Source organism: Cyprinus carpio, unplaced genomic scaffold (genome assembly GCF_018340385.1).
Source record: "Cyprinus carpio isolate SPL01 unplaced genomic scaffold, ASM1834038v1 S000006763, whole genome shotgun sequence".
Taxonomy (NCBI): Eukaryota; Metazoa; Chordata; class Actinopteri; order Cypriniformes; family Cyprinidae; genus Cyprinus; species Cyprinus carpio.
The window spans coordinates 55,315-127,403 of record NW_024879360.1 but is presented as its reverse complement, the minus strand read 5'-3'; the positions used below and the strand labels follow the sequence as shown (position 1 = coordinate 127,403).

Below are 72,089 nucleotides of genomic sequence, written 5' to 3'. Positions count from 1 at the left end.
CACTATCATCACTGTCTCGGCAAAATTCCGTCACTTACCAATTTGTCATACAACTTTTCTTTAATGACTTGTTTGGTAGCTTCTTTGATAATGACGATGTTAAAAAATTCTGCTATCTGAATAAGATCTCTCTTTCTACAGCAATTAATGACTTCAATAGATGGCGCAAGAGTAAACGAGAGCAGATCAAATTCCATTTTATAATCCCCAATACACTTTCCTCTTTCACCCAAAGAAGAAAACAGCCAGCAATCAAGAAAAAAAGTAGTACTCACCAAAGTAGAGTTGCTTGCAAACGAGTAACAAATCCACAATATTTAGTAAGGACGAGCCAATTATCACGGGGGAAAATTAGAAGTACTTTGAAAAAAAGGACCAACAATGTCACACAAAAAAAAAAACGCAAAGGACGAGCCCCCAATTGTTACGTTCCCCTTTCTTTGGTCTAGGGGGTTTAAAGGGGGAGTAACAAATGATGTAACAAAAATAAATAAATGTGAGAAAACTCCTTTCCAGCTATCCCAGCTCTAAATCCTTCTCACCTTTCATATCCAAAAGGCTACACAACACCCTTTGATTTACACCTTGTAACAAAAGGAAACTGAAAAAGTATGCTTTCTAAGTTTTTCTTTATTAAAAGGTTTAACCAATATATTTATAAGGCAAACAAAGATCAACAAATAAACAAACAAGTTTAAATAATAACCAGATCGTCAGGAGAGGGCCAGGCCAAAATAACAAACAAAACAAGGGCTTCCTAAAGTTTAACCCAGATAAATTACCTAACAAAAGAAAAGAAAAGACAGTTGTCTTACCTCTCTCCCTGACTAGCAAGAAATAAACAGTAGAAAAGTTTGGGGATTGGTTAATCCAAATAAATTGGCGCCCGTCTCCCTACACGGTTTAAAAATTTAAACTCACACAGTCTAAATGGTCGTTGTCCTCAGACAACAGGTTTCACAACAGAATATAATTTCTCTTTTCAACAGCAGTTCACACAACAATGTCTGGGATAGCTGGAGAGGGAATCCTCTCAATCACAGTTTCTTTGCTGCTTTATACAGGCTGCCAACAGAAAAGCCACGCTCCTCCTAATTAGCCTCAGCTGCGGACGATTTGGAGTGCTGCATGAAAGAAAGGGAGATAAAAAAATAAAAATAAAAAATAAAAGAGAACATTCACCAGCACAGTACAAACACAAGACTATGTCACAGGACGTAACAAAGGTCTTGCTTCAAACCAATCAACTATCGATCAAATATTTCCTTGGTCTTCCTTCTCTCCTGTAAAACAAGAAAATCACTACTTACTCTATTTGCAATTAATATTGCTCCTTAAACATATAATTAAATTCATTTTAAAATAAGATTCAGACCAGAGCATTTGATGAGTAAATGTTGATTTAAAAAAAAAATCTTGAAAATTTACCTGGGAAGGGCTGATAATGGCTCTTTTAGTTTTTAGGAAGGTTTGGCTCTTAAAGGGTCATATGATGTTTTTTAAAGATCATTATTTTGTGTATTTGGTGTAACAGAATATGTTGACATGCTTTAATGTTAAAATAACATTTTATTTTAACTTTCCATAATCACGAGCTTCATCTTTCAAAATAAGATTTAATTAGATTTATATTGTATACCTAAGTTCACTGTTATCCCACCGGTTACTATTGTGACCATCAACATGCTTACTCATTCTATAACCACACTCAATAAAACTAAATATATGTGAATGCATATATTAATACTAGACATCCTAAAGATCATGTGTACCAAAAATCTTTGTCATATATTTATGTTAAGACACTTTACTAGCCTTTAGTTTTGGAGCTTTAATGCAGCCATAATCTTCTCAAAGTGCAAACAGGAAATAAGCTTCTCTGGTCATGTAATAATTTGCACTAATCATGTGAAACTGCACATATTTAATTGAAACCCTTATTTTTTTTTTTCCATATTTGCAGGAAGTGCACTAAAACATCAGCCACTAAGATTTTTAGAGCTTTATAGATTTTTTACGGTCACTATTGTGACCGGTGGGATTTGAACGGGTTAAAGATTCCTAAATGCATCTACTTTAGAAAGGCCGAATAAAATGTATGGGATCAGAATTCCGCCTAAAGTATTGCAGTCACGGATAAAAAAATAAAAAAATAACAAGCATAAAAGTGCTTTTGCTTTCACCTAGAAAGCGTCTCCCTGACATGGCTGCTTCAACACTAACTGCAGTTACTTAAACCGCGCCTTTTTTCTTTGCATGAACATTTGGGCGCCATTACACAAATATTTCCACATCGTGACATAGACATGTGGGGGCGTGTTTGAGTTAGCCATTTTAGGGGTGCGTGGAGAGTCTTAACTTTGATAAAGAATATCCCTTTGGTTTTGAGACTTCAGTCTTTGCAAATGCCAGGGATCTTATCTATGCACAATCAGCTTGTAAAACTCCAAAGAGAAAGGAAAACTTGAAATCTCATCATATGACCCCTTTAAAAGAGTTGTTGAGCTAGATATTGTAGACCTGAAAAAGAAGAACAGCACAATCTGTGAGTAATCCTGTGAGACAGAAAGGAAGGAAATATTATTAAATTACAGGCAACTTGCTGGTTTATACATTACTGTGGGGTTTTTTTTAGACCGTAAAAGGAGCCTCTGTAAAGATGTTGTATAAATTAAATGTTAAACGCATCCATTATTAAAAGCAAATAATTAATAGCAAGTTTTATTTATATTAATTCTTTTAAACATGATTACATGCTAGCAGGACTGTTATCAGTAGTGTAATTGATCTGGTTCTGACAAATTAATCAAAGATTTGATATATCATGTGACACATCAAACATTACGAGGTGCAGAGAGATATCATGTATAGTTGGAACATGAACTGATGGGGCCTATTTGAAGTAATTTATTAAGAAGCCAATGGACAATATAACTTTTCTGAAAGTGTGGGGCATCTGACTGCTTTCCAAAAAGAGCACAACTTATTTAGCAATACTGTGATAGTGTCAAACGAGACTGTACAGTGGCTGAGGCAATTACTAACGACAGCAGTAAAGTAAACATTGCAGGATTGTCTACAAGTACACTTGTACAATATCACACAAGTGTTAAATTGAATTAATGAATTATTAAGACATTGAAGTGAGACTGTGTTTATGATTCTTACTAATGGGGCATTTTTAAGTCTTTTACCCTGTCCAAATACCCACACTTGCAGCCTTGGCCACTTGAGAGCGTGTGTACGTGACAGTGCGTGCGCAAGACTGTCCCAGGTCTTAATAATAGCGCAGTGCCTTTAACGCACACTAAACCCACACTATCTCGAATACTACTCCTGAGCGCTGTTCGAGGCTTAGTGTATCCCATCATGTATCATGTTTTGGAATATCGTGAGACTTTTTGTCGAGATCTTGCGAGAGGTCACGGAAACCTTTACAATGTAAGTTAAATATTAATAATAATAATTAGATATTATGAATAGTTTGGTAGTAAAACAAAGTGTTGCACGTTTTATTGGTGCAAAAAAAGTATATTTATTTTGTACATCATTTGCAACTTCTTTTTATCACTTCAAAAAAAAAGGGGTGTCGCTGTTGGACAGTGTTATTCCTGCTTCCTACTTGCCTTGCTGCTGGTTTGTGATCATAGCTCCGTGTAGCTTTGTTTTTCTGTAGAATCACTATCTTACTATTACTCCTTGTTGTTTAAAGTGATAAAATATAACTTCATTCCCACAATATTTCTGATATTATCTATCAATCTAATCTGGTTGATTTGATCGTCCGCTTTTATTCTAAATCCGCAAGTGCAGCGCACCTGCATCGCGTTAGCTTGTCATTAGCGTTTCCATTTGTGCCTATCACTGTTTTCTTTTTTCTTTTCTCCTCTCCTCTCTCTCGCTCCGGTTTTTCACAAGTTCATCAAACAACTGTGGTAAGATTCTTTCATCAATCACGGTGAGTAATGGCTTCTTCTGCTATTGTTATTTGCACCGCATGCCACATGTATAGTTTATCTCTCTCTGTTGGCGATGAGGGATTCACATGTGATAAATGCAGGGAAATAGTTAGGCTGACAGAGAAAATTTTAGAATTAGAGACACACATCCAAACTTTAATTGAGGAAAGTAAAAATGTTAGGGCTCTAGATATGGCTTAGGATGCGACTAGCTCAGGGGTCCTGTACATTGTTCGGTTCCGTTAACAGTGCCTTTGCAGCAGGGCAACTGGGTGACTGTGAGGTGGCATAGTCGTGGGTCTAAACACCGCTCTTCTGTTCCAATCAAAAGATTAAACAGGTTCTCCCCACTCAGTGAAGCACCCACTGAGAAACCTGATGAAAGTGCTCTAGTTATTGGCGATTCTATTGTACGGAACATAAAAATAGAGACACCAGCCACCATAGTCCAATGTTTACCGGGAGCCAGAGCGCCTGACATCTTGGCAAAATTAAAAGTGCTGGCTAATGCTAAACATAAATACAGTAAGATTGTTATTCACGCCGGCGCTAATGATGTTCGCCAGTCGGAGATCACTAAAAATAACCTTAAAGAGGTGTGTGAACTTGCAAGCACAATGTCAGACACTGTAATATGCTCTGGTCCTCTCCCTGCTTAATGTGGTAATGAGATGCATAGCAGATTGTCATCACTCGATGGCTGGATGTCTAAGTGGTGCCTGCAGAATAACATAGGTTTAATAGACAATTGGACGAGCTTTTGGGGCAGACCTGACCTGTTGAAAAGAGATGGTCTTCATCCCTCCTGGGGTGGTGCCGCACTTCTCTCTAGAAATATGGCACATAGTCTTAGAGTTTGTAATTGACTAACTGGGGCCCAGGTAAGGAAGCAGACAGACTGGCTAAACCAACCATCTGCTAGCCGCCTCACATCACAGAAAACAGTCAATTCTCTGCACATAGAGACTCTTTCACCTAGATATCACAATATAGAGACTGTGTCTGTTCCCTGAACTAGAAAATACAAAAAACGTCCAAACCAATTTAAGAGTAACAATTTAATTGAGGTTCAACAAATAAAAAACAGATGCAATATGGATAAACAAATGATAAAGCTTGGCTTATTGAATATCAGGTCCCTTTCTACGAAAGCACTTTTTGATTAACCCCCCAAGATTATTGTTACAAACATGAGCCGCGTCCAAAAGGTAAAGGGGGAGGTGTTGCTTCAATTTATAACAATGTTTTCAGTATTTCTAAGAGGGCCGGGTTCAAGTATAACTCGTTTGAAGTAATGGTGTTTCATATAACATTATCCAGAGAAACAAATGTTAATGATAAATCCCCTGTGATGTTTGTACTGGCTACTGTATACAGGCCACCAGGGCACCATACAGACTTTATTAAAGAGTTTGCTTATTTTGCATCCAAGTTAGTGCTGGCTGCAGATAAAGTTTTAATTGTTGGTGATTTTAATATCCATGTTGATAATGAAAAAGATGCATTGGGATCAGCATTTATAGACATTCTGAACTCTATTGGGGTTAGACAACACGTCTCAGGATCTACTCATTGTAGAAATCATACTCTAGATTTAATACTGTCACATGGAATTGATGTTGATGGTGTTGAAATTATGCAGCCAAGTGATGATATCTCAGATCATTATTTAGGTTTGTGCAAACTTCACATAGCTAAAACTGTAAATTCTACATCTTGTTACAAGTATGGTAGAACCATCACTTCTACCACAAAAGACTGCTTTGTAAGTAATCTTCCTGATGTATCCCAATTTCTTAGCATATCCAAAACCTCAGAACAACTTGATGATGTAACAGAAACTATCTACTCTCTCTTTTCTAGCATTTTAAATACAGTTGCTCTTTTACGCTTAAGGAAGGTTAAGGAAAACAGTCTGACACCGTGGTATAATGAGCACACTCGCACCCTAAAGAGAGCAGCTCGTAAAATGGAGCGCAGCTGGAGGAAAACAAAACTAGAGGTATTCTGTATTGCTTGGTGGGAAAGTAACCTATCCTACAGAAAAGCATTAAAAACTGCTAGATCTGATTACTTTTTGTCTCTTTTAGAAGAAAACAAACATAACCCCAGGTATTTATTCAATACAGTGGCTAAATTAACGAAAAATAAAGCATCAACAAGTGTTTATGAACTTTATGAACTACTTTACTTCTAAGATCGATACTAGTAGTGATAAAATTGTAACCATGCAACCGTCAACTACATTATCGCATCAGACAGTGCACTATAGATCCCCTGAGGAACAGTTCCACTCATTCTCTACTATAGGAGAGGAAGAATTGTATAAACTTGTTAAATCATCTAAACCAACAACATGTATGTTTGACCCTATTCCATCTAAGCTCCTAAAAGAGGTGCTTCCAGAAGTCATAGATCCTCTTCTGACTATTATTAATTCCTCATTGTTATTAGGATATGTCCCCAAAACCTTCAAACTGGCTGTTATTAAGCCTCTCATCAAAAAACACAACTTGACCCCAAAGAACTAGTTAATTATAGACCAATCTCGAATCTCCATTTTCTGTCCAAGATACTATAAAAGGCAGTATCCTCACAATTATATTCCTTTTTAGAGAAAAATGATATCTGTGAGGATTTCCAGTCAGGATTTAGACCGTATCATAGTACTGAGACTGCTCTCCTTAGAGTTACAAATTACCTGCTCTTTTCATCTGATCGTGGTTGTAGTAGTCGTGAAATTTGCCAAGTATGGTGCTCTGCATTTAACATATCCAAGTGCACACACACAGCAGTAAGAAGTGAACACACCGTGAAGACACACCCGGAGCAGTGGGCAGCTATATATCCAGCGCCCGGGGAGCAACTGGGGGTTCAGTGCCTTGCTCAAGGGCACTTCAGCCATGAGTATTGAGGGTGGAAGAGAGCGCTGTTCATTCACTACCCACCCACCTACAACTCCTGCCAGCACCGAGACTCGAACCTGTGACCTTTGGGTTACAAGTCCAACTCTCTAACTATTAGGCCACAGCTGCCTCCTCTCATTTAGTGCTATTGGATCTTAGTGCTGTCTTCGACACTATTGACCACAACATTCTTTTGCATAGACGTAGCAGTAAATGAAGAGGTATCATATCGATCACAAGTGCAGTATGGAGTACCTCAAGGCTCAGTGCTAGGGCCGTTACTCTTCACGCTTTACATGTTACCCTTGGGAAATATGATCAGGAAACACGGTGTTAGCTTTCACTGTTATGCTGATGATACTCAGCTTTATATTTCTTTGCGGACCGGCAAAACATACCAATTTGAAAAACTTACGGAATGCATAGTCAATATAAAAAACTGGATGACGAGTCATTTCTTACTGCTAAATTCTGAAAAAACAGAGGTGTTAATTATAGGACCTAAAAACTCTGCGTGTAATAACCTAGAACGCTGTCTAAGACTTGATGGCTGCTCTGTCAATTCTTCATCATCAGTTAGGAACCTAGGTGTGCTATTTGATAGCAATATTTCCTTAGAAAGCCACGTTTCTAGCATTTGTAAAACTGCATTTTTCCATCTCAAAAATAGTTCTAAATTACGGCCTATGCTCTCAATGTCAAATGCAGAGATGTTAATCCATGCGTTTATGACCTCAAGTTTAGACTATTGTAATGCTCTATTGGGTGATTGTTCTGCACGCTTAGTAAACAAACTCCAGTTAGTCCAAAATGCAGCAGCTAGAGTTCTTACTAGGACCAGGAAGTATGACCATATAAGCCTGGTTCTGTCAAAACTGCACTGGCTCCCTATCAAACATCGTATAGATTTTAAAATCTTATTACGTATAAAGTCCTGAATGGTTTAGTACCTCAGTATTTGAACGTGCTCTTGTTACATCATAGTCCTCCACGTCCGCTGCGTTCTCAAAACTCAGGCAATTTGATAATGCCTAGAATATCAAATCAACTGCGGGCGGCAGATCCTTTTCCTATTTAGCGCCTAAACTCTGGAATAACCTACCTAAAATTGTTCGGGAGGCAGACACACTCTTGCAGTTTAAATCTAGATTAAATCTCTTTAACCTGGCTTACACATAACACACTAATACGCTTCTAATATCCAAATCAGTTAAAGGATTTTTAGACTGCATTAATTAGGTAAACCGGAACCGGGAATACTTCCCATAATACCCAATATACTTGCTACATCATTAGAAGAATGGCATCTACGCTAATATTACTGTTTCTCTCTTATTCCGAGGTCACCGTAGCCACCAGATCCAGTCTGTGTCCAGATCAGATGGTCATTGCAGTCACCCAGATCCAGTACGTATCCAGCCCAGATGTTGGATCAGCACCTAGAAAGGACCTCTACAGCCCTAAAAGACAGCGGAGACCAGGACAACTAGATGAGCCACAGAGACAGATCCCCTGTAAAGACCTTGTCTCAGACGACCACTGGGACAAGACCCCAGGAAACAGATGATTCTTCTGCACAATCTGACTTTGCTGCAGCCTGGAATTGAACTGCTGGTTTCGTCTGGCCAGAGGAGAACTGGCCCCCCAACTGAGCCTGGTTTCTCCCAAGGTTTTTTCGCCATTCTTTCACCGATCCAGATCAGAGGGTCACCGCAGTCACCCAGATCCAGTACGTATCCAGCCCAGATGGTGGATCAGCACCTAGAAAGGACCTCTACAGCCCTGAAAGACAGTGGAGACCAGGACAACTAGATGAGCCACAGAGACAGATCCCCTGTAAAGACCTTGTCTCAGACGACCACCGGGACAAGACCACAGGAAACAGATGATTCTTCTGCACAATCTGACTTTGCTGCAGCCTGGAATTGAACTGCTGGTTTCATTTGGCCAGAGGAGAACTGCCCCTCCCAAGGTTTTTTCTCTATTCTTTCACAGATGGAGTTTTGGTTCCTTGCGGCTGCCGCCTCTGGCTTGCTTAGTTGGGGACACTTCATTTACAGCGATATCGTTGACTTGATTGCAGACAATTGCACAAATACTATTTAAACTGAACTGAGATGAATGACATCACTGAATTCAATGATGAACTGCCTTTAACTGTCATTTTGCATTATTGACACACTGTTTTCCTAATTAATGTTGATCAGTTGCTTTGACACAATCTTTTTTGTTTAAAGCGCTATATAAATAAAGGTGACTTGACTTGAAAGATCAAGAACGTCTCATGCATTTCTGATCTAGAGAGATACTCTCACAGGTGGAATTTGAGATTGTTTGGAGTGCCTGAGACTTTCAAAGAAGATATCAGATCCAAACTCATTCAAATCTGCAGCGAGACTTATCCCGAAGCCAAGTGCAAGTACCCTGATGTTGTTGACACTATGCATCGGTTAGGGAGGAGAGGTGACAACACAAAACCTTGCGCCGTTATCATGCAGTTCTCCTCACGGGTTATCAGCAAAGCCTTATGGAAAGCTGCTAAGAAGTCCCAGTTTCTCAAAGACAACAACCTGTGCTTCGCAGAGGATCTGATTTCGCTGGACTGGGAGAGACGGAAGAGCTTGTGGCCAAGAGTGAGAGAGGCGAGGGCTGCTGGAAAAATGGCCTAAAGTGCATTTATTGAAGGTGTGGAGATTACTTTGTTACTTGAGTGATTTGTTACTTCATTACTTGAGTTCCATCATGAGGATTGTGTACTCTTTCGTAATATGACTGTTAACTGTCACTATGGCACTTGAGCTATTGTCGTATTACAGATGGACCTTTAAATTGGTCAGTTAAGCTCTGTTCATCTCAGCTTTTTTATCTATCAGTCAGTTTTTACTTTTTGCCTTTGTTTTGAATCGTGTTAACAGCTGTTCATTGCTGTTTGTTTATCAATGTCAATATCATTCATTTCTCTTAATGCCAGGGGTCTATATTAATATTGAGGGGACAGTCAGTAATAATCATCAGGCAATTGCACATTTCTGTGATAAATTTTACAGTAATCTGTATAAAAAAAAATAAAAAACATTTTTGGAAGAGGCAGCCCATACTTTTCTGGAGTCTGTTAAAGATTGAAAGACTATCTCAAGAGATGACAGAAATCTCTGTGATAGTGAAATCACTTTATCTGAAGTTAGTAACTGTCAGGACATAGACGAGAGCCAGAGGTACAGTAAGTGAATCCAAGCACAGTACTTTCTTTACAAGCTTGTAAATGCAAGGTAAGTAGGCAATGTTTTCAGGTGCAGGTTCGGTGCAAATCACTCAGTGCGGGGTGTGAGCAGGTGAGTAACTCTTTTGCAGATATGTCAATGCCACTCAGTCATAGATCGTTAATACTTGTCTCTTCCACAGATCACTCTCAGAAACAGAGGCTATCAAGCAGGCTCGGAGACGACACAGGAGATTCGGGGAAAATCGCTGGATTTCAGGCCAAAAGGTAGTGCGCGGGAATTCTGGAGGCAATAGAATAATGACACAGAGGAAAGTGTTCTAAGGTAAGTATATTTTACGTCATAGAATCTGCAGTGCATCAGTTGATCATGAGACAGCATTCGATGGTCCGTTCCTGTTGGAGGCTTGACGCTGAACTGGGGCTGTGTTGAGTGTTTTATACTGTTCCTGTGATGAGGTTGCTGATGGTGAACAGGTGCGGGTGATTAGTATTCAGGTGAACGTGATCGTTTTGAGATGGATGGGACCAGGCTTGACTGGTCCCTGACAGTAACTCAATTCTAGAACTTAAAAACAATAAATTTCCCAGAACAGGTGGGCTTACCGCAGAGTTTTATAAACAGTTCTCCTTTTTTACTTAAGGTTTTCGAAGAAAGCATACAGAATGAGGCTCTTCCCCCGACTCTCACTTAAGGCTTAATTACTTAAATTCCCAAGCCTAAAAAAGATTTACTCTTAATTGACAATTGGCGTCCCATTTCTCTGCTTAACAGTGATTATAAAATTTTAGCTATTATGTTTGCTAAAAGACTAAAATCTGTACTGGGTTCTGATATAGATGAGACACAATCTGTTTTTTTTTTTTTTTTTTTTTTTTTAACAAAAGACACATTGTTAACAATATAAGGTTGATTCTTGATTAATTAGATTATTCAGACTTGATTCAGGAGGACAGCTTCATTCTTTTCTTAGAGTTCTATAAGGCTTTTGATTCTTTAGAGCACCAATTTATTATTAATTCATTAGATAAATTTGGTTTTGGGGGTATGTTTTGCAGAGTAATTAAAACCCTTTACAATAATGGAAGTACTTCGATTAAATTAAAGAATGGCACTTCACCAAGGTTTAGTTTATCCAGAGGAGTGAGACAAGGTTGTCCCCTTTCTCCCTATTTATTTCTTCTTTGTATGCAGCTACTGTCAACATTTGTATGTGAAAGTGCTATTCAGGGCATTCGTTTAGTTGATCGAGAAATATTTATTAGTCAGAGAGCAGAGAGACTTGACCTTGAGAGGCAGAATACTGCTTGCTAAGGTGGAGGGGATCTCCAGGCTTACATACTCTGCACTCTCTCTATATGTGGACAACAAAATTTGTAAATCAGTTGATAAAATCCTGTTTAATTTTGTTTGGAAAAACAAAATCCGTTATGTTAAGAAGTCTTTATTAATGAATTTCCTTGATTTCTCTTCTTTGAACAACACTTTCAAAATTAATTGTATAAGACCGTTTCTGTGTAATCCAAACTCAATCTGGAATTTTATCCCCAATTACTACTTTTCCAAATTAGGTGGTCTCCGTTTCCTATTGATCTGTAATTATAATCTTGCTAGAATCCCTTACAATTTATCTAAATTTCTCAAACAGGCATTACTTGCATGGTCATTAATCTTTAAGCACAATTTCCCCCCTCACCGGTACGTCATTTGGAACAATCAAGACATTGTATATAAGAGAAAATCTTTGTTTTTTAGTAACTGGTTTGAGAAAAACATTCTGATTGCTTCCCAGTTAACTCAGAAGGTCTTCTTTTAAGTTACGAAGAAATTTTATTTAAATGTAATTTTCCAGTAACTCCCAAAAAATTCTCCATTGTCATGGACGCTATTCCTAAAGGAGCTTTTATGCTTTTAAGGGACTCTGTTAGATCAGCCAGCACTTTATCTATTTCTTTAGACCCATTTAAAATCCCAGTAGGAAAACTATCATTTTTGTCACCTCCTTCATCACGTAACTATAAGATTAGATCACTTTTTCAAAAGGAGCTTGTAACAGCTCCATATGTGATGTCTTATTGAAAGAATGTAGTTGATCATATTGATTGGAAAAAAGTATGGACTCTGTCTACGAAATACATAATAACTAACAAGGTTAGAGAAATCTCATTAAAATTGTTACACAGATTTTACCCAGCTAAAGTGTTTTTGAAAAGGTTTAAATCAGACATAGATACAAGCTGTTCTTTTTGTGGTGACCCTAATGAAACTGATATGCGTATCTTTTGGGATTGCCCTCTAACACAGCTATTTTGGATTGAATTCTCTAATGTTATCAATCGCAGTGTGCTCCAGGGTTTCTCTGCTTTTTAAGGATGTACTGTTTGGCTATTTTAATATTCAAAAAGATCAAATTAATGAATATTTTATTATTAACCTATTATTACTTGCAAAATTTCATATTCACTGCAGTAAATTCACTCGTCAAAATCCTTTATATATTGTTTTTGAAAAAGAGGTTACAGTATATTCAAACTATTTCATCTTCCAAGAATCTTAAAGCTTTTAAAACAATTAATTTATTTAATATTTTTCATATATTTTGTTAAAGCTTTTGTTTTGTATTATTTATATACTGTTGCATATGTCTACAAATGGTGCTTTGCATGTAATGTCACCTCTTTGCACGTAATGTTGATATTATCTGTATTTGTATCTTTGGAACCTTGGCATTAAAAAGAAAAACAGCTAGATTTAAATCAGCACTGCCAGCAAAGTATCGAACACAACTGTTTTGAACGAGCACACTTTTTTTTAACAACCAAAAAGTCTGTTGCGGAAGTACAGACGCTCCATTCGTTGACAGCAGAGGAGCAGATCTATGGAATTATATTTGCTTTAAAAAAAATGAACGCAACTTTATAAAACTGAACGTAACTTTTTCAGAAAGTCGCACAAATTTGACAGGCTCTTCAAATACGCTTCATTCTTTGTTAATGTTTTTCAAAGATTCGTTTTCGCTAATCGTGGATTCTGAATGCATTGCCACAGATTTCACTTACGCTTCGCACTTTTTGGCTTGGTGTTTTGACACAAACCTCTCGTGGGGGCGGGCATTTGTATGCAATACGTCGTGCTTTGTATTACTAAATATGTAACGAGGCTGAATCCAGCTTCTTATTCGCAGCTTCTTATTGACGCTATCCGTTCCACCTTAAATGACGCGAACTTCCGCGTTTGCTGGCTTCTTATTGACGCTCAACTTAGGGACCGTGCGGTTTTTCTCTTTTTCGCGATTTTTAACGGAATTGTGTTACTTTTGTGTCTATTTTCAGAATAAAAGAATATATATATATTTTTTATGCAAATAACACTGATATATATCAGCGAACATGGACTGTAAAAATATAAAGGCACATAATTAGGCTACAGTATTCTCCAATAATTGTACATGTCATCAGCTCAACTTAGGGACCATTTTTCTCTTATTTACACTTTTTAGGGACCCTGACTATATTGTAGGCCTATCTATTTTCAGAAAAGAATAATACACTATTTTGAAAGGTAAATAACAAATAATAATAATAACATAAAATGACTGTAAAAAATATGATGAGGCATATACATCAACCTTTAATTATTGCAAATAACATAATTTGAATGTATTTAAAAATAAATATATTGAATACTTTTAAAAAAAAAATTAGGCTACAAATGAAAATGTAAAAAAGTAACCAGAGATTATGCTCCAGCTTGGATCCTGCCCCTTATGAAGACTTCAGACACATTTGAAGAGATTAAAACCTATCCTGCAAGGACTCCAGAACATCAAACATGGATGATTATAAATAAATGATCATTTTATCATTGCTTTAAACTGCACATGAATTGTATTATTATATAATAGAATTACCCATTGGGGGATATCTCAGATGCCTTTGAGGGTGCATTAAAAGTTGCACTGGGGCCTTATACCCATTGTGCTTGACTGTCACCATAAACAAATTTAGACATTTTTTACTGTAGCATTGTGAAGTAGTAGAGCTACTACTCTAACGAAATACAAATTTTCAGCAGTTTTTACTGTAGAATTATTTTTTTATGAGTTTTTGAACTTGACACAATACACAATGTACAATCCGCCTATTGCATTTTCTGCACAATTCGCGGCGCTGTTTTTCGGTAACCTCCGAGGGTGCGTTAGATTGGACATTACCACGTAAGACTAGAGCTAGTTCCCTAACAAAATCCAAATTTTCAGCAGTTTTTACTGTAGAATTATTTTTTTATGAATTTTTGAACTTGGCACTTTACACAATGTACAATAATCTGCCTATTGCATTTTCTGCACAATTCGCGGCGTTGTTTCTCGGTAACCTCAGAGGGTGCGTTAGATTGGACATTATCCCGTTAGACTAGAGCTACTACCCTAACAAAATCCAAATTTTCAGCAGTTTTTACAGTAGAATTATTATTTTATGAATTTTTGAACTTGACACATTACACAATGTACAATAATCTGCCTATTGCATTTTCTGCACAATTCGCAGCGCTGTTTCTCGGCAACCTCAGAGGGTGCGTTAGATTGGACATTATCCCGTTAGACTAGAGCTACTACCATAACAAAATCCAAATTTTCAGCAGTTTTTACTGTAGAATTATTTTTTTATGAATTTTTGAACTTGACACAATACACAATGTACAATCCACCTATTGCATTTTCTGCACAATTCGCGGCGCTGTTTCTCGGCAACCTCAGAGGGTGCGTTAGATTGGACATTGTCCCGTTAGACTAGAGCTACTACCCTAACAAAACAAAATCCAAATTTTCAGCAGTTTTTACTGTAGAATTATTATTTTATGAATTTTTGAACTTGACACATTAATGTACAATAATCTGCCTATTGCATTTTCTGCACAATTCGCGGATCTGTTTCTCGGCAACATCAGAGGGCGTTAGATTGGACATTATCCCGTTAGACTAGAGCTACTACCCTAACAAAATCCAAATTTTCAGCAGTTTTTACTGTAGAATAATTTTTTTATGAATTTTTGAACTTGACACAATACACAATGTACAGTCCGCCTATTGCATTTTCTGCACAATTCGAGGCGCTGTTTCTCGGTAACCTCAGATGGTGCGTTAGATTGGACATTATCCCGTTAGACTAGAGCTACTACCCTAACAAAATCCAAATTTTCAGCAGTTTTTACTGTAGAATTATTTTTTTATGAATTTTTGAACTTGGCACTTGACACAATGTACAATCTGCCTATTGCATTTTCTGCACAATTCGCGGCGCTGTTTTTCGGCAACCTCAGAGGGTGCGTTAAATTGGACATGATCCCATTATAGTAAAGCTACAACTCTAACGAAATACAAATTTTCAGCAGTTTTTACTGTAGCATTATTTTGGTAGGAATTTTTGAACTTGACACATTACAATGTACAATCTAACGCACCCTCTGGGGCGCGAAATGGGGAGAAAATACGCGGCTCATTGTGCACTGTAAAGTGCCTAGTTTAAAGCTTCATAAAACAATAATTCCACAGTAAAAACTGCTTAAACTTTGGATTTTGTTAGGGAAGTAGCTCTAGTCTTACGTGATAATGTCCAATCTAACGCACCCTCTGAGGTTACAGAGAAACAGCGCCGCGAATTGTGCAGAAAATGCAAAAGGCGGATTGTACATTGTGTAATGTGTCAAGTTCAAAAATTCCTACCAAAATAATGCTACAATAAAAACTGCTGAAAATTTGTATTTCGTTAGAGTCGTAGCTTTACTATAATGGGATCATGTCCAATTTAACGCACCCTCTGAGGCGACTGAGAAACAGCGCCGCGAATTGTGCAGAAAATGCAATAGGTGGATTGTACATTGTGTATTGTGTCAAGTTCAAAAATTCAAAAAAAAAAAAAAAAAAAAAATTCTACAGTAAAAACTGCTGAAAATTTGGATTTTGTTAGGGTAGTAGCTCTAGTCTAACGGGAAAATGTCCAATCTAACGCACCCTCTGAGGTTGCCGAAAAACAGCGCCTCGAATTGTGCAGAAAATGCAATAGGCGGATTGTACATTGTGTAATGTGTCAAGTTCAAAAATTCATAAAAAAAAAATTCTACAGTAAAAACTGCTGAAAATTTGGAATTTGTTAGGGTAGTAGCTCTAGTCTAACGGGATAATGTCCAATCTAACGCACCCTCTGAGGTTGCCGAGAAACAGCGCCTCGAATTGTGCAGAAAATGCAATAGGCGGATTGTACATTGTGTATTGTGTCAAGTTCAAAAATTCATAAAAAAATAATTCTACAGCTGAAAATTTGTATTTCGTTAGAGTAGTAGCTCTACTACTTCACAATGCTACAGTAAAAATGTCTAAATTTGTTTATGGTGACAGTCAAGCACAATGGGTATAAGGCCCCAGTGCAACTTTTAATGCACCCTCAAAGGCATCTGAGATATCCCCCAATGGGTAATTCTATTATATAATAATACAATTTATGTGCAGTTTAAAGCAATGATAAAATGATCATTTATTTATAATCATCCATGTTTGATGTTTTGGAGTCCTTGCAGGATAGGTTTCATCTCTTCAAATGTGTCTGAAGTCTTCATAAGGGGCAGGATCCAAGCTGGAGCATAATCTCTGGTTACTTTGTTACATTTTCATTTGTAGCCTAATTAAAAAAAAAAAAAAAAAGTATTCAATATATTTATTTTTAAATACATTCAAATTATGTTATTTGCAGTAATTAAAGGTTGATGTATAGGCCTCATCATATTTTTTACAGTCATTTTATGTTATTATTATTATTTGTTATTTACCTTTCAAAATAGTGTATTATTCTTTCCTGAAAATAGATAGGCCTACAATATAATCAGGGTCCCTAAAAAGTGTAAATAAGAGAAAAATGGTCCCTAAGTTGAGCTGATGACATGTACAATTATTGAAGAATACTGTAGCCTAATTATGTGCCTTTATATTTTTACAGTCCATGTTCGCTGATATATATCAGTGTTATTTGCATAAAAAATATATATATATTCTTTTATTCTGAAAATAGACACAAAAGTAACACAATTCCGTTAAAAAACGCGAAAAAGAGAAAAACCGCACGGTCCCTAAGTTGAGCGTCATTAAGAAGCCAGCAAACGCGGAAGTTCGCGTCATTTAAGGTGGAACGAATACCAACAATAAAAAAAAACCAATAATAAACACTAATCATCCTAATAAATAACGAAATAATATTCGACCTTCGATCGTCTCAGTCTGTAAAGATGAGCTCTCAGGAGAGACACGGAGCAGCATCATCTTCCTCCTCTGCTTGTCCTTCAAGGCAGCTTGAAGTAAGCTTGTGTTACTGAAGTAACCAATAACATCGATAAGTTTTATTCATGTTACAGTGTGCAACAGTTCGTTGCGCGTTATTATTGTCATTCAGTAACACAAGCTTACTTTAAACTGCCTTGAAGGACAAGAGCTCATCTTTACAGACTGAGACGATCGAAGGTCAAATATTATTTACATATTTATTAATACAAAGCACGACGTATTGCATACAAATCACCGCGAGAGGCTTTTTTTATTATTATTAATGCAGAGAACAAAAACATACAAAAGTATAAACATACATCACATAATATCAACCAAAAAAAAAAAAAACAATAAAGAATAAAATAGATCTAAAGAAAAGAATACCCAAAGCCAATTTAATTTGTGATGAATCATTCAAGAATAAAGCTGTATCATCCGCTAATTGACTAATTTTTATTTTAGTGTTACCAATTGTGATACCCTTTAATTGACTATTGTTTATATGTGTGCTAAGGAACTGTGTTGCAATTAGAAACAGGTAAGGGGAAACTGGACATCCTTGCCGAACTCCTCGTTTTAAAAAGATTCTAGGTGGGTGAAGTACCATCCTGCAAAAAGCACTTAATTTGATAGAGCTGTTTCCGTTTATGTAAAGCATTTGGAAAATGACCATCCTGCAAAAAGCATCGCCAACACATCAAGCCAATTTTTCATAGAGCCTGAAATAAAAATAAATGTTCCAATGTGTCGAAAGCTCTGTAATAATTAGACTAAAAAGGAAAATGAAACCATCACTGTCTGTTTTTAAATCAGTTAGCTCCAATGATCTGAATAATCTAACAGCAATGATCTATCTAGAACTAACCGAGGCCGGTGGAGTATTATTAGTAATGTGCCTTTTCTGCATGAAGGACGAAATCCTGATTGTGTTTTTGGTTTGTGTTTGTGCACCGCGAGAGCTTTTATCTATTTATGCGCGCCACTGAGTGACGTCTGTTCTTCCAGGTCAGAGAGCACCTGTCCATCAAAAGCTCACTATCCCATCAGAGGTAGTATAGCCTAGATCAGAATGGACAGCGACTCGTAGCCTATACTGTTAAGCCCGCCCCCACGAGAGGTTTGTGATCAAAACACACCAAACAAATGAAAAACTGCGAAGCGTAAGCGAAATCTGTGACAATGCATTCAGAATCCACGATTAGCAAAAAACGAATCTTTAAAAAAGATCAACAAAGAATGAAGCATATTTGAAGAGCCTGTTAAATTTGTGCGACTGAGTTAATTTTTTTCATTTTCATTGTGTTTTTCTTCTTTTGTAATGGCATATTTTTGATAGTTTCTGAAAAAGGTTACATAAAGTTTAACAAACATAAATTCATAAAAAAACAAAGATAAATTTAGGGGTAGAAGCCAATAAAAAAACTTTTTTATAACAACATGTGAATAATCCCGCCCACTCTAAAACGATACTAAACTGCAGTGAAAATGCCAACCGAGCCGTGCCGTGCTGTACCATACTGAACAAAAAAAAAGCTCCTTAAGAGAGATATTGTACAAATCCCAGCCCGAGCCGTGCCGTGCTGTACCATACTGAGCCGTGCCGAGCCGAGTCATACCACACAGAAGAAAAAAAAAGCTCCTTAAGAGAGATATTGGCCAAATTTCAGTTGTAGTAAGTCAGTCTGGCCACTAGGAATGTACTACAACATTTGGACCATATAAAAAATAACAAAACCTTTTGGTGATTAACAGTAATTGTTTTCTATTAATAAGTATGTACTGTATGTACAGTAAGGGTGATATTGGCAATATTTCACCTGTAGTAAGTCAGTCTGGCGACTAGGAATGTACTACCACCTTGAACAGCAGTTTGGATACTTACAGTAGTTTTTTTTTTATTAACATTATTGTGTACTGTACTGCATATATTAAGGAAAGTATTGGCAAAATCCCACCTGTAGTAAATCACTAAGAGTAATACAAGCTTTACAGTTCGGCAATGTTTTATTTTACATGTTTTAATGTTTTAAACCCAGTCAGTAGAATTGTCAGACGGTCCCAGCTTACACATCAAGTGCCTTTATAGCACATCAAAGCTAAACTTTCTCCGGTTTAAATTTGCTGCTACAATACACTTAGGCGTTTTTTTAATAATATTTTCATGTCAATATAAAGATGTTGCATGTTGTTAAAACTAATCGTGGAAGTGGTATCTTTGTAGGATTGTCAACTCTGTAAAACAGTGACACGCGAAAGCGAATGTCCGGCAAATATCGAACCTAAAACTAACTTTACCACGCTCCTGTTCAGGTCTTCAAGTGCAGGTCAGTTTCATCAGTAAATACGCTACTGTAGTTTTGTCTTCATTAAACTAGTTGAGTAGGCTATTAAACTGCGGTTAGGCTATCAGGAGCACCCCATTATTATCCTCAGTCAGAATACTGTGCTAGTGGACATCATTATTGATTGTAAAGATACATTAATAAATGTACTATGTATTAAATTTAATATAGTTGTATGAAAAATACTGTAGTTTTGTTAAATCTTGGGCATTTAAGTCAATTTAAGACAAATAACAACATTCTCTGCTAACAAATTGCAATGAGATTGTTGTTTTGCAACAAGATCGGCACAGTTCTGTTCATAACAGTAGACCTGCTGGTGAAGAAGTGACAGGTACAAGGAAAAAAAGGGAGAGACAGAGATATTGGGGAAAATGAAAAAAAAGAAAAAGGGAAGTGAAGGTGCAGTTCAAGAGAGAACCTTTAATTATTTCCCACGGCCCCAGACTAAGGATTTAGACCTTTTATGTGATGGCCATACAAATAATAGGGTTGTCTGTGGTTTCAGAATTTGCTGTGGGTGTATAGGATGGTCTGGATGAGAATGAAATTTCACGGCCTGAAATTGCGTCCCAGTTGGGCCCCTTTATGTCACTTTTCAACACACAGGGTACCTCTTTAGCATCACATTTCCACATGCAGGGTACTCCATTACTTTCAGTTGTTTGCCTAATGCATCAGGTCAAGATTCATTTAATTATTTGCAAGCATAGCTAACACAGTTTAAACATGTCCACACATAAGCTTACAAGTCAACACTATATGGAGAAAATAAAAAGTGCCAAAATTCAAAAATCTTCAGAAGATATCGCTGAACATTTATTTAGCTGTATCAAAAGTAAATTTTTGGCTCAAGTAAATTTTTCATCTCAATGTGTAGTATTATTTTAACCTCCGATCTGTTATTTAGCAGTTGTCACACTATCACCCTGCTTGGACTTTGGTTGCCTGTCTTGTTCATTGACCTGTTTTTTGTTTCCACTTGATTGTTTTAGTGAGTTCACCTGTGTCTAGTTAATTTAGTCATTAGCTCCTCTTACATTTGTATAAATTATGGTTGAGTGTTACCCCCATGTGCAGCTGTAATAAATATCTCTTTGGAATGATTTTCTTCTTCGTGCATTCCTTGTCCTTACCCCACGCAGAAGTGTGACAGAATAACCGGCCAAAACAAAGAAAAACTCCCACTGTGATCTACCCCAATGTCAATGAAGGGTACTCCAGGGAGCTTCATGGATTATGTCAAGTGGGTCCCCACTCCGGACCCAGAGCCCAGCCCACCATCCCCACGCAACACGGAGCATAAGCCTGAGCCCACCGCTGATGGAGAGCCATTGCTAGAGAGAGCGACAGAGCCCATGGATGCCCCGGAGCTAGAGCCTGACACGTCAGACCAGGTGCGAGAGCCGGCAACTGTGGACACGATGGTGGATATCACAGTGGAGCATGAGAGTGTGGAAGGAAGCCCTGCCCACTGTACTACCGCTGAGGGTGAGATCTGATAGGCTTATTCTGATGTACCCACTCTACACTTATTCAGATGTTGACCGTGGAGGTCATTCCCCTGTCTGCTGCACTCTCGGTGCTGGGAGTTGTGATCTGGTGTGTGTGGGCAGCACACACCATCCCAGAAAGCCCTGAAACTCACAAATCCCCACCCACCCATCCTCCATCTCCTGCCTCCTCCTGTCTCCTCATCCCAGTTTCCTCAGCTACACCACCGCTGTCTCCTGGCAGCCCCTATGCTGACCCTCAGCCCACAATCTGTGCGGTGGGATCGCCGCGGGTCTACCTGTCCATTGGCATCGTGGCTAGAGGATCCCTTGTCTCCGCCTCCAGCCTCTGAGTCCTGGACTCTGCCTCGGCCTTTCAACTCAGCAGCTTCACCATGGCTCCTAGCACCCTCCGGGTCCACTCGGGACTCCACTCCTCTGGCTACATCTCTTCCCTCCATCCCTCCAACTCTGTCAGACTCCTCCTCTCCTCCGGCTCCACTGTGGTCCTCTGTTGCTCCGGCTCCACTGCGGCCTTCCGGATCCCCACCTCCACCTCAGTCATTGGAGCCATCTACTCTGCCTTGGCCCTTCGGATCCTTGGCGTCGCCCTGGCTCATCAGCTCTCCGTCTCCGTCTAGGGCTCCACCACCACCTGCTCCGCTGCTGTGAGTTGGCCCCCTGGAGTCAGCCCTTCCTCCACCATGGCTCCTCCCTCCATCAGCTCCACCGTGGGTCACCATCAGGGCTGTGACCTGGGTCCTGCCTGGCTCCTCCTGTTCCAAGTCCCTCCTGTCTTCTCCTTGGCTCTTTCCTCCTTTTGATCTGCCTTGGGTCCTCCTGTCTCCATCCTGGCTCCTCCTTCCGTTGTCTCCACCCTGGACTTTGCCATCCCTTGTCACCATGCCTCCGCCTTCTCCTCTTCATCTCTGTGGTGTGAGTCGTGCCTTCTGGAAGGGGGTGTGATCTGTCACACTATCACAATTTATTAACTAGCTCCTCTTCCGTTTGTATAAATCCCACTTACTTACTTCACTTCACCTCTTTAGTTAGTTCACCGGTGTTAATTTAGTCATTAGCTCCTCTTCCGTCTGTATAAATCCCCTTCTTTTAGTTCTGAGTTGTCGGTTATTGTTGAATGTTAATAAAACAAGTGTGGATGTAATGTCTCTTTGGAATTATCATCTTCATGCGCTCCTCGTCCATACCCCACACAAAAGCATGACAGCAGGTTAGATAGCTCTTTAATTCTTCACTAACTAGCAGAAGACACTAACTGTGAAATTTTGTAACGCTGTATTACAATGTGCCCTGCTATTTTTAGAACTATGCTGTTCTATGACATTGATGTAATTTACCTTAATTACTTTTATGAATTTTAATGTGAAACCATGAGAAACAGGTGAATAAAGAAATGTAAAACGTTTGAATTATATTTGAAAAAGTTTATTTTATTGATAAACTATTTCAGTTCAATAAGAAAGTCAATGTTGCCAAGTTCATCGATCATGGAACAAATTCAGTTAAGATATAAGCAGCTTTACAGAAGCATTTTTTATTGTCATTATCCATCTTAATTTTGTTATTTTTTTCTGAACTGATGTCAGTATCAGTGCAGTTGAACTGATAATATTACTCAATATTAATAGTCTGAGTAAGCCTTATTTAAAAATGCATTCAGCTACTTCTCACTGAAGATTGGGATACAACATTGTGGAATTAGGTGTGATAAAAGGTAGAGTTGTAGTCTGTTCAACAGATTGAAACATCTTCAGCACAACAACACAATATGATGTTAAATTTCAAAATAAAATAATTCCACAATAAAAGCCATATGTGAGCCCAAAAATTCATGTTTCCAAAGAACGGTTTGTGCCAAAAATTGATACCACCTCAGAGTGTCACTCACAAAATGTCAGGACAAAATCCCCTAAATTTTCCCATGTACACTTTAAAAAAAAAAAAAAAAAAAAATTAGAAAAATTGTTTTCAAAAGACCAGTTTCACTTCAGAATGATATAGTGACTGAACAGGACACAAAAGGGGGAGGTTATATATCGATTTTTAGAGGGCTTTAATTTACAATTAATTACAGTTAATTTAAGTTACAACCATTTTTATATTACTTATCTGTTGCAAAGCATATCCAACAATGCTTTAATATTCAGGGGTGATAAAGGGGTTATTTATGCTTTTATCTTTTAAATTTTACTTCTGTAATCCAGGGGTATCAAACTCAATTCCTGGAGGGCCGGAGCCCTGCATAGTTTAGATTCAACCCTAATTAAACACACCTGATCCAAATAATCAAGTCTTTCAAGCTTATTTGAAAGATGCATGGTATGTGTGTTGAAGCATGGTTGGAACAAAACTCTACAGGGCTCCGGCCCTCCAGGAATTGAGTTTGATACCCCTGCTCTGACATGTGGGTCAATGGACAAACACATCTGTCTAGTGCAGTGATCCTCAAATCTGGCTCGGGAGATCCACTTTCCTGTAGAATTAAGCTCTAACCCTTATCAAACACACCTGAGTTTGCTAATCAATGTCTTCAGGATCATTAGAAAATCACAGGTAGGTTTGTTTGATTAGAACTTTGAGGATTTGAGGATCACTGGTCTAGTATATGTTTAAAAAAAATAAAGAAAGAAAAAAAACATTCTGTGTGATATGCTTTTAGCACTGTTCTGTAAAGTAAAATGTTCCTGCTTAAGATTGTGTGAAAAAGTAAATAAAAAGACAAAAACATCCCCCCAACAAAGCAAAAGACCTAAAATCATGTCATGCAAGGCCCTGGGTTATTTTCTTTTTTTTTTGGCACAGACCAATTTTCACAACCAATTTTCCATGTGTACATAAAAAATGACATTGGCTTTAAAAATGGCTTTAAGTAGTCTTTTTAACCACATGAATGAAATAGCAGGGCACCTCTCCTTGCCCTGGGGTGTATTGCTTGAAGTCTCCATATACACTGTGGTCGCATTTTCCAAAAAATGATGCTCTTAAAATCTCCTTAAAACTCTCCAAACGATGGGGGTAGTATGACAGGCGGAATTTACTGCAAGACAGAAAAGAAAACCTATTAAGTACATCATCCATTTAACATCAACAACAGTTCAACAAAAACCTCAAGTACTGTAGCTATAGAAAACCATTCAGCAACTAGTTTTTGTGTCTAACATCTAAAAGCCATGATTCTGAGTACTGGGTGGTATAACATATTCATTGCAATTCCACAAGTAATTTTTAGTTATCTTAATTGCAAACTACAAATTACCTTACATGTACTAGGGATGCACAGATTGTTTGGCCTCTTAGCACACAAAATCTAATCATTCCATGGACAAATTGTTCATAAATTTAAGACTTATCTTATTATTATTATTATTATGCCTAAACAAAGCATGACATTACTGGATGGGGTATTATTGAAGATTGTGCATACTGTATTTTAGACAATTATGGACAATTGTTTTAAAAGTACAGATAATAATGAATTATAAAGTGCCCATTTTGCACGTGTCACTGTGGTTATTGTTCTGGCTCAGTACAGTTAGAGATGGAGAGGAAAAATATATAGCAAATGGATGTAAAAACAGACATGGGCTTCAAATGGAGAGACAGAACTTTTCCAGGTTTCATTAAAATGTCTTTGAGTTTTAAAGGGAAAATAAAGAGTCTTATGAGTTTGGGAACAACATGAGGGTCAGAAAATGACAAAATTTCAATTTTTGGGTGACCTAACCATTTAATAAAACAGTTCACCTAAAAATGAAATGTTATAAATTACTCCCTTCATAGCACTCAAAATCTGCATTTCTTTCTTTCTTCCATGAAACACCAGAGAATGTAGCAGCACATGAATAAGATCCAAACCTTACTGGAGCTTGTGTTATGATGGCAACTGATGCCACCATATTTCTATTGCACTCTTTATATGTGAGGTGACCAGTGATTTGTGAATAACCACTTACATTTTGTTCTGTTTATTATACAAAAAAAATGGTGTTGTATTGATTACTTTTATGCTATCTTTATGTCCCTATTGATTTAATGTTGGGCAAAACAGATTAAACATTCTTCAGACATTTTCTTTGTGTTACGCAAAAGGATTTAAACTAAAAAGTATCTGTTGTGGCCACCAGCTGCTTTAAGTCCTACAGTGCATCTCATCCTCATGGACTGGACCAGATTTGTTGACTCTTGCTGTGAAATGTTGTCCCTGATATTTATGGGGGGATGGTGGACACACACACACCCACACACAGCTACATGTGATGATTAGCCACTGTAAGGATGATCAGCTGTCCTTCCTGTTTTCCTTTAGCACTGTCTTACATAACGAACATTGCAGTTTATTGCTGTGGCCACATCTGCAGTCCCCATACCTTGTGCTGTGGCCACCAGCTGCTTTAAGTCCTTCAGTGCATCTCATCCTCATGAGGCGCGTTTCCACTGTCGGGCCAAAAGCGGGCGTGCTAGTGCGTTCCAGGGCCAGTCGCAATTCCACTGTCCCTTCCGGGGCTTGATCGTGCCTTGTCGGGGCTTCCTCGGGGCCAACGGCCAGGTTTTTTTGGCCCGACGAAAACCTTGGGCCAAGGCGGCCAGCTGAGGCTAGAGGAGTGGTTATAAACAAAGGCGGAGTTTCTCCGCGTCTGGAGAGGGTCAGCGCGGCGGATCATTTCATAAAGCTATAACACCAGCATTAAACACTTTTTAAAATAAGCTGAGCTCAAAACTCACTCTTAGTCAGCAGCAAGTGTTTGAAATAACTCGATCCGATCCGATATGGATTATAATCACCATAAAAGGCAGAAATATTTATAAGCGTTGCAAAAGACTGCACGCTAGATAACGTTACCATACTAAACATGGTAAATGCGACTACTTGAAGAAATCAGACGTCAGCTTCTTATTCTCTATCACAATCGTGTAATTATTTATTAACATATTTTATCTTTCATAAGTCTCGTCTTGATTTTATCTCTGCGTAGCCTATGTCATTAAAATATAATAATGGTTTTTGTTCGGGAGCTTTTATAAAAATATAGAAATTATAATTCTTTCTAAATGTGATGTATGTGACTACAAATAAACAGAAACAGTCTCGACTGAATAAGCAGGCTTTCACAACGCTTCAGCGTTAAAAATAAATAAATAAAATAGAAATACATTTATTTCTGTGACAAATTTCCAAGCCTGATAAATTGATTCATTATGCTCAATGTATCACCTAAAGTAAAACATCGATGCTTTTGAATTTAAATATTTAACAAAGCATGCAAACAAAAGGCCGCTGTTATCGTGTTCGTTTTGTGATCACGCATGTTCCAATGAATTGTTTCTTATTAGTTTTCTGTTAACTTCTCTTTGTTGGTGAAATGAATGGATTGCGTGACGTTGTTCCTGAGAGGCGTGTAAAGGGCGGGTTTTAGTGACGCGCAGCGGAGCTTCTGGCCCAACTGTGGAAACGCAGCTCTATTTTGGCCTTGTGCTAATGGCCCGAGGCTATTAGCCCCGCCCGGGCCGTTTTAAGCCCTGGCTCGCACTGGCCCGACAGTGGAAAAGCAGTTATGGACTGCACCAGATTTGTTAGCTCATGCTGTGAAATGTTATCCTAGATATTTATGGGGGGATGGTGGACCCACACACACAAACACACCGCTACATGTGATGATTAGCCACTGTAAGGATGATCAGCTGTCTATCCTGTTTTCCTTTAGCACTGTCCTCACATAATGAACATTGCAGTTTATTGCTATGGCCACATCTGCAGTCCCCATACCTCCCTGCAGAAGCAATATGGCATGTTCACACAGGTGAGCAGGGACCATAGGCATCTTTATTCTGGTGTTTAAAAGAGGCAGAAGAAAAGGAGCTGTAAAAAGGATGTTTTTACAGTTTTTCGACTACACAGCATGAACACACATAAGCACAGGACCATTTGAAAGCAGCTGCCTATCAGCGGGTATCAAATTGAGTCTATATTATCAAGTAAATGGTATTTCACCCATTACATCAAATATTAGCAGTTCACTTGTCGGGTACCTGCCCGCGTGCAGTACTCTGGTCTCTTTACTGTCCTAAGTTATTGGTTTTTGAATGACCTTTAAACAATTAATCAAAACTACTCAATATTTATTCTAATGAGATTTAAAATTATTTATTACTTTCCTGTGTGAGTATGAGATACCAGAGGACAGGAGAATACATTTATGCATTTTAGCTGACGCTTTTATCCAAAGCAACTTACAGTGTATTCAGGCTATAATATTTTTTTTTTTTTTTTTTTAACAGTATGTATGTTCCCTGGGAATTGAACCCACAACCTTTTGTGCTGCTAATACAGTTCTCTACCCTACCACTGAACAACAGGAACTCTATAGGCATCAGTGAGGTTTTGGAGTAACCATTTGGATTAAATTACCTAGTAGTGTCATATTGTACCTTAACCTTTCAACTGAGTGGTCACACCTTGCAAATCACAGTTTACAAGACACTTTTGACATGTAGAACATATCCACATTTGTAATTTATTGTAGTTTTAATTTAGTTTCCTAAATTAAAGCACACATTACAAAAATTAATACATTTGTCATTTATCAATGTCAACGCTTGATGGAACTGAATCCCAGCCCTACTGTCTCACTTGTCTAGTCCTGAGGGGCTACTCACACAGAATGTGTTTTGCCTTGACTTAAGTTGACCTCTAAAACTGAAAATCTACATTTTGGCTAAGAAATATTTAGCATTCGTTATATTTCCAAACTACTTTATTAAAAATAATAATAATAATAATTAAATGAAAAAGTGTTGATTTAATTGAACAGGACAGTAGGACTTTCTACTGGCTGAAAACACCAGAAGAAAATGTCCAGGGTCCCTGCTCACCTGCATGAACATTCCATAGGCATTCTGCACGGAGGCATAAGGACTGCAGATGTGATCAAAGTAATTAACTTTAATAGATATAATGTAAGATGCATACGAAAGTGATACAGGGAGACATGAAGGACAGCTGATTGTTCTTGCAGTGGCAAACCAAGTATACCCATGTGTCCCAACAGAAATGTCCAGTAACATGCAAGTGCCATGGTGGAGTGGGGTGGCATCTTAAAGGAGTGGCTGACTGGCTTTTTTCTAGGCTTGATTGTGTTTATGGGGTGCAGTCTGACGTGTTCATGCTTCATTTTTCACATAATTTACCTTTATTCCACACCAGCATGTCCCTTCTTTGACAATCGCCCTTGATTATTTCCTTATTTTATGAAGCTCCTCCCTCAGAAATACACGTCTGAACATCCCGCCCCACAAGATCAGAATGTGCTCCGGTTGTATTTTAAACAATAGCTGCGTTTACATGGACCCTACTAATCCAATCATAATAGGACTAGAAGCACAATCAGAATAAAAAAGTCACATGTAAACACGTCAATCTGATTAAATTGGCCAGATCCGACAAAAATTTCGATCGGATTGTAAGGGATGGTTTATTCCTTTTGTAATCCAAGCGAGAGGACATGTAAACACTTGATCGGATTAAAAACTGAAACCGGAAAGTACTGCGCATGCGCAGTGAGTAGAACTAGCATAATGACGTATGACGCGTGGAACGAGGTGTTCTTCCAGGTGAATAAAGTGTCATAAATAAGTGTCAAGTCATTATAAAACTCCCCTTTCACTCAGCGTATGGGAAGTGGAACAGGACCAAGTCCCACCAGTCCTTGTTTAAAGAGCAGGTCAGATGGGTTTTTGAAAAATCTCTCTTTTGCAGTTTATAACGTAGCTATCCTTAAATGAAAACAATCTGCAAAGTTGTTAATCAAAAAAGTGCATGATAAATAAAGATATTGTCTCTCAAAAGAGAGAGTCGGTTCTGAATCGCCGTAACGAGTCGTTATATTTTCAAATCTTTTGTCTGTTACCGGTGTACGTCACTGGGTAACAACATTTGCATAACCCCCGCCTGCCTGTGAAATACGAACAGAGTCTGATCTGCCCACAAACACTTTTTTGCTATTAGTGCGTTTACATCATGTTGAGAAGACGCGGTGTTCAAGGATACCACAGAAATACAATTCGAGCCTTTTGTTGTGTGCTTGTCATTTTATCAAGAACTGCTTCTCTAATCTGGGCTTTTATCTTCGTTGGCTTCTAATCTTCTTAATTTGGACTAACAAGCTCTCTGAACCATGACCTGTAAGTAGTATGATTGATACGTTAGGTGTACATTTTCAATTGAGTGCTCAAAATATAATTTTTTTTGTGCCAATATGTGACGTATACCTAGTGCAGCTTTAGGTTTCCAGGTAAAGCACGATATTACTGTCTTACTGAAGTAGTTCTAAAAATTCGCAGTGAACCTAAGAATATGTCAATTATTGTAGACTGACGTTGTTCTAATTACTTTGTTTAATAATAAAGAATGTAGTGTAGCACACAGACTTTATAATAATTGTGAAACTGCTGTTTATTGTACTACACTGGCAGTTAATGCGGGAGAGATGAGTGATTTCGGCTGGTGCTCCTGTGATAAAACTGTTCTGCGTTCTGATTAAAAATTAAGACATAGCGTCTTTTGTCTGTCATTCTTCAAACATTACAGTAGACATATTTTGGTTTACTAACTGTATTGTTTAATCAGTTAGTCACATTAGCACTCGGCTAACGTATCCACCTAGTGTTCACAGTTTAGCAGCTAAACTTTAGCTATGGGCACGATTCGCTTGCATAAGTGTTTTTGTATTTTATGTCATTATAAGAACGGATTGACTATATTATTGTTTTATGTAAAGGTGCTTTGTCAATGGTAGCGCTGGCTAACTGGCTCAAGGACTCATCTCTGTGCAAATCACAACAGGTTTGGCCAGCTGACCAATCAGAGCAGAGTAGGCTTGAGGAAGGGAGGGGCTTGCTCCGAACTTGCTTGAAACGAATAATTTCCTAATCATTGGCAAATGACTCTAATATTAAATGTATATTCTGAGAAAATTACAATGTTTTCTGACCTTAGATGCATTTAAACCTGATGTAGGGGACTTGGGACACCAATATTGGGACACTTTACCATCTGACCTGCTCTTTAAGACTCTCATCAACAGACGATTAGTTTTGGGTGCGGGAAGGGGCACAAGCTCGTTGTAGTCACTTACCAGCTGTTTTTGTAGGCATTAAAGTGCCAGAATTTTAAAAGACGATATCTCCGTTTGCACTGAACTTTCAGTGCTGCAACTTTGCAGATATTGTTTATGTTCAAACAGCAACATTACACACTAATGTTAAAAAAGTGAAATCGCAATCAACCACCTCTTTAAAGCTAGAACCAACAAATCTGGTGCAGTCCATGAAGATGAGATGAACTGTACAGTTGTCTAGTGGTCAAACCAGATACTGACCACTACTTTTGATACTGCACCCCTGTTTTAAGCTTCTCCTTATTTTTATACTTTAGACATCCATCAATTAGTGATGAAAAAAAGTTAAAAGCTGGTGGAAACAAGAGGCCGTGCTGCCGCGACTGTCAACAGCGGCTCGAGGGTGTTTATTGTCCAGCAGCAGCAGCATGTATGGTGCGTGCCCTCAGTGCAGCTGAAGAGTTCTGCATTCAAATGCACCCAATAGGCTTAAGCTTGCCGCAAAAGTAATAATCATCCCACATGACCGACGTTGAAATAAGGACAGTTGTTGTTTTAACGTTGAATCAACATTGATTCAGTGTTCCTGTGGCTCAGTGGTAGAACATTGCGTTAGCAGCGCAAAAGGTAATGGGTTGGATTCCCAGGGAACACACATACTGTTAAAAAATGTATAACCTGAATGCACTGTAAGTCACTTTGGATAAAAGCGTCTGCTAAAATGCATAAATGTAAATCACATTAATACAACGTTTAATGCTGAACAGTTGAAAACCAGCCGGCACATGACCAACTTTAAATGTTGAAATATGTTTAAAACAAGGTCAGTTGTTATTTTAACATTGAAACAACGTTGATACAACATTTATTGCTGAACAGTTGAAAATCAGCCGGTGTTCTGTCGATTTGTGCTACCCTGTCAGATTTTGCTACATCCCATTAAAACAATATAATACAATTTAGTACAAAATAGTACAAATCGACAACAAAAAATGCTACCTGGGTATCCCTTGTTGTGTTCAGCATGAGAAAAAGGACGCAATATTGATGTGTGCATGTGCGGTAAACCCTGGTAGGACAATCTGACGGGTAATATAAAATGTCAGGACACCGGCACATGACCATCCTTCAATGTTGAAATATGTTTAATGCTAAATGGTTAAAAGGGGTTAACAAAAACACTTGTAAATCAACATTAATTTTGTTTTTTTAATAAGGTCTGTATGCTGAATCAACTTAATGTCTTCAACAGTATACAAAATAAATTCCTGCCTTTTAAATTATTAATATTAAATTATTTAAGATCATTATTATTATTTTAATAGCATTTTAGAATATTTTGATCATGAAACCTATTCTAAAATCTAAAGGTATATGTTAAAAAATATTATCATAATTAACAACAATAACACTAAATACATTTCGCTGCGTTACCATGCTGAAACAATTCCTATTGGTTGTTTTACTTTATTGCTTTGATCATGATTGTTTAATCTGGCTGTCATCCAGGAAACTGGACAATGAAACTGTACGCACCTTTCTAAATTTGAAAATATGATCGTTATTATCTTCTTTCTGTGATTGAGGCGGCTGACTGTGAGCTGCAGCTCGGTTTTTATTTTTTTTTTGAGTGAATTTGAGTCTTGACATGTCAGTGGAAAACAAAAACTGTAATGTGAACAAAAGAAGGGTCAGATGTGTTCTGCGAGGTCCTGCAAACATACTGGCAAAATGAGGTAAGAATATCGCTATCTTTATTACCTTTCAAAAATAGTAAAGTTACAAGAGTTTACAAATGGGTAAAGGACATGTAACCTGCAAAAGATAAATACCAGTGTGTATTTTTGTATTGCTTTATCACAGATGCTCAAGTTGCTCATGTGATGTTGTTGTGGTTGCTGATAAATTATGTGTTAAAGGGGTCATATGATGCGATTTCAAGTTTTCCTTTCTCTTTGGAGTGTTTACAACTCTTGGTGCATAAAGAAGATCTGTAAAGTTGCAAAGACTAAAATCTCAAACCCAAAGAGATACTCTTTATAAAAGTTACTGTAAGAGTCAACCACACCCCCCTAAAATGGCTCGTTCTAATATGCCCCCATGTCTACGTCACTGTGTGGGAAGATTTGCATGATACCGCCCAAATGTTCACCCAAAGAAAGAAGGCATAACTTTGATTCTTGCTGTTGCTTCCAGCGCCATGTCGTGGAAACGCTGTTTCGTTGTGAAAGCCAAAATACCTTGTTTGGGCTTCCAAAAGAGGACACAACTGTTTTCCTGTGGCTCAGGGGTAGGGCATTGTGTTAGCAGCGCAAAAGGTTGTGGGTTCGATTCCCAGGGAACACATGTTAGGTAAAAAAATGTTAGCCTGAATGCACTGTAAGTCGCTTTGGATAAAGGCGTCTGCTAAATGTGTAAATGTAATAAGTGATATAACTATAAATCAGTGGTTAACCTCTTAATCCACACCTGGACGCCGATGCACTGAACTGTTTTTGTTTGCATGAGTCAATGTTTACGAATAGATTAAATAAAAGGGGACAAAATTAATCTTGACAAACTATATATCATTATAAAGATCTAAGCCTCAAGAATCGACAACAGATCGCTGTTCTTCAATGGAAAGCTTCTAAAGAATGTATTTGTTAAATTTGTGTAAGCAGTACACATCAAAACATGAAGAATAAAAAAACAGTATGTACCAGATTCTTCGTAATAACGAGTCATAAACGCATCCACAGCTGTAAATCCCAGTTTAGTTGGAAAGATAAGGGTCCACTGAATGACATCCTAAAGAACAAGTTTAGTCCAATAAAAATATAAAAATATTTCAGAATATCAAAGTTGATATTTTATGAGGATTTATTTTGGTGTTTTTGTTTTTGATTATACAGGACAGTACAGAAAGCGCTCAAGTGGGAGAGATTGGAGGGGACGGCATCAGAAAGGACCTAGAACTGGGACACTTTCAAGGATCACCCGAAGCACAACCACACTATATGCAATTATATTCCTTCTTAGAGAAAAATGGCATCTGTGAGGATTTCCAGTCAGGATTTAGACCGTATCATAGTACTGAGACTGCTCTCTTTAGAGTTACAAATGACCTGCTCTTATCATCTGATCGTAGTTGTATCTCTCTATTAGTGCTATTGGATCTTAGTGCTGCTTTCAACACTAATGACCACACTATTCTTTTGCATAGACTAGAACACTTTGTTGACATTAATGGAAGTGCATTAGCATGGTTCAAATCGTACTTATATGACCACCATCAATTCGTAGCAGTGAATGAAGAGGTATCATATCGTTTACAAGTGCAGTATGGAGTACCGCAAGGCTCAGTACTAGGGCCGTTACTCTTCACGCTTTACATGTTACCCTTGGGAAATATCATCAGGAAACACGGTGTTAGATTTCACTGTTATGCTGATGATACTCAGCTCTATGGGTGCTTTCACACTACCACTTTTGGTGCGCACCCAGGTTCGATTGACGTCAGAGTTCGGCTTGTTTGGATGATGTGAACGCTGTCTTCCGAACTTGGGTGCGCACCCGCGAACCGTACCGGAGTCCGCTTAAAAAGGGTGGTCTGGGGTACGGTTCATGTGAACTCTGGTACGGTTCACTGCTGATGTGAACGCAATCGTACCAAATCGCGGAAGTGAACTGCTATTAATGACGTATTATTTGATGAAAATGTGTGTTTGTGTGTGTGTTTCACTCACTTTCCTGACGAGCGTGACTGACGCGCTGCAAACAGAGAGCTGTATATCTAATTTTTTGTTTGCCTTCAGCATTCTTTAGAGCATCTGCAGTCCATTCGTAAGACAGACGCAAGTACCGTTATGTACTGAAGCTTTGTAAACAAAATGAATGGTTCAAAAACTTAAATACATAAAAGTGCATAGAGTAATGTGATGCATTTGCTGCCTTCTCCTGCGCCGTCGTTACTAAGCAATGGGGTAAACAGCTGCTGGCTTGATGACGCAAACGAACCGCGGTTCAGACTCAAATATTATAATATGAACACAGTCCAGCGGGGGCAGGGGGAGGGGGGAGCAATCGAACTCGGGTTCGGACCAGGCAAGTGAACCAAGTGTGAAAGCACCCTATATTTCTTCGTGGCCCAGCGAAACATACCAATTTGAAAAACTAACGGAATGCATAGTCAATATAAAAAACTGGATGACAAATAATTTCTTACAGCTAAATTCTCAAAAAAACAGAGGTGTTAATTATAGGGCCTAAAAGCTCTGCATGTAATAACCTAGAACGCTGTCTAAGACTTGATGGCTGCTCTGTCAATTCTTCGTCATCAGTTAGGAACCTAGGTGTGCTATTTGATAGCAACTTTTCCTTAGAAAGCCACGTTTCTAGCATTTGTAAAACTGCATTTTTCCATCTTAAAAACATATCTAAATTGCGACCTATGCTCTCAATGTCAAATGCAGAAATGTTAATCCATGTGTTTATGACCTCAAGGTTAGACTATTGTAATGCTCTATTGGGTGGTTGTTCTGCACGCTTAGTAAACAAACTCCAGTTAGTCCAAAATGCAGCAGCTAGAGTTCTTACTAGAACCAGGAAGTATGACCATATTAGCCCAGTCCTGTCAACACTGTACTGGCTCCCTATCAAACATCGTATAGATTTTAAAATATTGTTTATTACTTATAAAGCCCTGAATGGTTTAGCACCTCTGTATTTAAACAAGCTCTTGTTACATTATAGTCCTCCACGTCCGCTCCGTTCTCAAAACTCAGGCAATTTGATAATACCTCGAATATCATAGTCAACTGCGGGCAGCAGATCCTTCTCCTATTTAGCACCCAAACTCTGGAATAACCTACCTAACATTGTTCGGGAGGCAGACACACTCTTGCAGTTTAAATCTAGATTAAAGACCCATCTCTTTAACCTGGCTTACACATAACATACTAATACACTTCTAATATCCAAATCCGTTAAAGGATTTTTAGGCTGCATTAATTAGGTAAACCGGAACCAGGAACACTTCCCATAACACCCGATGTACTTGCTGCATCATTAGAAGAATGGCATCTACGCTAATATTAGTCTGTTTCTCTCTTATTCCGAGGTCACCGTAGCCACCAGATCCAGTCTGTATCCAGATCAGATGGTCACTGCAGTCACCCGGATCCAGTACGTATCCAGACCAGATGGTGGATCTGGCACCTAGAAAGTACCTCTATAGCCCTGAAAGACAGCAGAGATCAGGACAACTAAATGAGCCCCAGATACAGATCCCCTGTAAAAACCTTGTCTCAGACGACCACCGGGACAAGACCACAGGAACCAGTTGAGTCCTCTGCTGAGCCTGGTTTCTCCCAAGGTTTTTTCTCCATTCTGTCACCGATGGAGTTTTGGTTCCTTGCCCCTGTCACCTCTGGCTTGTTTAGTTGGGGACACTTCATTTAAAGCGATATCGTTGACTTGATTGCAAATGATTGCAAAGATACTATTTAAACTGAACTGAGCTGGATGATGACATCACTGAATTCAATGATGAACTGCCTTTAACTGTCATTTTGCATTATTGACACACTGTTTTCCTAATTAATGTTGTTCAGTTGCTTTGACACAATCTCTTTTGTTTAAAGCGCTATATAAATAAAGGTGACTTGACTTGACAAATACAAGAATACAGTCCAGGGTCAAATCACAGGGATAGACGTGCTGCGCCAACGTGGCACCGTTAGACTTAACGCGATAGATGGTGCTGATGGTGATACGCCCATGAACGGTGTAAAGCCGTAACACGTCACTTGCCCACCACGGCACCGGCCCCCACCATCGTAAAAATGAATTTAGTTCAGTAAAAGAACAGACACTACAATTAAAAACTGAACATTGCTGCTCAATGCAGTGTGCTGGACAACAGTTGCATTACAGATCGGATTTCATTTATCGTGAGGAGAGTGAGCTTTCTTACTCGTTTTGCTAATAAACGTTGTACGTTTCTTATTACTTGGTTATAAATTATACAAGTTTACTTGGCCTATTTCCAGTTTTGTATACCTATTTAAACTTTATGTAAGTAATTTGTTTGTTTGTTTGTTTGTTTTGTTAATAAAAGGTCTATGTTTTATATATAGGCTAAAGTGAGTTTGACGTTGTATTTTGTTGTTGCATTCAAGCAGTTGACGCTGAACTGCCAGAAATTCAGAAGCTATTTAAGCTATCAAATAAGCTATTTAAAAGTGTGGAAAAGAGGGAAGATTCAAACAAACTAAAAATTAACAATTGCTTTACGCCAAATTGCCGCTATTTGAAAGTGAAAGTAAAATGTGCATGCCGCTTTTACAAGCTATTTAAAAGCGAAGGAAAGTGAGGAAAAGAGGGAAAATTCAAACAAACTAAAAACAAATAATTGCTTTACTCCAAATTGTGATACTTCTCTGTAATATTTCATCTGGTATAGTATTGTGAGATATATTTATGGTATTGTGATAACTCTAACATACAGTACCATGAAAAACAGTTTGCCTTTGGCTGATGTTTTCTGTTTTTGTAATTACATCCATGTTCCAGAGTACTCTATAATTGCATACAGATCACAACCACTCAAAAACTGACCACCCTAGAAGCTCAGATCACAGTACCTTGTATCAGGTGGAGTCTGAACATCCACTGGTTGAGGCAGTTCCAGAGTGTAGTCCAGTGTGATCATGTGAGGCTTGTTATTAACCCACAGCACTGAGGTGGAGATGTCCTGTTTTAGGTCACTCTGAAAAACAACCCCTGATTTTTTCAAATTTCATCAGAATTATTGGACTTTTACATAAGCAAAAATCAAGTCCTCTAAACAGCCTTTTAGTTAACAGCCTTAAAAACAAACACCCTTTTTTCATCACACAGAACGAGCAGCTAGCAAATATTCACCAAATTGTTTGTTTAGGTGTTGATTTCAGTTTTCAACACTGTTTCTCAGAAACCACAATTGCATGAGTCAGTACAGATCACAAAATGTATCCAACCCATTTGAATTCTACAGAGAATGCTGCATTTTAAAGTGCAATGAAGGCGGAAATCAAACATTGCAAATGCTTAGACATCCTCTGCATTATAAACAGCAATGATCAGGAAAAGAGATAACACCGGTGCCATGCACCAGCATTTTCACACTGCATTACTTAAAAGTATCACATTTATTACAGTTTTTTTTTTTCCTAGTAGTAATAGTTCTAAGGCCCTGACGTACCAGGTGTCGACGGGGCCTAAAGGGATAATCTATTACAGGTGTGGGGGGAGGGGAGGTCTAATGCTATCAAGATCAAGAGCAAGCCCATCACTGCACAAGACTTCCTCGAGAAGAATTTCTCAAAAGAAGTGTGGTTTCGGTTGTTCGGAAAGGATAACATTGTTCAGCTTCAGTGTAGTTTGATGTTGTTTGTTCTTCCAGGGCAGCAACGGAGTTCCGCAAGTGTGTTTGTTTGTTCCCATCATTTTGGGTGATAAATGTTTTATAAATAAGGCCCATTTCAGTGCTGGATTTGCACATTGTTTGATACCGAAAGATGGCACACCTTCCAGGAGCTCAGCTGTTTTTAGAGAGAAACATAAAGCTGTATCTTTCTTTTATAAATATGATAAAACTAAACACTCTTTGGAGATATGAAGGATGCAATACTACTCTATAGGTACTAAGATTAACATGAGATTGGGTAAAACTGTTTGTGTCATGTCCCCTGTGGGGCTGTGACATAAAACACTATTGGCTATTTTTAAAAAAGGGGAGGACCCTCACCATATGTCTTGCCATAACTTCCTGTTTTATTGAAAAATAGCTCAGCACACCTCAGTGGGTCTTTAACTACCTTATAGTAAATATTCTTTCCTTGGGGTGCTTGGCCAGTCTCAAGGATGTAATCATAGTTACGGTGGTCAATGATTAGGATCCCTCCAGGTTTCACCATGCTGGCTATGTTTTGTAAGGCAAGCTTCTGATCACTCTGGTCCCCTGTGAGATATGAGAAAGTGGTTAAATAGACAAATCCGTAAAAAAATATTACAACTTTTTTGCTTTGGTATTCTTACCTTTGAAATCTGGTAAATGAGCAAATGAATTGCCTAGACAGATTACTGCATCAAACCCATCTCCAGTTTTTTTAACATCTTCCGGTAACGTTAGCCAGTTGGCCTCCTCAATTACTGAAATAAAAAGTCCAGGCCATGAAGAAACATTTAACTGATTCTCGCATGACAGTAAAGTCACCCACTCAAAATAGTGATCTCCACTTACCCCAGTTATCAAAGGCAGGCTCTTTTCTCCTCTCCCATCTCTCTTTAAGAGCATATTTAAGCATTTTGTCACTGGCATCCACACTAACCACCTTAAAACCCTCTTCTACCAACATGATGGAATCCACCCTTTAAAAAAATAAAAAAAATAATAATAATAATATTAGAGTTGAGGTACACAGACACGTACTTGAGTACGTTCTCGAGTACAATTTTTAAAGGACTCGGACTTGTCACGGACTCGGATGCATTATTACTTGGACTTGACTCAGAAAATATGTCCGAGTCCAGGGACAGTTGACAGACATGTCACTTACTCAATGCATTATCACAAAAGTGATATTCAGTATTTGCAAGTGTTTTTAAGTCTTGTCCAGTATTTAAAACCGATGGGTTTCTGTGCTCACACCGAAAGTGCGGCCACAGAACATGCCTCTCAGTCAATGTACGAATAAGAGTTCTCTTTCACTTAAGTTCTCTTAAGTTCTGTTATCGCTACACACTTACATGAAAAGTTATGTCAAAATGCCTGTCTTGGAGACTTTCAATGTAAATGCAGTCGGTTTTGTCTTAAGTGAACTTGAACAGTTGGGAGAAATATGGATGTGTCAAAATATTTGATCTATGCATCAGATCTTAAAGCAAGAGCACCTGTTTCACACAATTTGTAGTGAAAGCGACTCGGCAGTCCACTAGCATCTTGCTGTCGCTATGGCAAATATCAGCTGCTTATAAAGCTGAAATACAACCTGAATGATGACAACAATAACATACTATCACTAGACTAGTGACCATCAAATCCTTTTAACAAATTATTTTACAGACTTTGTGTTTAAATCTTCCCTTTATTCACAAAACCTTTGCTCTCTAGAAACCTTGTCAGTTTCTGTTGAAATTATTTATTAGCATTATAAACACTGAATTAATACCAACATATAAAATTAAATTAATGACAGAAAAATTAGGAATGTTGGACATTACCTATATAACAGGAATATAACAGCTTGACAGTAAACCGTTTTTGCAGTATTATCTTATACACTCACTGGCCACTTTATTAGGTACACCTTGCTAATACCGGGTTGGACCCCCTTTTGCCTTCAGAACTGCCTTAATTCTTCATGGCATAGATTCAACAACGTGTTGGAAACATTTCTCAGAGATTTTGGTCCATACTGACATGACAGCATCATGCAGTTGCTGCAGGTTTGTCGTCTGTACATCCATGATGCGAATCTCCTGTTCCACCACATCCCAAAGCTGCTTTATTGGATTGAGATCTGGTAACTGTGGAGGCCATTTGAGTAAAGTGAACTCATTGTCATGTCCAAGAAACCAGTCTGAGATGATTTGAGCTTTGTGACATGGTGCATTATCCTGCTGGAAGTTGCCATCAGAAGATGGGTACACTGTAGTCATAAAGGGATGGACATGGTCAGCAACAATACTCAGGTAGTCTGTGGCTTTTAAACGATGCTCAATTGGTAGTAAGGGGCCCAAAGTGTGCCAAGAAAATATCCCCCACACCATTACAACACCACCACCACCAACCTGAACCATTGAGACAAGGCAGGATGGATCCATGCTTTCATGTTCTTTACGCCAAATTCTGACCCTACCATTTGAATGTCGCAGCAGAAATCGAGACTCATCAGACCAGGCCAAGCTTTTCCAATCTTCTATTGTCCAATTCTGGTGAGCCTGTGCGAATTGTAGCCTCCGTTTCCAGTTCTTAGCTGACAGGAGCGGCACCCGGTGTGGTCTTCTGCTGCTGTAGCCAATCTGTTCCAGGGTTCGACGTGTTGTGCATGCAGAGATGGTATTCTGCATACCTTGGTTGTAACGAGTGGTTATTTGAGTTATTGTTGTCTTTCTATCATCTCTAACCAGTCTGCCCATTCTCCTCTGACCTCTGACATCAACAAGGCATTTTCATTCACACAACTGCCGCTCAATGAATATTTTATCTTTTTCGGACCATTCTCTGTAAACCCTAGAGTTGGTTGTGCGTGAAAATCCCAGTAGATCAGCAGTTTTTGAAATACTCAGACCAGCCCGTCTGGTACCAACAACCATTCCACATTCAAAGTCACTTAAATCCCCTTTCTTCCCCATTCTGATGCTCTGATGATCTACTTCGAGTGTAAACTAAACGAGCCAATTATCACATCCAGCTGCCGCTGATCACAACGTGAGTATAAGTAGGCAGCAGGTGCAATGGATACCAGGTTTTCGCTGAGGAGCCGAGCCGGCGACCCAGCCGCTCAGTGGCAGTACAGCAACCGTGGCGACGGGACGTGACATCTCCGTTCCCTCCTTCAGGGAACAAGGGTTACCATACATAACCGAGACGTTCCCTTTCAGTCGGTCACTCTCAACGTCATGTCTGTGACCAACAAATTGGGATCCCTACCAAAGCGACATGGGTGCTGCCCCTTCCAGTGCCCTGTGCGAGCCACCTGCTCCCCTATTAGGTGTAGGCCGGGTCTCGGAACAAGTAGTTCCACCCATCATTGTCAAAGCACTACCTCATTGGGTGAGATTGGATAACACTGGGAAAACGTACCCGTTCCACTTGGAACAGGGACGCTGCGGAAGCCCCATCCTTCCCGAAGTTGTTTTCGGTAGCAAATACACATATACCATCCATTTCGGGGTATATGGAGAAACTTGAGGTGATTAAAAACTCTCTTGGGAAGGCAGAAGTCTGCTGGGGAAACACAGGCTTTACCATGGACTATACGCATACGAGTACCACTTAGGTCTCAATATGGAACGCAGCCTTCCATGGTTCTCACGGATTCATCATGAAGGCCTGGCGCCAGACGTTCTGCCGGGTCCAGCTGCCTAGGCTGGTGGAGGATCTCAACAGGGTCTACAGTACAGACACTCTGGGGTAGTTTTAGCAAGCTGACACTAACCAGGGTCTCTCTGTGCCACTAGCCGTTTTAGGTGAGAACACAGGAGGGTACCGGCTGTATATGAAGACTATAGAATCTAGCGTACGTGTTAGGAGTCGCCCAGCCCACAGCTCTACAAATATCTGTCAGCGAGGTGCCACGAGCCAACGCCCAGGAGGATGCAACACTTCTAGTTGAGTGAACTTGCAACCTGAACGGGCAGGGCACACCCTGTGCCTGATAAGCAAGAGTTATGGGATCCTCAATCCAGTGGGCCATCCTCTGCTTAGAGATGGCATTCCCCTTCTGCCAGCCTCCGTAACAGACAAAGAGCTGGTCTGAGGTCCTGAAGCTTTGTGTCCGGTCTATGTAGCATCTTAATGCTCGGACAGAACAAAGCAAAGCCAGGGCTGGGTCTGCCTTCTCCAGGGGCAGCGCTTGCAGGTTCACTACTTGGTCTTTGAAGGGTGTAGTGGGAACCTTGGGCACGTAGCCAGGCCTGGGCCACAGGATTACGTGGGAGTCAGCCGGCCCAAACTCTAGGCACGAATCGTCGACCGAAAATGTGTGCAGGTCCGCTACCCTCTTGATGGAGACCAGTGCAAGCAGGAGCAGAGTTTTCAATGAAAGAAACTTTAGCTCAACTGAATGTAAAGGCTCGAATGGGCCCTGCTGTAGTAATTTCAGCACCAGAGTCAGGTCCCAAGAGTGTATCGAGGGGGGCCAGGAAGGATTTAACCTCCTGGCCCCTCTAAGGAACCTGATGACGAGGTCATGCTTACCTAAAGACTTCCCATTCACGGGGTCATGGCACAGCAATAGCAGCAACCTGGACTTTGAGGGAGGAGGGAGACAGCCTTCACTCCATCTGCAGAAAGGAAAGCACAACCGCAATCGGGCATCTTCAGGGGTCTTCTCGGCGAGAAGAACACCACTCAACAAACAGATTCCACTTCAAAGCGTAAGCGTGTCTCATAGATGGTGCTCTTGCCGAAGTGATGGTGTTCACTACCTCCTAGGGTAGGTCACCTAGAACCTCAGCGCCCCTTCCAGGGACCAGACGTGGAGTTTCCAAAGGTCTGGACGCGGGTGCCAAACGGTGCCCTGTCTCTGAGTCAGTAGATCCTTCCTCAGAGAAATGGGCCAAGGAGGGGCTGTCGCAAGGTCCGAGTGGGCCAATACGGTGCCACTAGCAATACTTGCTCCTAGTACTCCCGGACTTTGCACAGTGTCTGTGCGAGAAGGCTCACTGGGGTAAACGCATATTTGCGAAGGCCCCGCGGCCAGCTGTGTGCCAGTGCGTCCATGCCGAGAGTAACCTCGGTCAGGGAGTAGAACAACTGGCAGTGAGAGGTCTCTGGAGAAGCAAACAGGTCTACCTGAGCTGCTCTGAAAAAACTCCAAGTCAGCTGGACCATACAGGCTCCAAGTCAGCTGGGTCATTCACCCGGGAGCATTGCTCGAGACAGCTCGTTGGCTGTACGGTTGAGCAGGCCCGAAATGTGAACAGCACAAAGTGACCTTGGAATTCTGCAACCCCAGAGGGTTGGTTCCCTGTGGAGTTTGCCACCACTGTGACCCTCAAACTGCCCATGCTACTGCCGGAAGTGGTTCTCGTCTGTCCACCAGAATGAGCCCCAGATCACGGCAGAGGCAACGGGACTCAGCCCCTCTGAAGATAGCGGAGCCTAGTTCGCAGCTCTAAGAGATGGTCATCTTCCCGCAGTGGGAACATGATGCATACATGAAGGACACCTCAACGTACTTGATGCCCAGACACATGAGGCAGCGATCACGACCATCACCCGGTGCCTGGTAACGACCACACCCAGAAACGCACAGGTGAAACGGCATCCTTATAATGACGATCTCGTCGTCTTTATAAAGACACACCCGTGGAGCTCTTTTAGAGGAAATTTGCTCTTTAGGAAATGCTCTTTTAGTGCTAAGTCGCACAGGGGGATGTTTATTTCTCTACCATAAGCCATCTCCAAAGGCGTTTCAGGGAATTTGGCAGTACATCCAGCCAGCCTCACAACCGCAGACCACCAGCCCAGGACCTCCACATCCAGCATCTTCACCTCCAAGATCGTCTGAGACCAGCCACCCGGACAGCTGCTGCAACAATCGGTTTGCATAACCAAAGAACTTCTACACAAACTGTCAGAAACCATCTCAGGGAAGCTCATCTGCATGCTCGTCGTCCTCATCGGGGTCTCGACCTGACTGCAGTTCGTCGTCATAACAGACTTGAGTGGGCAAATGCTCACATTTGATGGCATCTGGCACTTCAGAGAGGTGTTCTCTTAACAGATGAATCCCGGTTTTCACTGTACAGGGCAGATAGCAGACAGTGTGTATGGCGTCGTGTGGGTGAGCAGTTTGCTGATGTCAATGTTGTGGATCGAGTGGCCCATCACTTTCTGCATGATTGGGGCCACTTTAGGTTGACCTTGGGATACACTATATATTGTGTTAATATCCAGGATGTCCTCCCTCTCGTTACTTTCCTCCTCTCTAACAGGCTATGTCCTTTTAACTTTCTCTTTTTTTCTCTCCTCTTTGTTCTTTGAATGAAGTCTTTTGACACCCCACATCAGTTTGTTTTGCCTTGCATGCCCAATTTATGTGTCCACGCTTTCTGCATTTTGTCATTGTTCACTCCACAGACAAGTCTGTCCCGCAGCATTTGTGGAAGTGTGGTCCCTCGCAATGTTGTGCTAAGTTTTTCAATTCTGCAACAAAATCAGCAACAGTCTCACCATATTTCCGTGTACGTGAGTTAAACTTGAATCTTTGCAATTTCACTTGGTTTAGGATTGTAATTTTTTAATTGTCTTTTTAGGACAGTCACCAGTTCATCATAAGTCTTGTCTCCTGGCTTTTCAGGGCAGAGCAAATGTCTTAAAAACTACATGTGGATGCCCCAACTCCACTTTTTATCAGCTCCTTCAATTTCATTAGCTTTGAAAAAATAATCCAACATTTCAATATATTCATACCATAACTGTGATGCACCATCAAAAGGACTCACCATCCCCACCACTGTAGTCATTTTGTCTTGTTAATTGTCAATTTTGTCTCATTGCAAGCAGTCTGTTTACTCTTCAGTACCAGTGTCCCATACAAAATCATGAACTCACATCAACTATTTACTACAACACGCTAACACACAAAGGGGTCCTATTATGCTCTTTTACAAAGTCTTGATTTTGTTTTGGGGGTGTACTAGAACAGGCTCACATACTAGGTTGTTCGTAAAACATTATTTTTCACATATTTTACATTATTACAACACCTCTCTCCCCAGTCTGACATGAACGGCTCGAATAATTCCTGTATCAAATGAAAGCCCGCCTTCTGAAATACAAAATGTGCTGTGATTGGTTAGCTGGGTGTGTGTGTGTGTGTGTGTGTGTGTGTGTGTGTGTGTGTGTGTGTGTGTGTTGTGATTGGCACCACTCGGCGCCTGGTCGCGAAATGTCATGCCCCTTACCACCTCACCTTGTCATACCCCTTGCGTCAAAATCAAATCAATTTAGGCACGATTTAAACCCGGATGATTGTAACCAGTCTAAATTCATCTGCCTTGGGAAAGCTAGGGTGTCTCCGACATAGTGATAATGTTCGTTGCTTTCTCTAGTGCAGCTCAACCAGGTCTCGTCCCAGTCGTCGGTATTTGTGGCATCACAAATCCCAGTAAAAAACGAGTCGTTCATTGTAGTTTTTGAAAAGTGATTTCTGTTAAATAAAATATCTCCTTTTGAATTGGACCTTGAGCTTTGTAAGTTTGTAGATCTTTTTTTATGCTCAAACAGCAACATTACAAACTAACTAAAGTTGAAAAAGTGAAAAAGCATAATAGGACCCCTTTAACTCCTCATCGCCAATTATGTGATATCTAATGAGGCAGCAGAATACGGAGGCTGAGGGATGCAATTTATGTTTCTTTATTTTACAGATGCCGAACACTGCAAGCACGAGCTGGTTTTGGCTAGGACAACAACAGCTCTTCTCAACTCCGAGTGGTAAGCTCTCTGTTAACCTAGTCACAATTCCAAATTACACAATACTTAATAATTCACTACATAAAGTTAACAAATGTCTCTAGTTTTATTAATTGAACATATTTTTTCATAGGGTGATTGTTAAACAAACACCTCAATCACATGATTTTATGGTGACATTTGTTATTTTTCATGTTAATCGGGTTAATTTTGATAAAGAACAATACACTGTGGCTTTAATTCAGCGTAAGCGGCGCAGCAAAAATAGTCTCGGTGCACTGCTGCTCTGCTCCTACTACGCGCCTCCACGTGTGGTGTGAATGCTCTTATCCAGTGGTCTCAAACTCAATTCCTGGAGGGCCACAGCTCTGCAAAGTTTAGCTCCAACCAGCTCCAAATCACACCTGCTTGGAAGTTTCTAGTAATCCTGAAGACCTTGATTAGCTGGATCAGGTGTGTTTGATTAGGGTTGGAGCTAAACTGTGCAGAGCTGTGGCCCTCCAGGAATTGAGTTTGAGACCATTGTGAGAGCTGAAAAAAAATATGTGCTGCTTATGTAAGGCTTTTCCACACTGAGCGCGATGCGAATCGCCCGTGAACAGAGCTTTTACACCGAATGCGAAACGACTGTTTGCCACCTGCTAATTCACTCCTGCACACTAGGTGCCGCCGAGTCGACCAACAATACATTTTTCCTCTGACATGTATCTCATAAATGGATTTAACATCATCCGCTGCTCAATAAACACCATTAAATTAAGATAAACAAGGTTCTACACCAGAAACAAACTATCTATAATGCTTACAAGAATAGGCTACATCCTAAAATATAATTAGGAGTACAATTAGCATCAAGCTACACTTGAAAATGGCTGCGGCGTTAACTGCATGTCAGTCGCGTGTTAAAATCATTCGCGAAACTACTGCCAGGGGGCACAAAGGGACAGATTGCGAACTGAATATAATTGTAAAATGTTGGTTTGTTAATGGAGATGAAAGGAGGAAGTAAAACAACAATAACATTAATATAGCTGCAAGCAGCGATTACTGTGGTTCAAGCACATTAAGGCCTTTGAGGTGGTCTTGGCCAACCTGGACTTATGACTGACAGTTAAACACATCCAAAATGGAAAATAAGCTCACAGACACACAACACACATACACACACACTGAAATTAAATGATTAATCTAGTATATTAATACCCTATATCAGTGGTTCTCAACTCCAGTCCTCGGGACCCACTGCTCTGCACATTTTGTTTGTCTCCCTTATTTATCGCACCTGATTCAGATCATCAGCTCATTAGGAGAGAGATCCATGAACTGAACTGAGTGTGTCAGATTCAGAAACATTTAAAATGTGCAGAGCAGTGGGTCCCGAGGCCTGGAGTTGAGAACCACTGCCCTATATGCATATTCACACAGACACACATACACACAAAGACACACACATACACAGATATACATGCACACACATTTTGTTGCAGATATAGATTCAAGTCTTCTCTTTTTAAGAGTTTAAATGTCATTTTCAGGTTTCACTGTAATCATAATCTGGCAAAATTGTAAAAACTGATATGTCTGTATGAACAAAACGGTAAACTTTGACTCAATGAGATTTAAAATGTTGTAACAGTGGTTTTACAATGTTTAAGCATGAATCCATTAAACCTTTGAACAGTACTGTTTAGGTTAGCTGAATAAGCACATTAGTGGTCTTCCGCTGCCATCTAGTGGTTATAAATTGCAATTTCTCATACTACACTGTGTTTTTAACCTTTTTAACTATTAGAGTGTTATTTTTTGCCCAATATCTCTTAAATTTTGCATGCTTGTTTAGAATGAAATTATGCATTATTTTACACAGTCTTGAGAATTTGTGGGCTTTCTGTTTGTATTAATAGGCCTTTGGGTACACTACATAAAGAACATATAAAAAAAAATGACCAGTTTATAGTTGTCCAAATGCAAATGTTCAACATTTTTTGGATAATTATTGACCTAGAGAGACTACAGAATTGTACTGAAGTGGTTTTATTGATTTTCAGCTTAAACCCTTGAACTAGTTCGTTAAAGTAGCTTATTTAAATATTTTATATAATATTTAATTTACAGTTTTATTGACAACATTGGTCCCAGAGGCAAAGTTGTTCAGAATGAGGAGATCTATTTTTTGATATGAAGATCTAGTGTTTGTGTGAATATATGAACATGTTCTACAATTTGAGGTCATTTTCTATAGAAATCTTGTGTTTTTTAATGCCCTTTTAACTGGTATAGCGCCACCTATGGTCCGATCTCCATGAATCTTTGCATGCTTGTTAAGAGTCATCTGCTACATGTTTTCACCAAGTTTCATAAAATTTTTTAGTTTTCATTTAGGTTTTATAGGCTTTTGGCTATTCTGGCCATGCCCCTTTTCTAATTTACCCCGTTAAAGGTAACCAAAGGACAAAATTCAACATTTTTTTTTCATAATTATTGATCTAGACAGTCCAGAGAATATTACCGCAGTGGTTTGATCGAGATTGAGCAAAATACCTAGGACTAGTTCGCAAAAGTATGTTTTTAACATATTTGTGAATATTTAATGAACGATTTGATTGACAGCAATGATTCTTGAGACAAAGTTTCTCATTATGAGGAGATCTATCAAATGATATGCATATTGTGTGGATCTGTGAAACACCACGTGATTACTGAGCCATAAAACTCATTAGCACCAACTAGTCGCCGATTTCTTTCAAAATTCTTACAGACCTTTAGGGCCATGATTTGAACAAGCCCACTGAGTTTCGTTTCGTTTAACCTACGTTAACCTTGTCAAATAGGTGCTTACACTTATTTGGCCAATGGCGGCCATGTTTTTTGAGATAAGCGAATGTCCTCATAGACACTTATGCCACATTGGACAAAGACACTGTATACCAAATTTCAAGTTGATCAGTCAAACGGTTACCGAGTTACAGTTTCTTCAATCTTAAAGCGCCACCAAGTGGTAGAGCTGCATAATTTTTTTTTATTTGACCAAAGTTTTACCTCATACATGTGTGTAGCGAGTTTGGTGAAGATATGTCATTTCGTTCAAAAGTTATAGCCTTTTTCGTAAAATTGGTGCTTGACTTTCGAACATTTTGGCACCCCATTTCGACAGTGAGTTGAAATTTCAACTTTTTTGATAATTATTGATATTCACTATCCAGAGAACATTTCTGCAGTGGTTTGGTTCCAATTGGGCGAAAAACCTAGGACTAGTTCGTAAAAGTAGGTTTTGGACATACATCAAAATTGCGGAAAAACAAGGCCCCCTAGACCCAAAATCAGGATTGACCCAAGGATTCCAGAAATGTAAAATTTTTGAGTCTACGACAAGCGGTTTAGGAGCTATGAGCAAATACACATTTTTGATCGCTGTAGCGCCCCCTATTGGCCAATTGGGCTGAGACTTGATAGGTTCTCCCCAAATTGAGCTCTATCATTTGGCCAAGTTTCAAGTCTCTAGGCCTTACGGCCTACGTGCTTGAACCCCTAAAATGCCTAACAATTACAATAGGGTTTCAGCACTACGTGCTTGAACCCCTAATAATATAACATTGTAACATCCTTAAAAACCATTAGAAAATTTATAGTGAGTTAATTTCAAAACGTGGGATAGTCTTAGGCTCATTTCGGTTCATTCTTGGTTAAAAAAAAAGTCTTCAGGTTCCATATGCAGAGTGAAATGAGAACGGTCCAGCATTTAGAAATAATTCTTATTAACTCTGTTATTATTCTTGATTTTTCTAACTGCTAACAGTTTGCATTTTCGAATTATGCCTTATGTGTGACCAAAAATGGAGTATTTTCTGTTTCAGATGTTTGATCGCACTGGTGCCTCGCGCACGTATTCATTGGAAACAGTGCAGCCGTTCACCGTGTCATCCGGCGCGAGCAGCACTTTGGCATATTTTTGTTCATTATGTTTTTTTTTTTTTCGTCGAATACTGAAATGCGTGAATTACAAAGCCTATTTTCAAATGGGCAACATCACGAATATGGAAATGTTTGGATTTCTCCAGAATGAGAGAGCCCAACCTTACCTTATGTTTCCTTTAAATTATTCTTATTATTTTATATTATTTATTTATAACTAAGCATCACATAATGCAATTATTTTAATCCATTAGAATTATACATTTTTTAATTATTGTTCTGTTCTGATAAATTTGTTAAATGTAAAGGATTTGTTGTAAAGTGAGGGGAACTAAAAATATCCTGTTGGCACCTATAACATTATTAGGCCTGCCGTTATAATTTCTGAATGTAATAAAATGCAACTTTTTTTTCCCCTCTCACAAAAAAAAAAAAAAAAAGCGAAAATAGGCGATTAATCAGTTAAAATGTGTTACTGTGGGTTAAAAAAAAAATACATTATATACTTAGAAACAGAGTATGGGCCTAATCTAGGCTGTTGTTAACTATTTACAAGTTTTGTGTATGTTTTTATCCAGTTTTTTTTTTTTTCTTCATTGCATCTGAAAATGACTTTGTGTATGCGCATTCACTTGCTCTCAACCTCTCACGTTGCTCAGCTGTGGATGATTTCAAAATGTTTGATATAAAGGTTGCTGTCCCATTTTATACAGGAATTGTTCATTTAAAATAAGAAAAAAAAAATCAAATTATATTGTTAGTTTTATGCTAACATGCAATCAAGGTCTTCAGATACTATATAAGATAGTTCATTTAGGCTATTTAACATGCACTGTGACATTTTACCGTTTCAGCTTATAAACTCCTTGAGATTTTAAAGTCAGTTTAATAGTATTGAAATTCAAGTTGAATCTAGTATAAAAAAGGTTTTAATTGCTTAAATTAGTTCTATGAATTAATATGTTAGCATGACTTTTTGATCATATAATTTTTAACGAGCTGTATTTATTTTCCGAAACCAAGCACCCACTTTTTTTCTTTTTTAAATCTATTAATCGCTCGCATATATACTACAACGGGGAATTTTTTTTGTTTTGTTTTTTTTTTGTTTTTGTGTTTTGAGCAAGGTGTCACTGTCAGGGGAGTCAAAATATAATTACATCATCATTAGAGTTGCCAGTTAACTTCAGAAATGGGAAATAAGGGCTAATTGAGATTTGTTTCTTTTATTCTTTATTTATGTCTATTCTTGTATAAAATAAGTGTTTATTCTTTAAGAAAATAAGGTACAGAATAAGGGACGATCCAAATATTTGTAATGATAATATATTTTTAATAATATAGGCCTATATCTGCCTGCAGTTAAAAAAGTTATCATATTTGTTTTGCGTCAACAATATAGGCTACAATTATTAAAAAAATAAAAAAATAAAAAAACCATCAGCATGAGTAAATTTTACCATTATAGAATGGGGGTAGTAATTTAGAAGGTGAAAATACTGTGAAATTACAAATGGCAAGGAATTTTAAAGCATAACAACTGAAGGTCTATGAAATGTTAGGAGTTGTATTTCAATATAATGAGGTCCAAGTTTAAGAATAGATTTTTTTTTTTTTAACTCTCCATTTAACAGCATTAACTTACAATGAAATACGTCTTCCTTCAGGTAGACTGAATGTTTTCCTGCCTTGCTAAACGTTGGGCTCATGATCAATGAGTTGTATTCAATCCAACTGATTTTGTAAAATCAAAACTTGCTGACGGTGAAGCTGAGTCAGTTATTAGTGCAAGTCATGCTCGCTGTGAAGCGGGAGCAGCTGCAGAGGATATCGCTTGGTCTTAAAGCCTTCCTCAAACACCTACGTTCACAAATAACAATGATTTTCACAAAAATAATGATTAATTATCAATTGATAATTTGTTATTATTATGGTCTAGTGAAAATAATAATATGGGCTGCGAGAAAATAATGAATAAAAAGAGTAAGGCTGCTGTGAGTGCAGGCATGTTTCAACCCAGTAACATGACAACACACCATTCCTCACAGCCAAAAAACAGACCGGCTGGAGGGGGTAGTTCTGTATAGTTTGTGGGGGTCGAGATAAGGGTGTGAATTTCTTGCGCTTTCATATGGACAGTGTCTTATGAGGGTTTCAAACTTGCAGAACAGGTTTAGATAGGACAAATGCCTGTCACTTTGGTTTTAGAATAATGTTGAAGAAAGGTTTTGATCTCCTTCAAATGTTGACTACTGTATAGCGTAATATAGTTTATTAGTTATTATAACTTAATTTCAGAGGAAGTTGCCTTAACTCAAAAAAAGAAAAAAAAAAAGATCCAAACTGTTGCATTAATTTTATTTGTTTCATCCATACAATATTTTTTAGACTGCGAAATATAAATTCTCTCAGAATGTAGCCTATTCATTACCAATATATTGAACCATCTCTTTATGTTTTTCTAAATCCCAAACAGAGTCCAGACATCAGTAAAGTATCCGTCTATGAACATGTTTTATAGGCTGTTTTAGATTTGGGAATACACATTCTTTACAGACGTGACAAAAAACATTTTGGAGTTTTTTTTTTTGTAATATATATATATATATATATATATATATATATATATATATATATATATATATATATATATATATATATATATATATATGTATATATGTGTGTGTGTGTGTGTAAGGGAAACAGGTCAATTTAGCTCAAAGGGAATCATTTAAGATTTAAAGGAAATTTGAACAGAATCACTGTTTCACGGCTGATCACTGAAACGGCAAGCGATTCACTGAACGAGCCGTTTAAACATCAAATCTGCGCTGGATATTAATATCCAAAGTATAGTGAAAACACTATTAATTAGCACAGTAACAAGATCGGCAGTTTAAGACATTAACTTGTAAGCACAAAGCACAAGATACTTCTCTTTTCAATATGAATAAGGCTTTATTGATAAATCTAAGACATATAAACTAATCTAACACTTAAGCACACACACTCACACATTCACACAAGTTGCAGGAAGATAGAACGTTAGGAAAGAATGAGTTTAAGAGAATGAAAATGTGTAATCCCAAGTTTACAGCAATACGTGAAGTTGCATAGACATGAACAACCATGAGTCACTTAATTAACCCTCGCATTGAGTTCATCAAGTAGGTTAAAATTATATTAGATAACACCAGTACAGATCAGAGTCTGGAGGTACGTTACTTGTGATGCCTGTGTAATGGGGTTCCCTTTGTTGTCGCTGAAAAGGGGGTTTCCCGAGGTTGCTGATTGGCTGGAAGTTCAGTAGTCGTTGAAGTGACGTCTTGGGAAGCCCGTGGTTGGGCGTAGGCTGACGATGCGGAGTTGTGGGCTGGCTGAAGTTTCAGACGGGCACACGAGGTCAGACTCGGAGACACGGCGTTACAAAACTTAACTCAGAACACGAAACTCTCAAACGGAAAAGAAAAGAAACTAAAGTAAAAGAACAGAAGTAAAGTTTGACGAGACTAGGTGGTGTTTCTTCTCATCGTGGCTAAGTAGCAGCAGGCGTGCAGGCCGAAGCATGCTGGAACCGCGCTCAACGAACGCTAAAAGTGATGACAAAAAGCATGACTAAAAGCAAAAGCTAAAAAAGCAAAGGCTAAAAGCTAAATTTGATGGTGTCCTGAGTATTTAAACTGGCCTTTTGGCCACACCTCAAATGTTGTCTTGACCAATTAGATATTGTCTTTTCTCGGTGTGTTGCGATGTTTGTCCCACCCATTCATAAATCATATGTTATCTTATCAAGCACGTGGTCCGAATTTTCCTGCTCTTGCAGGGTATAATTTGGACATGATTCCTATAGCAAGAATATGATACATTTGACAAATAACTGATGGTCAGAAACGTTTCAAGCAAGAAGATTTGAACACACACATACTAAACATGAATATGATCCCTTAAGCTATTCAAGAGTTATTTAAAAAGACATACACAATAAGTGATTAGAAACATTAAAGTCAAATGTGTGGGTTACATGTATGATATGGAGTTAAGCAATGGACTGATATCCATTTAGAAGTCTTTTTTGAGTTCATTATATGCATTGGAAGGCATTCTCTGTGCCATTCTGTGGAGTAAGGATATGTCCTGTGAAGACCAGAGAGGTTAACAGGTCTCCTTAGGAATTTCAGTCTTGTTTCCTTCGAGGTGGGGTAAGTCAATCCAAAGAGCTTGTGATCATGATTACTATTATGGGTTTACATGTGATGGTAACGCTGTGCATCTCTTTGATTACTTGCCCCAAATTTGACAATCTCTTCTTCGAATTGAAATTGTCAATAATTGTTCTAATGGTGTTAATGTTGAAAGCTGTTCTGTGAAAGAGCTGGTTGGTTATCTAGCTTCAGACTGTGGTGCTAGTAGTTGATTTACAGCATCCTGTTGCCTTTCCGAGGAATTCGGCTTCTCTTGTTTCAACCATGCTCACGATCGAATCTTTAATTTTACGCTATATATATATATGTTTGTGTGTTTTTTTTTATTTTTTGTATTTACAATGCACAAACCAGAAGCAAGAATATCTGCAGAGAAGGGTTGGCCATTCTCAAAACATAAAATATCAATTTTATATCAGTTTTCGTTTTTGTGTTTCAGAGGAAAAATCAGTGTTATGGCACATCTTCATCACAGGCCGTTTTGAAAGAAGAATTTATACAAACGCGTATAAATGCTTTACAAACTTTAACAGAGATGTCTAGATGGTACAGGGCTCTAGACTAACTTTCTGCACTGGTTGCACTGGTGCACCTAACATTTTTTCCTTGGGTGCACCTAACTTTTGTGCACCCAACTTAAAATTTTTGACCGCATCGCATTTAACACATTTTTACAAGTTCACTTATTTTTCTTTTTTTTTTTTTTTATCGCCGTCCATATAGGCAATATTGACATGTAGCCTAAATGATTAACTAACAATCTGGTCAACATAAAGTTCTTTATTTGAAGCACAATTCTACAAGAAAGGTAACTTACTGAAACCATGTTGTTGATTAAAGTGTTTCACTGAACTGAAATTTAAACTTAAAACATCTCAAGATAAATGAAATAAAAAGAAAATCTAAATTAAGTGTTTTAAGGGCTCCAAACTGAACATCTCATGGCTCAATGTCTTATGGACTATCCTCCATTGCAGTCACAGGCCCTTGGATGGCATACTCCTGTAGTTTGGCCTTCTTGATCTTTGGCCTTGGCTAAACCAGTTGGCCACACTCTCTCTAGCATCAAAATCTTCCAGACTTGGCCCCTCTACACTGATTCTTATCAGATCTTCCACTGTATCTGAATGAAGGGATGCTCTAGTGTCTGATCTGAACAGCTAAATACTCCCTAAACAACTTATACTACTGTTTCAGCTATTAAAATAGTTCAGTTTTGTATATAATAGCAAAGTGATTATGTTTTGTTTCATTTTTTATTAAGTTAATTTAGAAAACGTTTGGAGCATTTTTTGTTCGTTAAATATAAGTTTTTTTTTTTTTTTAAGTGAACCTATGTTTGATCAATTTAGCCTTCTCAAATCATCACGACTTAAAATAAATAGTTGAAGCATATAACAATGTTTAAACATTAGACCCAGATAAATGTGTGCTCTATCCAATAGTTTTTGCGAAGACCCTTCAGTACAGATGCCAGCGTGATCACTTGCATTTTTTTCAGTGGATACGCCGCCATTTTTGCTCATAAATGTAAGAGTAATACATCATTCATAACTACTAAAGGTCTACTTTTATTTGTGTGCACTCACAATATCAACAAAACGTTGCGCTTTCTGCCGTGTTGTCTTTAACAGGAGTACAAAAATGAACCGAAACTCAGTGAAAACATGCCTCACAGACATGATAAATATATCCATAGAAAGCTTTAAATGACTACTTAATGAAATAAAACAAATCTTAAACAAAAACTCTTTCATTATAATCATAATCCTTAAAGATTTCTCTCTAAAGGCGCGTCTAATGAGGAGATGGCCAGACAGGCAACTTTATCCTTGCAACACAGACTCCAAAAAGACTAGTTTATTAGTAAATAATTCAAATATCTCCTTACTATTTCCCCCTGTCACATTTATGGTAATTACTTTTGCCGGTGCTTGCAAGCTTAAGCCTATTGCGTGTATTTGAAGGCAGAACTGTTCAGCTGTGCTGCTGCTGTGGGACACTAAACACCGTCGAGCAGCTCTTGACAGTTGCAGTAGCACGGTCTCGTGTTGTTTCCACCAGCATGGCAATTTTGTTTCATCACTAATTAATGGATGTCTAAATTATAAAAGTATGGAGAAGTCCATTCTTTAGAGTTTCTATGATTTAGCTAAATCGTGCAGGTTTAATTGATTCATTTCTTGTTTTAATTAGGCCTAAATAATGGGAGTGAAATTATACAGTGCCTCACGTTTTACTAAAATAAAGAAAATAATTTATAAAACACGCAACAATTTCTTAATCAGTGTACAGACAGATATGTATTTCCCAAGAAGTTATCTGTCAAAATAAAGGACAGGTAACGAATAACAAAGTAGTGCATGACAAAAATGCATGCTGTTTTACTGAAGGATTTTAAAATATAAATTAAAATATAGGCCTAATATGTGAGAATATTGACATTTTGCATATAAATCCATGTAGCCTAGCTCACTAAAATAGACCACTTTTAATGCTTTGATGCAAAGTAAAGCACAATTTCTTTAGAATAATATAACACATAATTCATATTATATAAATAATACTGCACACCTATTAAATGTGTCAAATCTAAAATATGGTGTAATACTGTGTAGCTTAGAGAAAATATAAGCACAGGCTCATAGGATTGACATTTATCCTGTTTGAATTCGTTCTAAGAAATACACATAACTTCATAAGTTCTAAACTTTCATCTGTGAATATTAAATATTTTAACTACAGTGTTTATCTTTCATTTGCCCCAACTGCAGCCATCAAATGTAACACATCAGTGAGGCAAAGCTGACGTCTATTTGCGAAAATGTGCTTTGGTGTGCTTGTTTGATAACTTGTGGTTAAAGTGCCACTCAGCGGTCAGACGCAGCGGCGGTACGCACGGCGGTAGAACCAACATTTTGATGTGGAAACATCCATATAAATCTATTGTTTTATTATTTTAGCGCATCATCGCGTCCGATATTTGTTTCACGTTTTTCCGCATTCAGTGTGGAATGGCCTTTACGCTCTGTTGACGTGTGCAGTGTGAACACGCATAAACCTGCAGCCACTGACGGAATAATAAATGTTAATCAAACAAAAGAAAAGGAGAAAATCAGTCACTGCTCTTGACTGAATCACTTATAAAGTTTAAGAATCATCTATAGGTTAATGTATACAGTGAAAATTATTTTTACATTTATTACTTTATGAAATGTCTGTAGTAGGCTATTTCTGTAGAAGCCTTTACTAGACTATCTGAAAAACTTTAAAAACTAAAAACATAGTGGCAGTTTCTAGCTACAAAGAAAAAAAAAATTCTAACATCTTTGCGACAATAGTTTTTATGAGTCCAAAATAACCTTGGGTTTGCATAATTTTATAATAATTTAACATCCCATCATCAATTATACCTTACATAATGTAATTTATTGTAATTAATGTAACTATAAATGCATTCAAAAATAAAACATGTAAGTTAGCTGTGACTTATGGAAAGTGTATGGAAAGTGTAGGGCATTTTCATCCAAGAAAAAAATCAAAATGCCCTGTCTAAGGGGTCTGTGTACTTTGCAGTCCATCCAGTTGTAATTTTTTAACTCAGAAATTAAAATGCGGTTCCTTCTTTAACGGTTCAAACACTGATGAATAAAATAACTAATTTTGATCATTCAAAATTCATATTTCATTAAAAATCGTAAAAATGATATAAACCAATAGAGACATAAGCAATGCAATTAGAGGTTTGTTTTTGTTACATTTAAATTGACATTGTGTTTTTCTAGTTGTAAAGGTTAAAACAATGTTAAGATTCTTATAAATAATAATGTTTCATTGGACTTAGACTCGGCCATTTGGGACTGGGACTTGAGTCCAACTCAGGCCATTTTGTACTTGACAGACTTGTCTCAGATTCAACTGGTTAAAGACTCAGACTCCACTTGGACTTGACTTAGGTGGACTCAAACCCTACACTAAATAATATATGTATATAGAATAGACAACAGTTTCACTATATTTGCAATGTTAATGCATAATGTGTATTGATTACAATGTTGCCTACACTTTACAGTTGGATACATTTTTGGTACGAAATAATATAACAATTATCCAATAATTTAAAATAATATTTTTTTTTCCTAATATGTTTTTTTATTTATACTACAATTATCTTAGCATTTAAGATTAAAATAGAGGGGGGAAAAGTTTTTAAATTCCAATTTCCAAAGGAAAATTAGAGGCATCTGGTGGCCAGAAAAATAATATTCATGTGCAATGCCATGGTTTAGCCACTAGATGCCTAGTTGCTCAAAAGAGTGTTGCCTTTTTTTAGGTTTTGTATTTGAATGAGTATCTAATATTTATATTATCGAACTCAAACACTAGATTTGTATAAGTTTAGATTATTTTTAGTTTTAGAAAGGTTAATTACACACATCCTAATGTCATTTTATAATATTCACATACACAACAAGTGAATATTAATTTATGCAAGCTGACAAGTTTAAAATAGTGCTTTAGATAGAGAGTGAGAGAGACAGACAGACAGACTCTACAATATGACTACTGGCTAGATTAAAATGTCAAAAATGCATTGAGAAACATTCAAATGAATGAGGTTCAATGCTGGAACTACAGGTTGTTTGGAAATATTGGTTGCTCCATGACACACGTTACTTCCACACAGGGGCGACTGCAGGATTTCTGCAGAGGGTATGCACAGAGTTGTTGTTGTTGTTGTTGTTGTTGTTTTTTTTGGGGGGGGGGGGCGTTTTAAACTCAACAAGATGGTAAAATATCCAATCGATTGTACAGAGAGCGGAAACTGAAGCACGCTTTGCTCGAGGCGCCATTGTGATCACTTGCATTTTTTTTCTAACAATGGAAACAAACAACCTTTGCTCATAAAGGTAAGGGTAATACATAATTCTAAATTATAAAGTTTTTTTTCTAAACTGTCTAGTTTTATTTGTGTGCACTCACACAATATCAACAAAACGTTGTACTTTTATAAAATAAAGAAAACAAACTCTTTCTGCCGTCTCGGTCTTCAACAGGAGCACCTTACAATGATGAACCTAAACTCAGCGAATTGCCTCACAGACATGATAAAAATATATAGAAAGCTTTAAATTACTACTTTAAAACAAAATAATTAAAATTGAAAATAGAAACTCTTTCGTTATGTTATCTGTGCAATGAGGAGATGGCGAGTCATTTTTTTTTCCTCACCATAACTGATGTATGTCTAAAATATAAAAATAAGGAAAAGCCTAAAACTATGGAAGCAGATTAGTCTCAAATATAATTCATGCAAAAAACACGATTCACACATGCGTAGACAATTTCACATGCAGGAAACCTAATTCACGTACACACAAAAAAAAAATTCACGTGCGTGAAAAAAAATATATATTCACAAAAAGCAATTCACATGCGCAAAATAAAATTATATTTGCATTTAGCAGACGCTTTTATTTTTATTTAGAAAATTATATATTCATAAAATACATTTCACAAATGCAAAACACAATTCGTAGATATACAACTGTGCACAAAAACCTTTGAATGTTTAAAATGTACGAGTGTCTAAATGTACAAATCGTCATTTAGTACGAATCCACTCGGATTTGTGTGTGTGTGTTTTTTTGAGACTTTCCTGGCAGAGCTCTCTTCCCACGTGGGTCTGTCGTACTCTTTAGCCAATCAGATGCGAGCTTACCATTCAACCAATCATATCATAAGCCACTGAGAGTGCATTCAGAAGCTCGCAGACAATCGGGGAGACGTCAAAGAGAAAGCCCATAGAAGCCCTGGCGTTACATTTTAAAATACTATACAAAATAATTAATCAGAATACTTACTCCTGCTCACTCACGCCAAAGAACTCCCTGCTCAAGCTCGCCGTCTCTGCAAGATTAACGATGGCAGTTTGCACGCACAGCTACTAGAAGATTTACATCTGTCAGACAGGTTGCTGACGTCATCAAGCTTAGTTTGAGTCTGCGCGTCAGAAACGGAAGTGCTAAAAATCGCTAAAAATGGGCTACACTTGTCTCAATTGAGTTCCAATTGGGTCGCTGTGTCCATTTCTTTTACTGTCTATGGGATTACTGATGTAAAGGCTTAATTTCCGTTCTAATTAATCCGTATTGCGCAAAAGGTGCACAGAATCGTGCTCCTTGAATGCACTCTCAGTGGCTTATGATATGATTGGTTGAATGGTAAGCTTGCATCTGATTGGCTAAAGAGTACGACAGACCCACGTGGGAAGAGAGCTCTGCCAGGAAAGTCTCAAAAACACACACACACAAATCCGAGTGGATTCGTAGTAAATGACGATTTGTACATTCAGACACTCGTACATTTTAAACATTCAAAGGTTTTTGTGCACAGTTGTATATCTACGAATTGTGTTTTGCATTTGTGAAATGTATTTTATGAATATATAATTTTATTTTGCGCATGTGAATTGCTTTTTGTGAATATATATTTTTTTTCATGCACATGATTTTTTTTTGTGTGTACGTGAATTAGGTTTCATGCATGTGAAATTGTCTACGCATGTGTGAATCGTGTTTTTTGCGTGAATTATATTTGAGACTAATCTGCTTCCATATAAAACAGGGCCAAAAATGCATAATTTTCATTTTATTTTTCAGTTCTGTACAATTAAAAAATAAAACACAAACTATAATGGCATATATGTAAAACTTTGTCCTATAATTTTATAGCTGCTTATAATTTCAGATTTTTATGTTGCTCTGTTCTAAATACCTTAAAATTTAAGGGATTTGCTGCAACACAATTTTGTGTATTTTAACCTATTTTGTTTTTATCCATGCAGCAAATGCTTTAAAAACAACATGTAATAGAAACCAAACTTTTATTTTGACAGGTTGTCATGAAGACCTTTGAGTTTCTTAGTGATTTACGATTGTTTTATCAAATTAAATGGTGAAATGCTGGTGAAGTGACTCTCGGAGCAGCTTCATAGTTCAAAGTTCATGCCCTTATATAGTGAGAAAGCAAATGTTAAACACAATGAATGTCACATATACTTCAGTATGTGTAGTGCAGAAACTGTGCCATCTATTCACACAGAGAAATTCAGACTTAGAGCTGACTAATGACTTTATGTAATTGGACCACATAACCCAGATTTGTGAACAACCAATATAAAGTTGGTTTGATGTTTGACATTTGTCAGAGATTCAGCCTCAAAAATCTTCAAGGTCAAGGTCCAGAAATGTAGTTAGGACATCAGTAAAATAGTCCATGTGACATCAGTAGTTCAACCGTAATTTTACGAAGCTACAAGAATACTTTTTGTGCACAAAAAAAAAACAAAAACAAATAACAACTTTGTTCAACAATTCTTCTTCTCCTCATCAGACACTGCATGAATCAGAGGTAAAAAAACGCTATAAATACTGTTCAGTTTCTTGCACGGACCAATCGTTTGGTGTCTTTACACATCAATGTATAGTCACGAGCCACAGGGTTTAATTTGGATTTGTCTGTGCATTTTTTTAAAATTACACTTTACTCTCATAGATTTTGTTACCATTGCCATGCATTATATGGCTGAGAGACTGCAACGGCTGGAATTAAAAATCATAATTTGTGTTCTACTGAAGAAACAAAGTCACCTACATCTTGGATGCCCTGGGGATAAGCAGATAAACATCAAATTTTCATTTTTTTTTGTGAACTATCTCTTTAACATCAAAGGGTGTGTCTTGTTAGCGGTTCATACACAAACATTTAAATGTTGGTTTTATTCACAGAACTATAAGACGACACATGATATTAAAATGTAAACAAATACATCAATTAAATTGAGAAAAAGCTTATTAAGATGTGCAGTACACCGCCCCCAAGAGGAACACATTGCAGTTGTTTTGACTGAGTTTAAAATTCAGAAACGTGAATAAATTAAAGGGGTCCTATTATGCTCTTTTACAAAGTCTTGATTTTGTTTTGGGGGTGTACTAGAACAGGCTCTCATACTGTCACGATCATTAGTTGGAGTACCCATGAACTTCAGTAGAGGGCACTCCACTCAGGACCATTCCACCCATCAACCACCAGATTTCACTTGGACACTAGCACCTCTCATACTGTTGCACCACACTGAACTACATTCCCCATGAGTCACTGCATCACAATCACCTTGCCACACCTGCACCTCATTCATCAGCCAATTTCCTTGCCACACCTGCACCTCATTCATCAGCCAATTTCCTTGCCACACCTGCACCTCATTTACACACACATAAAAGCAGCACAATCACTCTCACTCACTGCGAAGTCTTGTTTAGCCTGTCTAGCATTTCTGAGCGGTTTCCCTTGTGTTTGGTTTTCCCGTGTCTGATCTTGGATTGTGTATATCGACTCTGATTCTCTGCTGCCTGCCCCGATCTCTGCTTGGTTCTGTTTTTGATTCTGGTTGCCCCTAATATACCTGATGCCATTCCTGATTTCTGCCTGTCTGACCATTCTTTGAATAAAGTTCTGCACATGGATCCGAACGGCTCTGACTCCTTGTTACAGAAGACTTTGCCTTACCAGGATCCAGCAGTCCGGTATCCCCTTGCCACTGAGGTATCGGTTCCGGTTTCAATGTCAGCCTATCACCAATCCAGCCTAACAACAGATCCAGTCGGCCAGCTGTTAAATCTAAGGCAAGGAGATCGATCTATTGAGGACTATGTGCCCGAGTTAAGCCCACAGCGGGCCCCTGTTCCCGAGTTAAGCCCACGGCGGGTCCCTGTTTCCCATGTCAGGCCCAGGAAGGGCTCCAGTTCCGCCTGCTCTGCCCCGGCCACTGCACTTCCACATGGACCTGGCCCTCCATCCCTCCCCCTGTTCCGCCTCCGCTCCACCGCCCTCCTAGATTGTTTTGAGCGTCTGGAAGCCGCTTCTTTGGGGGGGTGGGGGGGGTTGCCCCTAATATACCTGACGCCATTCCTGATTTCTGCCTGTCTGACCATTCTTTGAATAAAGTTCTGCACATGGATCCGAACGCCTCTGACTCCTTGTTACACATACTAGGTTGTTTGAAAAACACTTTTTTTTTTTTTTTTTTTACATATTTTACATGATTACAAAACTTCTCTCCCCAGTCTGGCATGCACGGCTCGAATAGTTCCTGTATCAAATGAAGGCCCACATTCTGAAATACAAAATGTGCTGTGATTGCTTAGCTGGGCCAGTGTGTGTTGTGATTGGCTCCACTCGGCACCTGGTCAGGAAATGTCACGCCCCTTACCATAGCCGCCTGCGAGCTTCAGTGTATGCGTGTAAATATTGCCTCAAAATCAAATAAATTTGAGCGCGATTTAAACCCGAATGACTGTAACCACTCTAAGTTCGTCTGCCTTGGGAAAACTAGCATGTCTCTGACATATAACACTCGTTGCCCACCCTATCAATCTCACGTACCCATTAAGCACACTTCCATTTTTGAGATCCGATTATAAAAAGAAAAAAATAAATTATTATCCTACTTGATGTCTTAACCAATTGATATGTTTGTTTGTTACTATATACCTCTTATAATTTCAAGTCAATCAGATCATTGCACACTGATATATGGGTCTCTGTGTGTTCACACCATCTGGCCACCATTTTAAAAGCTGTCTAAAAACTTTCACCAAAAGAATATGTGTTACTTAGCTGAACGTAGACTAATATAGATGCTACAATGTGCTTAAATGACACTTCACAATGAATATATAACTGATCGACTTGAATGCCTTGTTGCTTGATTTTAGTGTTGTTGTTTTTTGTTTTTTTTGTGATTGGCTTTGTACTTTCAAAAAAATATATTTTTACAATTATTCTTTACAAATTTTCTTTAAAATAAACAAGAATTTTTATGATATGAGCTTAATGGGAATATGAGCTTAATGGTAACAGGGGTGTGCTTAAAGGGTACAGAAATGTACCCATTAAGCACAGCCAGACTTTTTGAATTTATGTATATCTTAATTAAAATGCTTTTGTCATTTAAAATAAAATTTAATATTTTTGTGTGAGAGATTAATATTTTATTTTAACAACTTTTTGTACTGAAACCAATATCTTGTGTACTACAAACTCCACAAAGAATATTTTGATCATAATAATAGGTACGTTTACCCTATAGCACACCACATGCTATTGAAATGTAAGCACATACATCAATAAATAAATGTTCACGCAAAGAAAGAAGGCGTATCCTTTGATTCTCCCTGTTGCCGCCGGCGCCATATCATGGAGATGCTGTTTCGTTGTGAAAGCAAAAATATTTTGTTTGGCCTTCCAAAAGAGGACACAACTAGAAATCAGTGATTAAGTTGTATTTACAACAATGTTTCAGAACAGTTTAACCCAAATATTCAGATGTGTGCAGCACATTTTATGGAGGACTGTTTCCTGATCCTGGGAGAAAGATTACAATACTGGCTGTTCTGACTCACAGTCTGTAAGTACGTTTACACGTGTAAAGGATTTGCCACTGATGATTCAAACGCGAGTTTTGAGCAGTGAAGAGTAAAGGTTCTCAATTCCAGTCCTCGTGCCCCTGCTCTGCACATTTTGTATGTCTCTCTGATCGCTTCAATCGTTTGTTCTATTTGAACGCCTTGCGAAGTGGACATCACAAGATATTCCGCCATGATTCCAGTTCAAAGCAAACATATATGTTCCATTCAAAGTGCACTGAAGTGTGCAAGAAATTAATTTCAATTTCATTTATTTACAGAGGTATATGATGTCACACTTGTCAGTGTGTGAAGACGTTGTGCAGCGCAAATCCGTGAATGAATGTTCCCAAGTGAGGTAAACTTCAACAGATTTCCCCTCCTCAGGGACTAGGGAGCAATGAGCACTGTGTAGGGACCATGTCAATGGGAACACAGTTCATGCACAGAGCTCCCTTCTAACAAGCTGATTATCTGAATTAGGTGTGTTAACAAAGAGAGACATGCAAAATATGCAGAGCTGGGGGCGCGAGGACTGGAATTGAGAACTGCTAGAATAGCGCTTGTTGTTTGTCGTTTCTCCGATCAAAAATGCAGACATGGTTTTAAGTTTACCCGGCGCGATGCAATGCAACTCGTAAAAACACAGTATAAGTCATTATAATCCGTAATTATGTCCCCACTGGATGAAACAAATGCCTCGTTTGTAATGGGTTTTATTGTTATTGTCTTGTCACGCCAGTGTTCTGACTGGGATCACAGTATGACAAGGGGCATAACATTTCGTCACACGCTTGAGGCATTCGGCCAATCACAACACACTGGATAGCTGGCCAATCAGAGCAGACCTTGCTTTTCAGACCGATGAGCTTTGTAAAAAACAATGATGTACAGTATGTGGAAAATAATGTGTTTTTTTAACCTTAAACCACATAAACAGATTTCATTACACCTTATACACAAAATTATGTTCTTTTTAGCAACATCATATATCCTTTAAAGAGGAATACATTGCAGTTGCTTTGACTGAGTTACATATTCAGAAATGTGAATAAATAAAATTAAAAATACACAAATTGTGAAATATCAACTTTAAAGGGTGTGTCTTGTTACTGGTTTATAGAACAACATTTACATGCTGGTCTCATGCACAGAACTATAAGACAATTCACGATATTTAAATAGCAACTAATACATCTAGTCATTTCTAATAAATATGCTCTTCTGTCCCAATTCTAAGGGGTGTGTCATGTTACTGGTTCATGAAACAACATTTAGATGGTGGTTTTAGTCGCGAAACTGCAACACAAAAAAAGCTATTTAAATGTAAGGACTGAGCAAAAAGCTAACAAAGCCTTTCATAGTGCAGTACACCACCCCCTAGAGGAATATGTTTAGGGCCCTATAATTTTCACGATGCTGAAAACGACGACGGAATTGCGGAATCCAGTCATAAAAACGGAATTCACAGTTTGATGCGGAATGTCACAGAATTTGTCAAAAGTAGGCCATTACACTTATATCAAATCATGATATGGACTAGTATCTGTAAATACTAAGCCGCAAAAGTCGTTTTAAATATGAATCCTGCATGTTCTGCATGTCTCTGTTAATGAATGGCATTAGTCGCACAATTTCATTTACTATACTGAAGCGTGTGTGACGCTTGCTGTGATTTCAGCGTCTGCCATCTCACTAAATGAGGATATAAATACATGAACAACATCTCCAGAACTGCTCTGAGAGTCATTTCATGAGCATTTTACTGTTTAATTTGAGTAAAAGTAGCGTCATATCTAGGGTGACCATATGCGCCGTTCATACGGGACACGTCCCGGCAAGGATTTTAATATTGCCTACAATATCCAGGTTTTGGCTGTTTGCAGGTCGATCGTTGTGCGACATTCATGAGAGCTAGAGAGCAGAGCAGACGGCTCCTTATGCTTTCGGATCGCTCTCGCACCTACTTTGCTGTCTTTTTTTTTTTTTTTTTAAGCAGCGACGCTTCTAAAACGAACGAACGAACACGTGCGCATATTTGCATCGCTTTGATTGTTCCCTGTAGATCTCACCTTCTCACGCGCAGCCCCACAATTAATCGATTATGTATAATACCTGCATGTTATTGGTCAAACTGCTTTGGATGTTTTAGGCAATATTAAAATCCTGGCCGGGACGTGTCCCGTATGAACGGCGCATATGGTCACCCTAGTCATATCACATACACGGAACTGTAAAGGTATTCACGGCAACCCATCAAAATAAAAGTCCGGTTTGATTTGAACAGACTGTGCCTATTACTATTTTTCAGTAGGATGTACATAGCCTACTACTACTACTAAAATAAAACAAACATTATTTTAAAGGAATAATCACAAAATATTTTAATAGTAAATCCCCTTTTTTTGCCAAAAAAAGAAAAAAAATTACTTAATTTTCAATAATTAAAAGAAAAGTGAAATTAATGTTTTATGCCTTCATTTGATAACCAGAAAAATGTGAATACACAACACAGAATTTCTGAGAAAAAAAAAAACTAATTCATAAGGCTACTTTAAGGAGAAAAAAAAAAGAATAAATTAAGTTGTTTTATGCATTCAAATAACTAGACATGCTACAAAACTAAATTTGGTAACAATAAAAAAATAGGAAAGAATAAAACCTTTCATAGGGCCCTAAAATTGTCATTTCTGTTAAACTTTTAATATTAAAAAGGAGTCAAGAAAAATTTTAACAGAAAACAAAAATTAATTTGGAAAAAAAAAATGGAACTCAGGAAAAAATAAAATGGATTTCATAGGGCCCTACATTTGTTAAGACTGAGTTTGACATTCAAACTTTTAAAAAATTAATTTAAAATGCATACAGTTTTCCATTTCAGCATCAAAGGGTGTGTCTTGTTACTGATTCCTAGAAGAATATTTTGATGGAGGTTTTAGCCACAGAACTATAATTGAACATACTATAGAAAATTAAACAAATACATAATTTAGTTTAAAATAAATACAATATTTTACCTCAGCTTCAAAGGCTGTGTCTTGTTACAGATTTCTCAAACAACATTTTCCATTTGTTTTCATTGTCAAAAGAGATGCATAAGTCACACTTTTGACATTTCAAGAATAGCTTGCGAAACCTTCCAAAAAAGTCTCCAGTATTACTGCCCCCTAGAGGAAGATACTGCAGTTGTTTTGACTGAGTTTGACATTTAAACCTTTAAAGGGGTCATGTGATGCTACTAAAAAGTACATTAATTTGTGTATTTGGTGTAATGAAATGTGTTTATGTGGTTTAAGGTTCAAGAAACACATTATTTTCCACATACTGTACATTTGTATAGTTTCTCCTCTATGCCCCCGCCTTCTGAAACGCGTCGATTTTTACACGGCTTATCGGTCTGAAAAGCGAGGTGGGCTCTGATTGGCCAGCTATCCAGTGCATTGTGATTGGCCGAATACCTCAAGCGTGTGACGGAAATGTTACGCCCCTTAACATATTGTGATGCCCTGTCTGGACGGAGCGACGAGACATTAACATAAAACCCATTATAAACGTGATATAAACATGATTTCTAGTAGTGTCCTCTTTTGGAAGGCCAAACAAAGTAGTTTAGCTTTCTCAACAAAACCGCAACACACCGCAGCCTTGAGTGAGCGGAGGCCGAAGGCCTAGAGTGAGCCGCGGCCTAGAGTGAGCGGAGGCTGACTTGAGTGAGTGGAGGCTGGTGGGCTTGAGAACGGTGCGGCCGGCGGATTCTACGAAGGAGCTTGCGGCAACCACAAGTAACGACCCCGGGCTGGACTCCACTTCATCCACGGTGAAAGCCGATCCGGAGATCCACAGTGCAAAGTTGATGTATTTCCTCAGTGACCAGCACGGATCAGCTCAAGGCATGACGAAGCGGATATCGTCCTCTTTTAGAAGGCCAAACAAAGTAGTTTCGCTTTCACAGTGAAACACACAGCGTTTATATGACATGGCGGCGGCAGCAACAACAATACTACAATTAGAATAAAAGGTATGTCTTCTTTCTTTGCATGAACATCTGGGCGGCATTATGCAAATCTTCCTACACAGTGACGTAGAGATGTGGGGGAGTGTTAGAATGAGCCGTTTTAGGGGGGTGTGGACTTGTCTTAACTTTTATAAAGAATATCTCTTTGGATTTGAGACTTTAGTTTTTGCAACTTTACAGATCTTCTTTATGCACCAAGAGCTTGTAACACTCCAAAGAGAGAGGAAAAACTGAAATCGCATCATATGACCCCTTTAATACATCAATACAGTCTTCTATTTCAGCTTCAAAGGGTGTCTTGTTTCTGATTCCTAAATGAACATTTCAATTCAGGCTTCACTCTCATATGTAAATCAGGACATATGCTATTGAATAAATTTTTTTTTTATTTTTTTTTTTTTTTTTTTGATAGTTGTGCATGAGTCCCTTATTTGTCCTGAGCAGTTGAACTGTCCATTATTCTTCAGAAAAACTCTCCAGGTAACATGGGAAACATGGGTTCCTTCTGAAGCTTCTGGCATAATTCAGCTATTATTTTTTCTTGTGGATATGTAAACATCTTTGATGCAAAATATTTTACTCAGAATGGATATCTTTCTAGAAACCAGTAACAAGACACAGCTTTTGAAGTTGTGATGGAAAACTGCATACATTTAAATTAATGTATTAACAGATTTGAATTTCATGCAATAGCATGTGTCCTGAATTACACATGAGAATAAAACCTGAATTTAAATGTACGTTTAGGAATCAGAACAAAGAAACACCTTTTGAAGTTGAAAAAGAAGACCGTAGACTATTCATTTTAAATGAATTTATTAACAAATTTGAATTTAATAAAAATAGCATGCATCCTGATTTACAAATAAGAGTAAAACCTTCATAGAAATGCTCTTTTAGGCCCAATTAACAAGACAACTTTTGAAGTTGAAAATTGTATGCATTCTAAATTAATTTATTAAAGGTTTGAATGTCAAACTCAGTCAAAACAACTATATTATCTTCCTCTAGGGGGCAGTAATACTGGAGAGACTTTGGAAGGTTTCGCAAGTGATTTCTGAATGTCAATAGCGTGACTTCTGTTTCTCTATTGACAATGAAAACAATTGCAAAATGTTCTATAAGAAATCTGTAACAAGACACAGCCTTTGAAGCTGAGGTAGAAGATTGTATTTATTTCAAACTAAATTATGTATTGGTATAATTTTCTATAGTATATGTTCAATTATAGTTCTGTGGGTAAAACCACCATCAAAATTTTTTATCTAATCTGTATCAAGACACACCCATTGAAGTTGTGTGATAAAACTGTGTGTTATAAATTCACTTATTTAAAAACAACTGCAAAACAAGACTTTGCCAGCTTTATCTTAAAGGGATACTCCATCCCAAAATGAAAATTTTGTCATTATTCACTTACCCCCATGTCATGCCAAACCCGTAAATTCTTTGTTCATCTTTGGAACACAAAATCTCACAGCGACGAGAGTACTTTTTGTACACAAAGAAAAAAAAATAATGACTTTATTCAACATTCCTCTCTTCTGTGTCTCTCCAAATCAGCGTAGCGCCATTTTGGCAAATCTGAGCAGTACGCAGGCGGCGTACACTCTTCTGTGTCACTTACTTCTGTGTTACTTACTTAGCCTACCAGTTTTTATCCAAAATATCTTAAATTGTGTTCCGAAGATGAACGAAGCTTTTACGGGTTTGGAACAACATGGGGGTAAGTGATTAATTACAAAATTTTCCATTTGCGGTGGAGTAACCCTTTCATTGTTGAATTTCAATAGTATGTTTTCTGTTATAGTTCTGTGACTGAAACAAATATAAAAATGTTCTTATATAAACAGTAACAAGACACACCATGAGGTTGATACAGAAGAGTGTATTTATTTTAAATGAACTTATTTATTGGTTTTAATTTCAATAGCGTATACTTTTTTGGTGTCATACTTTTGTTAAAACAACAAACATTAAAATGTTCTCACAGGGACCTGGAATCAGCCTACTGCACAACCACTGGATTATGGAATGATAATGATTTTTTATATTGTTTTTCTTTTATTATATTTATTAATAGTAACAATATAATAATAACCATTATCACATATCTTGCTTACAATATTTCTTATTCAAATTCAAGTGCGCGTTATAAGTGTTTGTCTTTATATCCTTCAAAGACCTTGGTGCACAAATTGCTCGTTTTGTTAATTGTAAAAAAACATTCCGGTGGGATTACTCGTTTTATACTTTATATGTACTTTGCAGACGGTCCCTAGCTGCCCTAAGCGCTAGCTCGCTGCTGCTAGAGACTTCATGTGTTGCAACATATCGAGGAGTAAAACAAATCAACTGTGATGTGTGTTCAGTTCTACGTTCTTATGCTTTTCAGATAAACCATTTTTTATACAAATATACTCATCCACTAAGAATTTATCGATTTTTTTTTCGCAGCTGAAAAAAACACTACACATTGCTCTCTCTCTCTCTCTCTCTCTCTCTCTCTCTCTCTCTCTCTCTCTCTCTCTCTCTCTCTCTCTCTCTCTCTCTCTCTCTATATATATATATATATATATATATATATATATATATATATATATATATATATTAGAAGTTATTATTAACATGTTAGGTCATACCCTGTGCCGCAGGCTACATCCAGCACCTTCTGTACCCCATGTTTTCTGAGCAGGGACAGCAACCAGCACTTGTACTCCTCTGCCCTGCTCCGAGTGTCTCCGATGTACAGCCACAACACCTCCGCTTCACCACCGTCCACACACATAACAAAAACAAAAAACACACACACACAGAGAGAGCGTACGTAAAACAAACACCACCAAAAAGAATTATCACACCACCACGTGAACGGTTCGTCTTCCCGGTCTGAATTATTCTACTGTCTTGTCTTGTTTGAGTTTCTTTATCACGCTTATTTTGTTGACACTTATGTCGCGTCTATGACTGTGTTGAAACAGAAACGTTTGACCAATCGGACGCGCGAATGCACTCACGCCTCCATTTCCATTGGCCGAGACTTGATGACGTGTAAGCCTGGAAGATACACCTCCGATCTATGTTTCGTCAGATTTTTAAAAGGTTAAAGAGTAAATGTCAGGAAAAGTGTAATATTGGACATCGGGATAATATTGTACAATCATGGGCATTAAGGCCTAAAAGATTTTATGCTTTGCTTTTGAAGTTAAAAGTAAAGTAAAATCTGATGCTGAGGGACAGGGATGGCTAGATTAACGTTACTTGCGAATTGTAGTCCGTTACTGATTCTTAATTTGTCAATTACATGACAAAAATTGTAGTTAGTAATTTAAACCTAACTTGTTTATCATATTTATTTAAATAGGATAATCTTGTACCATACTGATATAAAATGCATAGAAAAAGAAACCATATTATATTTGTTGTTATATAGAGTCATGGCCAGAAGTTTTGGCAGTGACAAATTTTGTGACATAAAAGTTTGCTGCTTCAGTATTTGAAAGATTATTTTTCCACATGTTTCTATGGTATACTCAGAAACAAGGATACGCTTATCATAAGTTTTAAAGGCTTTTATTGGCAAAATATATATACAGTATATTATATATATATATATATATATATAAAATGAGTCAATATTTACAGTGTTGACCCTTGTTCTTCATAACCTCTGCAATTCACTCTGGCATACTGGATATTAGCTTCTGGGCCAAATCCTGACTGATGGCGATCCATTCTTGCCTTATTGGTTCTCAGAGTTGTTCTAAATTTGTGGGCTTCTGCTTGTCCACCCACCTTTTGAGGACTGACCACAGGTTCTCTATGGGATTGAGATCCGGGGAGGTGCCTGGCCATGAATCCAAAATTTCAATGTAATTTCTTTGAGCCACTTCTTTATCACTCTTGCTTTGTGACATGGTGCTCCATCATGTTGGAAAATGCACTGATCATC

The 72,089-nt window shown here is 38.1% G+C and overlaps 1 protein-coding gene across 1 annotated transcript; it reads right to left on the bottom strand.

Moving 5' to 3' along the window:
* Positions 1-22,663: 22,663 nt before the first annotated feature.
* On the bottom strand, positions 22,664-70,925 carry LOC109106978 (glycine N-methyltransferase-like). Its single transcript, XM_042755994.1, has 6 exons — positions 70,780-70,925; positions 38,634-38,761; positions 38,429-38,542; positions 38,209-38,351; positions 36,994-37,118; positions 22,664-24,291 (listed from the first exon to the last, which is right to left on the bottom strand). The coding sequence occupies exons 1-6, from the start codon at positions 70,923-70,925 to the stop codon at positions 24,120-24,122; spliced, it is 828 nt and encodes a 275-aa protein (XP_042611928.1). The 3' UTR covers positions 22,664-24,119.
* Between the last annotated feature and the right edge of the window lie 1,164 nt (positions 70,926-72,089).

Bases quoted from the DNA above. Each gene is read 5' to 3' on its own strand.
- LOC109106978 (XM_042755994.1), bottom strand. From the start codon at position 70,925: ATGTGTGTGGACGGTGGTGAAGCGGAGGTGTTGTGGCTGTACATCGGA. The intron at 38,762-70,779 runs GTATGACCTAAC...ATTTTTTTAAAG, and splicing joins GATGTAGCCTGCGGCACAGG to GGTGGATTCCATCATGTTGG. The intron at 38,543-38,633 runs GTAAGTGGAGAT...TTTTTATTTCAG, and splicing joins GCCTGCCTTTGATAACTGGG to TAATTGAGGAGGCCAACTGG.